The 61,196-nt window shown below is 49.9% G+C and overlaps 3 protein-coding genes across 9 annotated transcripts; 1 reads left to right on the top strand and 2 right to left on the bottom strand.

Annotated features, from left to right (window-relative positions):
- Positions 1-3,856: 3,856 nt before the first annotated feature.
- Positions 3,857-10,037, bottom strand: SH2B1 (SH2B adaptor protein 1). Of its 4 annotated transcripts, none has more exons than XM_082856657.1 (9): positions 8,925-10,037; positions 8,566-8,667; positions 8,247-8,338; positions 7,959-8,134; positions 6,108-6,311; positions 5,686-5,897; positions 5,382-5,553; positions 4,813-4,912; positions 4,507-4,632 (listed from the first exon to the last, which is right to left on the bottom strand). In XM_082856657.1, exons 1-9 carry the CDS (start codon positions 9,975-9,977, stop codon positions 4,614-4,616), a joined length of 2,130 nt encoding a protein of 709 aa, XP_082712783.1. In that variant the 5' UTR covers positions 9,978-10,037; the 3' UTR covers positions 4,507-4,613. The 4 variants fall into 4 exon arrangements, with proteins under 4 accessions (XP_082712785.1, XP_082712784.1, XP_082712783.1 ...); XM_082856656.1 differs by having other exon boundaries at positions 4,545-4,632; positions 5,326-5,553; XM_082856659.1 differs by lacking the exon at positions 4,813-4,912 and having other exon boundaries at positions 3,857-4,632; positions 8,925-9,878.
- Positions 10,038-22,193: 12,156 nt separating this feature from the next.
- TUFM (Tu translation elongation factor, mitochondrial) lies at positions 22,194-25,585 on the top strand. The gene is made up of 10 exons (XM_082858263.1): positions 22,194-22,307; positions 22,411-22,605; positions 23,078-23,244; positions 23,457-23,561; positions 23,653-23,817; positions 23,965-24,097; positions 24,181-24,285; positions 24,385-24,536; positions 24,626-24,745; positions 25,228-25,585. Exons 1-10 carry the CDS (start codon positions 22,265-22,267, stop codon positions 25,399-25,401), a joined length of 1,359 nt encoding a protein of 452 aa, XP_082714389.1. The 5' UTR covers positions 22,194-22,264; the 3' UTR covers positions 25,402-25,585.
- A 2,685-nt stretch (positions 25,586-28,270) lies between these two features.
- Positions 28,271-39,463, bottom strand: ATXN2L (ataxin 2 like). 4 transcript variants are annotated; one of them, XM_082856280.1, is made up of 23 exons: positions 39,034-39,463; positions 37,499-37,535; positions 37,225-37,281; positions 37,069-37,140; positions 36,519-36,669; positions 35,992-36,116; positions 35,055-35,146; positions 34,407-34,607; positions 33,622-33,797; positions 33,342-33,452; positions 32,592-32,786; positions 32,432-32,503; positions 32,112-32,182; positions 31,641-31,936; positions 31,493-31,562; positions 30,967-31,113; positions 30,770-30,842; positions 30,489-30,676; positions 30,008-30,137; positions 29,796-29,917; positions 29,418-29,630; positions 29,048-29,291; positions 28,271-28,898 (listed from the first exon to the last, which is right to left on the bottom strand). In XM_082856280.1, exons 1-23 carry the CDS (start codon positions 39,327-39,329, stop codon positions 28,744-28,746), a joined length of 3,294 nt encoding a protein of 1,097 aa, XP_082712406.1. In that variant the 5' UTR covers positions 39,330-39,463; the 3' UTR covers positions 28,271-28,743. The 4 variants fall into 4 exon arrangements, with proteins under 4 accessions (XP_082712406.1, XP_082712404.1, XP_082712405.1 ...); XM_082856278.1 differs by having other exon boundaries at positions 28,872-29,291; XM_082856279.1 differs by having other exon boundaries at positions 28,872-29,291; positions 32,592-32,783.
- Positions 39,464-61,196: the final 21,733 nt, after the last annotated feature.

The raw sequence follows: 61,196 nt of genomic DNA, 5'->3' as shown, positions 1-61,196 counted from the left end.
CCCAGCTGCCTCGACTTCTTCAGCTGCACTGAATTTCCTGTTCCAACCTCACCCCTTCCAGTTCTTCCCTTAAACCCACTTCTCCTCTCAGGCCTTCACCGTTCCCTTTCCTCGTGTCCCCTTCCCGTCTCATCTCCCTGAACCTGCCTGTTTCTATTGCCCCAGTCTCCTCCTTTCTCACTTACCTTGTTGAAAGGGCAGCAGAGATACTCCAACCCTCAGGGGATTGAAAAGGGGGAGAACATCCCTTGGGGGCGAGAGGAAGTGGCTCTAGAGGGACAAGGGGAAGTAGGGAGGGGAGAGGGTCAAGGGGACAGGGCAGAAGATGGTAACCCTACCCTAGGGAGGGGATGCCGCAGCCATCAACAAGGGATTTAGTGTCCAGGCCCTGGTGAGCAAAGCCAGGACTGCCTGTCTCTCCCCTACCCACCCCTCCCCATCGCTCTAACTCAGCCACTGGGAACAGAGCCTTCAGGGCCTCGCATCCCTGACAGGGAATCCCCTCCACCAAGAAAATGGGATACCCAGGCAGCCGGGTAACCCAAGAGCCTACAGAATGTGCTGATGGCAGGGGGAGAGGGATCAATGTTTCAGAATGGGGGCAGGGGTCACCCCAAGTAATGGAATAAGGGTCACCTCATCCCACACTGTGCTCTCTTTAACCCACGGGGTTTACATGGCAGACCCCACGTGGCGTGTGGTTGCACTCCGCCCTGGCCCTGAAGTAGCTGTCCTCAAAGGGAGTGAAGATCGGAGCTGTGTGCTCAGGCATACCCTGGGCACATACCCTGTCGGCAGAGGGCTGAGGGAAGCGACGTTAAGGGAAGGGGCTCGGGGAAGCCGGATAAAGCAGAGGCTCTGGACCAAAGGAATGGACGGCGGGCAGATTGATGGGGACAGGTCTAGGGGAAATAAGGACAGTCATAGCTGGGGGAATAGAGACAGGGCTGCCAGGGTCAGAGGGAAGTCTGAGGAGCAGTGGGGAAAAGGGACAGCAGGGAGCTGGCACGCGGCAGCCAGGTGGGTGGGGGCCCAGGGCTGGGTGCAAAGCCACAAGCTGTCGCTGAGCGGCTGGCCGCAGTATCAGCTTCCTCAGAGAAGCAGCTGCTCTGAACACCCCACCCCCATCCCTGCTCTGGGATAGGGGCGTCTCTTGGTTACTACCAGCTGCGGGAGGAACAGACAAGAGGGTAGCATGGGGTGTGGGCAGGGGAGGAAAGAAGGGCAGAGAGGAGAAAGGCTGAATGAGAGAATGGTGAGAGGTCAGTGAGGGGAGGCAGGCTTATGGCCTTGGCCTCAAGTCCTTCCTCCATCTAGGCCTCAGTTTCCTGAAATGAACAGTGATGGGTATAGGCCACTGACAGCGTTCTCAAGGTCGCTTCGCTGTCTGGCACTCAAGTTCCTAAGCAGACAATGGCACAGGAGACAGCGGGGCAAAGGAAAGGGAAGCCCCACTTTTGGGGGGTGGGTAGGCCAGCAGGGGTGGATGGCACTGAAGGATTTAGCCCCCCATACCCATCCTTTCCTCTGCCTGGACCTGGGGGAGGGCAGCCTCTCGGGTGAGTTGAGGACACGGCGCTCCTTCCCTCTCCCTTTTCATGGGTCCAACAAACCCCTCCCTGAAGCAGAATCCTGCTGCGATGTGCGGGTGTGAGGGCTCAGACCATGGTGTGAGGTGTTGGGGGTCACATCCTCCACCTGGCCCAGCACCCACCTTCTCAGGCCAGAGTCGGGCTCAGCATCCGCCCAGCCTTTTGGTGCCGGCTGGCTTCTCCCCGCCACCACCTAGAGGAGTGCCAGGGGCACTGTCTTAAAGGAGCAGGAGTGCCCGACACGGAGAAGGGGGAGAAGACTGGACAGATCTCGTCTTCAAGGGACTGGAGAGCATGAGGCCGAGGAAAGGAGGCAGGCTTTACAGGGCACTGCTGCCAACAGGGCCCTGTAAGGTTATTCATTTCTGCCTCCCCCAGCTTCCCAGAGGGGAAGCGAGCCAGAGAGGGAAAGCCACCAGCCGAGAGCTGCCAAGGAGCACCGTCAGGGAGGCTGGGCGTGAACCGGGACGCAGGCGCCTGCTGTCTTGGAGCCCTCACCTAGGGTCTCCAGGCCCAGAGGTGCAAGGTCTCATCCCCTCCTGAGCACTGAAGCCGAGAATGGGAGAGGCGTAGTTCTGAAGGACACAGAGATAGAGCCTGCTCAATCCCCGACCAGTTCCGAACTTCAGCTGAACCATCCATAGATGGGCTCAGAGGGAAAGTGTCTTAGGCTCCTCCAGCCAAGACATGCAAATCTTGGGGGTTCGGGCGGGGGCGGTGAGGAGGCTCTTGTGCCCTCCCCCCCCCCCCCCCCCGCACATCTTCAGAAGGCAAGTCCCTGAGGGCTGGCAGGATTTAGGGGGAGGGGGGAGCCTCGCAGCACCAGTTGCTGCTAGATTAGGAGAGGATCAGGTCCTGCTTACCCTGGGGCGCCACAGCCTTCACTCGCCATCTCACTTTGAGAACACAGCATCCAGGTCCACGAACCATCCCCCTCCCTCTGCAAGGCCAATCCTATCCCCAGTCTCCTGAGGCCAAGGTTTGGGGTAGCCCCAGGGATTAGACAAAACCAGGAGAGATAGCAGGCTTCCCCCATCTAGCCCCCAGGATGGGTGGCCTGTGAGCCCAGCTGTCTCCTGTCCATCTCCCAATAGGACGCAAGGCCCAGAATAGCAAGGTCATACGCGTGGTCATAGGGCCTCCTGGAGGTGGGGGCAGAGGCTGAGGGGCGTGGAAGTGTAGACTCCACACTGCCCGGGAGGGAAAGTGAGGCAGAATGGTTAAGAGGCGGAGCTGGATGGAGGTGGGGAAGGGAGAGGGCCAACAAAACAGGTGGGATTCTTCAGAACCCGGCCCCTCCTTGTTGGCACCCACAGAGCTGGGAAGCCCAGGGGTGCCCTCGGTTGGAGGAGGGCACAGCCGCAATTCAGTCCAGAGAGGAGAGCCTGGGTTTAATGGTGGGGGAGGGGGCAGGGATGAGGAGATGTTGCAAACTCAAATGCTCACAGGCCTAGCTAGGCACATCATGTGAGTGAAGTGGGCTGGTGGGGATGGAGCAGATGTGGAAGGTGGATACCACGTGAGGCTGGATCTTCTAATTTTCAAGAGAAACCGGTAATCTGAACTTTTATATGAAATTCCAATGGAAACATTGTCCAGGCCAAGCAAATCATGTCAGCAGCTCCAACCTAGATGAAACAGTTTCATCCAACCTAGATGAAGCTTCCCATTTTACAGATAAGGCTATTGAGGCCTGGAGAGGCTACACCTTGCCCAGGCCACACAGCAAATGAGAAGCAAAGGCAGGAGTGGAAGCCAGCACTCTTTATCAACTATCTGGCAGCTTCCCAGCTTGGCTCTGAGAAGGGGGGCAGTCAGCCTGCCCTTGGGTCCCTCTGGCTGCCACATTAAATCTCTCCCAACACAGCCACTGTGCCCCCAGCCCAGCCCCCCTACAATCTCTCTCGGCCTGCTTTCTCCCTAGGGTAGGAAGCCTTAACTTCTTAACTGAAGAATTCAGAGCAGGAAGGCTCCTTGGAGGTCATCAATCCTGCCGTTCACTGTCCTGTCCCATTAAGAGAACCTGGCTGGAGACCCCGAGAAGCACCGTTTGGCTCTGCACTTACCGCTCAAGGAACAGGACAGCCCCCCGAGGAGTGATGGGCCGAAAGCACAGGTCTGGAGAGCAACAGGGACTCAACCTGACCCAGCCCTCCAGTCTCTCAGCTCTGGTGCTCGCAACACTGAGTGGGCTGCCTTCCTGACCCACCTGTCCCAGTCCCCACTGCAAAAACTGGCCACAGCCATCACGATGGAACTGAGATAAACCCTTTTATTTATTTATGCTTCTCCATTTTGTTTAAAACAACAAGAACAACCACCTTAATATAACTGACAGCCCTTCCCCCTCACCCTTCCTTGGGCTGAGGAGTGGTTAATGGGGAAATGGCCCCCAGGGATGGGGCTGACCGTAAGAGCCCCTTGGGGAGGTAATGGAGCCTGAATCCCCTGCCCAGGGGACGGGGCACCTGTAGTGTATGAACTGGGGAGTTAGCAGGGCTCTTGAACCTTTTTGTACCAACATGTATGCCCTTAGCCGTCAAGGGTCACGAAGCATGTAGGGAGGGGATTCCCACTGCTCCTCTATGTCCCTGCCCAGCCCCAATCCCACGAACTGAGGGCTGGGGAGCAAGAAGAGTGGAGAAAGGGTGGGGTAGGGTATCTCACACGAAGGAGTACTGGTTATTTATGGCTCTGGGATGGCCCCCTTCTTCTCCATCGCCCCCTAGTGGTAACTGCTGGAGCTGCAGCATCAGGGTTACCCCGGGGGCCCCACCAGATCCAGCGCCTCCCTGGGCCTCCGTGCCTGGTGCTATGGCCTCTTCCATTTCAACCATGGGGACCAGCTCAACCACGGGGACCAGCTCTTCCTGGACCCCTCCACTGCCCGCTTTCTCTTTCTCTTGCCTCTCTTTGGCTGCTGCGGCTGTTGCTGCCGCCACTTCTGGCGCCCCCGACGCCTCTTCTGCCCCAGGATGTGGGGGATCTGTCCATGAAGGGGGTTCAGGGGGCTGGGGTGGGTCATGGGAGGTGCTCGGTTCTGGATAGGAATGGTAAGAAGACAGACTGATTGTGGAGGGAGGCAAGCTCTTGTAGCAGCCCCCCCCTTCACTCATCCCCCCAGGAGCCATGTGCTGTCTCCCCCGTATCCCATCTCCTGAGCAACCCCCATCCATGGAAGATGGATCATGGGCGGCGGTGAGAGGAGGACCACACTTACACACAGTCACTCGCTCCGAAGGGCATGAGGGTGGAGGAGGCATCGGGGTAGCATCGATCTCCCTCGCACACCCCTGCATGGCTCCCGGCCTGCTCCCGGCCTGGGGGGGGGGGGGGGGAGGGGCAACGTGGGGACAGATGGGACGTTGGGGTGGGGAAAAGGGAGAGATCAGACAGGGACATCAGACATCAAGGGAGGAGGGAGGAGGATCAGACCGAGCACCCCCAAGAAGGGCAGGCCCAAGGCAAGGTTGTGATGAAGGGCAAAGACAAGGCCAGGGAGGATGGATCTAGGAGACAGACAAACGATGGAACAGACGGTCCGATGGAATGGGAATGCGCCAACCCAGCTCTCCACTTCCTCCCGGCTCCAGCACGGAGCGCCCTGCCTTCCTACATCCCCGTGTACTCCTTTCCCCAAGAAACCCAGCACACAGGAAGCTTCTCTACCCCTCTCTCCCTGACAAAGCCTCTCCTCCTCAAGCCCCCCGCCCCGTCTTGCTGGCACACACACCTCCTCACTTCTTGGGTGCACGGGCACCTCCTCCCCTGCAGACCTGCTCTGCTCACCCTGCTGTCGCTGGGAGGACACGACATAGCTGACAAGGACAACGTCACTGGAGCCTCCGGACTCCAGAGGGATGGGGTGCATCCGGAAATGCTCGAGCATATCAAAAATGGACTGGAACCACAGGTGCTGCACCCGGCACTGACCTTCCTCATTCAGCGAGAGACGCAGGTGCTGAGGGCAGGATGAGTGGGGTAAAGCAGGAGCCCGAACCCCGCCAGTCACAGAACCCTTCTCCCTTGATGGCAGCGCTCCCCACTCTACCCACAGGCCCACTGCCTACAGCGGAGCCTTCTCCTCACTCACCTTGGCCTTGCCCTGGAAGTTGAAAGTGAGGACATATTCACCCCGTCTCGTTTCACTCTGACGTACCAGGAAAACGCCATGGGAGCCGGTACCTCCAGCCAGCACTAACTGGGCGGCCTTGAGTCGAGAGAGCATCCCGTGGAACCAAGGATACCCTGAGAGGGGCTGATCCCCCTCACCTCCCTCTGGCTCTCCCTGGAACAGTAACGACCCTTCAGGAAAGAGAGAGGGAAGGAGACTGAGGTGTCAGGGAAGCCTCCCTCATCCTGGGAAATGACAAGCCTTGCTTTCCCCTCATATGTCACTCCCCATCTGTTCCCCCACCAGCCCCCCAGGTCAGATCCCTCAGGATCCCAAGACAAGAGTTTCAGGCAGGTGGTCAACCAGGCTTGGGGGCAGACACACACTCACACCTCTGGTACCTGTGGCTGTTTCCGGAGTGTCCAGGGGTGGGTAGGGGGCCGAGAGGGGATGAACTGTCCCTGCCGGGGGTCCCTCTTCAATGGGGATACGGGGGGGCAACTCTGGGGGAAGCAGTTCCATTGAGTCAAAATGGGAGGCGGCAATGGAGGCGGAACTGGGGGAGATGGACGCCGAGGGGCGGTCTGAGAGGCCCCCATATGCCCCTGGAAAAAAAAAAAAAAGAGGAGGGCAAAATTGAGAGCTCGAGAAGCTACTCTTTGGGAGGACTGGTCTGCTTGGCCCACTTCCCCACCAGCCAGGTTACCCTGGGGACACTGGTGGTCAGCTGGCTGAAATGCTGAATCTTTCTTCAGGCAGTGAGCCCTGATTGTTATCAATGACTCCTAACTTACGCTTCACGCATTGCTGAAGGACTGCAGTTATTCCAACAAGGTCCTAGAATCCTAATGTGCCTACATCTCTTCTGAATCAACAGCTGCAATTACAGCTATAGTTGCAGAGGTGGGGATGGGGGTGGGTAGAATCCCTCAAATATTTTCACGTTAAAAAGGGGTCCTTTTTTTGCCTGCAGGACAAAACCCCCAACTCTGAGAGGCATCAAAGATTCTCCTTCTGTGAATCCTCCCAACCTAACCAACCTGATCTTCAGATTAACTTGTATTCTTGTGTCCTCCGCTTTAACCCAATTATCCCGTCTAATTTTTCCAGCTCTCCGGGGCTCTCCCCATCTCAGGTCTCTGCTCTCCTAGCTTCTCCAAGCCACGTTCTTTTCTCACCCGCCTGTGTAGGATTCCCCATCTATCCCACCTCCCATGATTCTCTTCCTCCTCTGAGCTCCCGAGGCTTCCTGCTGGTGCCGCTCAAAGGACACTAAGCACAGGGTCTCCATTTGGGAGTCCTGCTTTTTAGAGGGAGTGATGTCTTGCCAACTCCGCTAGACTGTGAGCCCACGGGGCAGCTCTGAGCTCCTCATCCTGCCCCAGAGCCTAACAGAGGGTCGAGGATGTACTGGGGCGCTCCTCAGTGTCTGCTGAGCGGCAGGCGTGAGCCTACAGGCACGTCGTACATAATCAGTGCTCCAAGGATGGGAATATGCGGAGTGCAGAGTGCCATGGTTCAGGCAACAAGCTGGCATAGCCGCTGTCTTTGTCAGTGACTCTCAGATGCCCTCAGAAATGCCATTTCTCCTCTCTGCTCTTAACTGCCTGAGAAACGAGGAGACTGGAATGGACGACCTGTAAGGTCCGTTCTGGCTCTTAAGAGTCTTTAATTCATTTGTTTACTCATTGCATACAGCCTGTGTACTAGGCACAGTGAAACTGAAGCTCGGAATGGAGGATCAGAAAAAAAGGGTGTAGTGGAGTCTAGAAAGGTGAGCTGGGGCCAGGTAGACACATCTTTGTGTGTTTATGTATGTGGGCAGCATACACGTGTGTTTAGAAGTAGGGAGTCAAAAGAAAATCTAGTACTGTCAACATGTGCACAGAGAGGCAGAGTAGGAACAAAACAAAGATATGTACAAAGCGTTCTGGAAGCTCTGGAGAAGAGAACCATTACCTCTAGCCAGAGTGGTGGCCGGCACAAGGCTTACAGAAAAGGGGACAAGGCCGGGCATAGAAGGCTGGAGAGGAGCTGGCCTGGGGCTCGTGTGGGGCTGGTGATGGTGATGGTTCTAAACTGTAAACTGTGGTCAGGCACGTTCGGGGACAAAAGTCAGACATTTGGTCGTGGCAGCTGAGGAGCAGGCATGGGGTGCACAGCAGAGCCTGGAGAGAGGGGCTGGGCCTGACGGCCAGGGTTCTTGCATGGCGGGTCCCGAGGTTCACAGCTCTCTAAGGCTCCACCCTTACCCTGCGAAAGGCGGTCGCTGCTCTCGCTGGGCCCCAGCAGCAGCCCCTGGCTGGGCAGACTCTCCGAGTGATTCAGGCAGGGCAGCTCCAGGCTGTCCGTGTTCTCCCTTGTCAGGAATGAGGTCCCAGGGGCCAGGGGGAGGGTCATGGGGCGGGGACTGGTAGCAGGGCAGGGTCTGCAGAGACAGGGAAAATGGTGCTGGGAGGAAAGTCACCAGGGGAGAGGCAAAAGGCTGCTCACCACCCTCACTCCCTGGTCCCCTCAGTGACAGAAGACGGGCTCCTCACCCTGGGCTCAGGCATTCTTGGATGTCAGACACCCAGGCCTTCACGTGTAGAGCATCAGCTGTCTCCAGGATATACTCCGAGGGGCCTTCCACCTATGGGGACAAGAGGAGGCCCACAGGCCACTTCCAGGTCTCGAGGCCTTAATTCACCCCCAACAGGAACAAGCACATCCTCCCTCTCACCCTTCGTCCCAGAAAAGCTGCCGCCCCAGGGACACACGGTCAAGGTACCTGGCATATGTGCCCCTGCTTGCATCAGTATCCCTTGCCTCAATGTGCTAAGAGTGCTCCAAGTGGACAGGGGAGCCCAGGGCTCCTACCTTAACCACAAACGTGTTCTCCCGGTCAGGCATCTCCAGGGCTGTGGTTGTCCGCACGTCGGTGATCGCAGAGCAGGGAATGCTAAGTCGAGGCCGAGACGCCTACGTCGGGAGAGAGAACAAGATCCAGACTTTTGGTGTGCAGAGACCAGCTTTCCTTTCCCTCGAGATTCATCTTTCCCGCCACACCCCAAGGGAGTTAGACAAATAACACTACTTTCTCTGTCCTGCCCACACTAGGAACCCAGAGTCAGGAGCTAGCTTTAAAAATCCAAGTAAGCAAAGCTAGGCATGTGGGCCACGCCCCCAGCGCTCAATCCCTCACTCCCGGTCACCCACCCTCCTCCTCTGGTCCTCACCTTGGGTGGTACAAAGAACTCCAGACGGCTTCCTCCTCCTCCTTCTCCTTCACTTCGAAGCAGCAAGCGACACTTCTGCCACTGAGGTTGCCCTCCTCCCCCTGAGGTAGGCCCCGCTGCCCCTCCTCCCCGGCCCACTCCAGCTGGGTCAGGGGCTGCCTCTTCAGCCCCCATGAAACTCAGCAGCTCTTCCCTCTGCACCACGCCTCCTCCATCCTTCAAGGTCCCCCCTCCCCGACTGAGTCTCAGCCTCTCAAAACGGTGAGTCCATCTGTCCCCAGGGGATGTTCCATCGCTAACCAGTCCCCTACCAATGGTCCCAGCCCCGCCAGAGGAGTTGGAATTGCTGTTTCCACCTAATACTGGGGGGCCCGATGAGGTCTCTAGGGGCCCCGCTGGGGAGGGAGGGTCACCAGTCCCCCGCCACTGCAGGATGCCGCGGACTGAACCACGGACCGAGCGACCCACTGAGCGGAGGGAGAAGCGTTTCTTTAGCTTCGGCTTCGAGGAGGTTGTAGAAGAGGAAGAGACTGAGGAAGGGAGGGGGCCGGCCAGGTCCTCAGATGATCGAGAAGGGCCCAGCACAGCCAGGGGCCCGCCCACCCTGCAGCTCTCAAGGGACAGGTCCTGTGGCGGGATCTCCACACCAGGACTCAGAGGAGCCAGGATGGGTGGCGAGAGGGAGCCGGAGGCCCGGGCCACCTCGGCTTCAAAGTGCTGCAGGAAGAGCTCAGCAAAACGGCGGGAGAAGGCAGCCTCAGCCCCAGGCCCTGCGTACTGGGGGTGGGAGGCCAGGTAGAGGCGAAAACGGCGGGCAAAATCCAGGGCAGCCGCCCGGGCGTGGGACTCGCAGAACTCCCGCCAACTCGGGGGAGGGGGTGGGGGCAAGGGGGGAGGGGAGGGCGAGGTCCCATCCTCCGGGGAAGGGGCACCATTCATGATGGCCCCCAGGAGGTGGAGAGGGGGAGCCTGTGGGGAGGGGCAGCAAAGAGGGAAGCAGCCAGAAGACACAGGGTGAGCGGCAGCAGCTGCAGAAGGAAGAGGCACATACATCGAGTCACTGCTGAGGTGGGACCGGGGCCAGAGCCCCACCCCGAGCCAGACTCCCTCCTCTGGTCTAGACTCCTCAAGAGAGCAACGGGGCTGAACACCACGCTGCCACCCTTCCCTTCCCCAGATCCTCGTGCCCCACCACTCCCAGGTCTAGCCTGCACCCACTCTGCTGCCTCCCCAGTCCACTCTCCCTGGCTTCAGCTCCAGGTGTGGTGGACGGCTGTGCAGCACCTTCCTCTAAAAGGGACTTGTCCACGTCACCTCCCTTCTCTAAAACCGTCCTTCAATATTTATTACGTGCCTCCCATGTGCCGTTCTTACCTTTCCCTGCGAGAGGTTTTAACAACCTCTGTAATAGATGAGGAACCCGAAGCTCAGAAAAAGTTTCAGAACTCCAAGTCTACTGTTTTTCCCACCGCACAGTCCCGACTGCACCAGCCTCAGTCACCGCCCCTCACTGCCCCAGCTCTCAGGGGAGCTAGGCCTGCAGAGCTTAGAGACCCTGCCTCATGCATCCCCGAGGTCCATCTCTGAGGAGGGAGGCTGCTCATTAAGGAGGATGGATGGATGACCGATTCAAACAACTGTCTTGAAAGCCGACCCCAGGGCCCAGCACCCAAACACTGTTGTCAAGGAGGCTTGGAATGCCCAGAGCCCACTTCTTTGGTGCCCCTCCAGGCGGGGGCCCAGAGGCAGCAGCACCAGGTGAGGACAGACTGTGGGTTGGGTCCGGGCAAGTCTCTGCTGGCCCCAAAGTAAATAAAATATAACAGGAAGCTGGGGCCTTGGATTTTTCACCTCCCTCTTCTCTCACAGGGCAGCGTGCCCTAAAGGCTGGTTAGCCTGATGGTTAAGGCCACAGGTTCTGGAGTTAGGATGAAATTCCATCTCTGCCACCTATTAGCTGTGTGATCGTGAACAAATTGCATGTCCTCTCCGAGCTTCAGTTTTCGTATCTATAAAACAGAGCTAATGATCTCTAACCCCTAAAATTGTTGGGAGAATTAAACAGAACATATCCCTGCTTGACACAAAGTAAGCACACAATAAATGACTTGCCGTTATTACTATCTTTATGGGTTCCAATTTTCTCAAAGAGAAATCAGCGAAAGGAAGAGCCTTCCCAACGTCTTACAACTAGCAAGTGGCAGAGCTGGGCATGGAATTTACAACCCATGGCTCTTCTGTTAGTGTTCATCTCCCCATATTATACTGGGAGATGACTGGCACCAAGAATGGGGTGAAAGCAGTTCAGGCAAATCTCCCCAAACCCCAGACTCCTGCTCAGACCCGCGGTCAGCGCCCCCTCCCCTTTCTCCTTGACCTAGACCCTACACACTCAGATGGCTCCAACCATAGGGACAATTCCAAACCAACGAGAAGACGCCAGGAGATGAAAGAGTCATGGAGCACGGGGGAACCGAGCCAAGAGGTGCACACACAGCAGAGAGACCAATCTCCAAGCAGAGGCCACCTCAGCTCACACCGGCCGACCCAACCCTCTGCACCACAGGCCGACCCAGCCCCCTTCAGGCCCGCTGACCCTGCGGCTCCTGAGCTGGTGACTCAATTTCTCTTCTGCCAAGTAGGACTCAGGCACCTTTTCCCAGTGCACCTGCCTCTCGGCTCAGTTCTGGTATTTCCCGAAGGGCGGGTGGTGGAGCGTGCAGGCTCCGCTCCTGGCTCGGACCCTCCGGACCCGGTGGTCAACCCACTCCGACCCGACCCTCCTCCCTGGACACCCTCTACCCGCCCATTCCCCGGGGCCGCAGCCTCCAGGGAAGCAGCCCGCTCTGCTGCACTCTCCGGGGCCGGGCGCCCCTCCTGCCTCTAGCCCCCCACGCCCGCCCCCACCCAAGGCTCCTCGCAGGCGCCGGGTCGCGGAGAGGGAAGAGGGACTTGAAGAGGGGGGTTCCGGTTCCGGTCCCACCTGCATCTCGGTCCCCGCGGTTAGCTCCGGCGGCGGCGGCAGCTCCCGCTCCCTGCCCCACCCCCCGCCTCCGCGACTAGCTCCCAGCCCGGTTCTGCGCAGGCGCCGGGACCCCCTTTTTCCCGTCACCGAAGGAAGTGACCATAGAGAAGACCGAGGAGAAGGAAGGGCACGTTCACACTCACTTCCGCCATCCTCCCATTCCGTGCCACCCTTCCAGAGTTGAGAAGGTGGGAGTCTCGGAGTGCTCAGTGACTTCTCCAGTTGCGCCTAAAAGGGACCGCAGAAGCAGCCATAGGACGGGGTTGGGTCCCACCAGAGCGTCCTCCCAGAGGAAAGTCGGGACAGTAGGGAGCAGTCAACCATAGAGAAGGCACCTTAGGGGAATAGAATCCCGAGGCCCTGATGAAGGCTAGAGGAGCCACCGGTACCGGAAACCAGCGAGTTGAGAAGGCTTTCTGAAGGGCCTGCTGTAGCCTAGAGCGCCCAGCCGGGCTGCAGAGGGGTTCGAGGACACCGCCCCCAAAGAGCTGGGGGAGGGAAGATGCGGGTGACCTTGATGAGGCCCTGCGAGGAGGCGGAGCCTGAACTTACGACCTTGGCTTCTCTGAGGAAAGTACTGGAGGTTCTAGGAGGTTCCAGCTCTGAACTGGGAAATAAAGGTTGCGGGGGCAGGAATAATGAGGTCAGTTTGGGGCATGTCTGTGGGACGTCAGGAGGCAGGTGGACATACAGTCTGGAGCTGAGGAGAGACATCAAGGCCAGATACAGAAATTGAGACTCATTAAGGTGTAGTAGAGGGCAGTCGAAATCATGAGCACGATGAGATCCGAATCGATCAGGTCTCTCATTGACCCAGCTCCAACTGGCCTAAGCAATAAGGGAGTCTTTTGGCTCAAGCCATTGAAAAGAATGGATCAAGCTTCTTCAGGAACAGCTGAATAAAAGGGCCAAAAGATATTGGGAACCTGTGCTTCACCTCTAGGCTGAGCTCTCCCCATGCCTCTCTTAGTGGCAAAATGGATTTCCATAGCTCCAAACTTAAGTCCCAGTAGCTTAGCAACTCTCGTAGGAGCATGTCTTTTTCTCTGAGATTTGCAGTAAAATTTCCAGAACTGACTTTAGCTGATTGGCTTGGATCATGTGCTTATCCTGAAACCCAAAGGCCTCGTGACCCACGAGATTGGAGATGGATAAATGCCCTGACTCACACAAGGATGTTTGTTTGAGGCTGAGGCTACTGGATGGAGTTGGAAAAAATCATTGTGGAAGGGCAAGTTCTGGCCTAACCAGCCTTTGTCCCCATCTCTACCCCAGATCTAACCAAATTAACATCAGCTCCCAGATGGCCTTTGTTAAGGTCTTCATCACCATCTTTGTCAATTCCATCTTCCAGTTCAGAAAAAGATGTCAATGGAAAGGCCTCTAGTTCCGTGATCACCCCCCACTTCTCCCTGATACTCTTACATACCCTTTCTCTGTAGTTGGCCCATCCTTGTCCAGGAGAGAGAAAAGGTGAGGAATACAGAAAGGTAAGGGGCTGGTGATGATGGGTTAGGTTTGGAAATGTGTCTAAGCTGTCCAATAAAACTTTCTGCAATGACTGAAATGTTCTGTATTAGTACTGCCTAGTTTGGTAGGCACTAGCCACATGTAGCTTTTAAGCACTTGAAATGTGGCTAATGTGACTAAGGAACTGAAGTTTTCTTTTCTTTTCTTTTCTTTTTGTGCCATGTTGCACGGCTTGCAGGATCTTAGCTCCCTGACCAGGGATTGAACCTGGGCCATGGCAGTGAAAGCGTCAAGTCCTAGCCACTGGACCGCCAGGGAATTCCCGGAACCGAAGTTTTCATTTTAATTAATTAAAATAGCCACATGTGCCTAATGGCTACTGTATTGGTGTAAGAGGTGCCTGTAGGCAACTAGGTGGAGCTGTCCAGCAGAGATGGCTCTACAGCCTTAGCTGCACAAGGTAGTGTGGTCGTGATCGGACATGAGGAGTGGTTAAAGCCATGGACACGAATGAGATCATCCCAGTAATATATGTAGAGAGAAGAGAGCCTGAAATCTAATTCGGGGGGAAAGCCACATTTAACAGGCAGGCAAAGAAAGAGAAGTACAAAGTGCTGAGATGTTGTCTTGGGTAAGATTTTCCAGAAGCATACTCTGCGATGAGAATTTTTGTGCAAGTGATTTATTTAAAAAGTGCTACCAGGAGAAACTAGTAAAGGAGTGGGAGAAGCAGGAGAGGAAACCAAGCAAACGTGTGATCTCAGGAAGAGAGTAGTTCAGCTTGATTCCTCCCTCAAGGGAGCCCTGGATGTAAGTTGTCCCTCAGATTTATCCAGAAACAAGGGAGCTGGGCCTTTCATATACCAACATCCCTCAGCTGTAGACTAGGGCTTCCCCTGGGAGATGTCAATTCTCAGGCACTTCGTCAAAGCAAAGACTCCAGTAGCTGGAGGACAGTACTCAAAAAAAAAAAAAAAAAAAAAAATCTGGAAGGTCTAATTATTTGGAAGAAAAACCACACACCAAAGACCAGGGGGTGTGGGAATACAGTGTGTGTGTGTGTGTGTGTGTGTGGTGTGTGGGGGGATTGGGCAAACACTTCACACACAAATGACAAAAGAGGGTCCATGGTACTGGGCACTGTCATTGTCTCCTATAGAATACACTGACTTAGATTGCTTGGTCACTTTGTTGAGAGTATCTTTAGGGAAGTGAAAAGGAAGCAGAAGCCAATGGTAGTGGACTGAGGAACGAATGGAAGGTGAACAAGTGGGAGGAGGAATGCTTAGAGCTGCCCTACAATTTGGCCAAAAAGGGAAGGAGAGAGATACGGAGGGCTGCAATTTTAGAGGGTGGAAAGGTTTGCTTGTTTGTTTCAATCCTGAGGGAAACCTGATTGTGTCTGGAGTCCTAGGGGAAAGGAGCCAGTAGAAAGGATGGTAATTGAAGGAGTGAAGTTTGGGGAAGGTGGGAAGGATGGATCCAGGGCCCAGGTTAAGCCAAGGTATTAATATGAAAGGGAAAACACTTCTTCCTCCTTACGAACAGGGGATGTAATACTCAGGATTCTTTCAGTTACGAGTAATAGGAACACCCCCCCCCACCCCGTTTAAGGTAGTTTAAACATGAAAAGAGGGGGAGTTTATTGGTTTATAGAATTTAAAAATCAGAGGTAGAATGATGTTAGGCATGGCTGGAGCCAGCCACAGGCTCAAACGATGTCCATGTGAACTTGCTCTCTGTCTCTTAGCTCTGCTTTCCTCTGGACTGTCTTCCTCCTCAGGCAGGTTTTCCCCTCATAGATAGCAAGATGGCCACCAGAATTCCAAGCTTACACTCTACCAGCTTCATAATCCTAGCAGAAGAAGATCATAGCTTTCCCAGTAATTCCAGCAAGTGCAATAGGGTTGTGTCTCATCAGCTCAGCTTAGGTCACCCGATGCCTATCTATCGTATAATAAAGAATTTGTCTGGTCTTTGTCCCATGTTCCTGGCACAGAGCTTTTAAAATACTTGGAATTTCCTCAGTGACAGATGTGCCTGTTATTCGTGAGCGCCTCAGGTCACACCTGAGTTTCTGCTGACAAGCTGACTAATGGCAGGCCCCTCATAGCTTCAGGATGGGGTCACCAGAAACACCAACTTTGTGATTAGAGGGTTGGGATTTTGAGCCAGTTTGACCTCCAGGGAGGGGAGGGGACTTGGAGATTGAGTTCAGTCACATGACAGTGATTTAATCAATCATGCCTAAGTAATGAAACCCCTAATAAAAACTTTGGACACTGAAGCTCAGTGGGGCTTCCTGGTGGGTGAATACACTGACGTGTCGGGGGGGTGGGGGTGATGTGCCCTGATTCTATGTCTCTGTGGACCCTCCCAGACCTCTCCCTACGTAGCTCTTCATTTAGCTGTTCCTGACTTGTATTCTTTATTATAAAATGTAATCATAATTGTAATCGTAAGTATAGTGCCTTCCTGCATTCTGTGAGTTGTTCTAGTAACTTATCAAACCTGACGGGGGTCATGGGAAACTCCCAGATCCGTAGGCAGTTGACCAGAAGTAGAGATGGCTGGGGGACCCCACTTGCAGGTGGCATCTGAAGTGGGTGCGGTCTTGTGAAGGAGTGAGCCCTTAACTTGCAGGGCCTGTGCTAACTCTGGGCAGTCAGTGCCAGAACTGCACTTCAGTACACCAGTGAGGGTTGAAACAGAATACTAACACTGAACAGACAATTGTGACTATGAGGAATAGATTATGCTGATTGGTAAACACTGGATCATGGACCTATCACCTGAGGTTGGGATGAGCTCAGCTCCAATCAAACTTCATGGACTGAGCATGGCAGAGGCTGGCTCTTCAAAGGAAAACTGGAGTCTCTGACTGAAGGGGAAGTGGTTGCTTGTGGGCTTCTTCTGGAGGTCATCTTGACCCTCCCCCACCCCAAGAGATGGAAATTTCTCTTATTTTGTCCTATTTTCTGGGATGTCAAATTCAACCTTGGTGCTTTGACCAGAACCTCCTACCCTCCAAGCAAATCATGCTTTGCTCAATCAGGACATTCTGACAGCTGAAGAACTCCACCTTTACTCAGGTTCTGCCTCTGCTACTGCACGCACCATTTCCCCTAATTCTGCCAATCCTCCTCCTTCTGGTTTCAGGCTTCAAAGTGTAGCCTCCTCTAGGAAGCCATGCATGACTAACACACCTAGGTTGCCACTCAAGTGCCTTTTACTTAGGAGTTTTTGTGTGACATTCACAAAGTGTTTCCAACTGGAATGTCTCCAGTCACATCTGAGTGACATGAGTGTGATAAGCGTTCTGCGTTTGGAAGGGCATCCAGGGCCGGTATGGGAGGGCTAGGACTGGATGCAGAGAGGAGACGGGGGCAGTGGTCCAGGAGAGGGCTGATGCTGACCTGGCCAAGGCAGTGCAGTGCGGTTAGTTCCGAGGAGAATGTCCAGAAAGATTTCTGAGGAGACACTGCCAGGCTGGCTGGTGGGGAAGAGTGAAGGATGCCCTTGAGCTTCCAATAAGTCTGTTGAGTGACACCAACAACAAGGCTCTGGGTCCTAGTCCCCAATTTGCCACTAAATTGTGGGTCACCCCAGAACCTATTTCAATTATAGCAGACCCCATCTCCTTTTAGAAGTTAGAGCTACAAAAAGTCTTAGAGATCATCAGGTTTAACCTCTTCACTCATCCCCATTTTACAGATAATAAAGCAGAAGCCCCAGAAGTTCCAGTGACTCACCTTTATTTTTTAAATGAACGTGAATACAGAATTTGCCTTCCATCAAAGACATCAAGAAACTTAAGCCCAACACAATGCTTAACTGAACGCTCAACTGAAATTATTCAACAAATTCTTCTTTCAACAAATACTTCTTCACCTAAGCATTAGGCACTGTTCCTAGAGTGAAAAATAAGTTCTTACTGTCAGGAGCTGATGAGACAGAAAAAAAAAAAAAAAAAAAAACCAAACCCCCAAAACAAGCAAACTACTGAGATAATTTTGGATATTTAGATGCTATGAAGAAAATCAAAGAGGACCATTGATAAGAGAGTGACAGAAGAGGTGACATCTGAGGTGGGAAGATGAGAAGGAACAAGCTGTGGGGAAATCTCCAGGGAAGACCATTCCAGGGAGAGGGAAGAACATTTGCAAAGACCCTGAGGTAGAAGCAATGGTGGATGTTTGTGGAACAGAAGGATGGCCAGTGTGGCTGGGAGAGAGTGAGAGGAAAATAGTACTGAGATGGGGGTCAAAGAGGTGGGCAGAAGCCAGATCATGCATCTTGTGGGCCACAGGGAGGACTCTGGGGTTTTTTTTTTAAATAATAGGTTTATTGAGATATAATTCACCTGCCATACAGTTCAGCCATTTTAAAGCAGGAGTTTGGATTTTATTCTAAGTGTAATAAGGAGTCACTGAGGGAGGATTCATTTCTGAATCACATTTAAAGATTGATCTGGCTGCTGTGTGGAGGATGGATTTGACAGGTATTGAGAATAAGGACAGAAGCTGGGAAACCCACTGGAGAGGTCATGAGGTAACCTAGGGGAGAGGTGATCCCGGTTTGAACCACAGTATTGACAGTGGAGATAGAAGTGGCCACACTGAGCCTTATTTTGGAGACAGAACAAGTGGGACTGGGTAACGGATAGATGTTAGATGAGGGGAAAGGAGAAAGGTGGTGTCATTTATTCGGATGTGTAGGGAGACTGTGGGAGAATACAGAGAGTCCGGTTTTGGATATGTTAGGTTCATAGCATCACAGTGGTAGCACCCTTCGGTTTGGAAGGCTCATTAATATAGTTCAAGTGTAAACATGCACAGAGGCCTACTGTGGCCAGGCACAGAGTATACGGAGATAAAGGAAGCCCAGTCCTTGCCCTACTCAAGTCACTCAGTCTCAGACAAGTGAAACCAAGAAATATGTCTCAGGGTACCAAGTGCTGTAAGGCAGACTTATCTGTTAGGGTGTATTTGGCTGCAAGTAAGAGACAACTCTGACACAGTCTGGCTTAAACAATAAAGACATTTGTTATCTCACACCATGAGGAGTCCAGACTTCTAAGATCCTCTTCGCTTTGCCCTCTTCTGGATTTTGGCTTCATCATGGACTGGGAGCACGATGGGCACAGTAATTCCAGGCTTCCCATCCAGACCCAACAACTTCCAGAATCTGAAGGATGTCCATCTCGCCAGTGTCTCCTTCTTAAAAGTGAGGGATCCTCTCCTAGAAGCCCTCCCCAAGGTAGATATCCTCTTACCAATCACTAGCCCCAAAGGAATCACACACGTAACCCTAAACAAACCCCCTAGCAAGGAGAATAAGACCAGCAGAAGTGGGCTAGCTCTGTCAGGATTTATTCCTGGAACTGGGGAAAGGGCCACCTGAACAAAATCAGGGTCCTGACTGCAGGAAGATGGAAAAAATAGTTGTTAAGCGGGAGCTCAAAGTGTCTGTCATAGAGCAGAATGAATGCACTGCTGGGGAGACCAAGAAGGTCGTTTGATTTCAAGAGCATCTTTTTTAAAGAGTTCAAGATTCTGCACAAAAAACTTCTTTAACTGTAATCACATAAAAGAAATGTTTGCGAGAAAAATCTCTCCTTCTCCAAGCAAATTACAGCCTCCTAAAATCAGAATTGTTTTCCACTTTGTCCTCACTCCCACCTTGTACACTTGCTATTTTTTTTTTATAGGGGCCAAACTTCTTTCATTTAACACTGCTCACAGGCATTTTCACAGGTGGCTGGCTCTTGTCTCTGCAACCCTGAGCCCAACATTTCATCTAGTGGCTATGCCGAAACTTATGCTACTGTATCCACGTACTGGGTATTTGTATTCATTCTGCTCTTTCACTGTGGTATTGGTCATAAGCATGGCTGGACATCTGGAGAAATTCCCTGCTATCAGTCTTGTTCTTAAAACAAAGTTAGAAAAATACATCCCTCAGCCTCCTCTGATACAAGAACACTGAAATATGATGATCTAAACTTCTCCAGACACATCCATGTGAGCCTTTGAATTTGCCTGGCTTTGGGGGTGGAGAGGAGAGAAGGTCACTTTCTTTCTTTTTTTTTTGCAGTACGCGGGCCTCTCACTGTCGTGGCCTCTCCAGTTGCGGAGCACAGGCTCCGGACGTGCAGGCTCAGCGGCCATGGCTCACGGGCCCAGCCGCTCCGCGGCATGTGGGATCTTCCCAGACTTCCCAGGAGTTTGGATTTTATTGTAAGTGTAATAAGGAGTCACTGAGGGAGGATTCATGGGCACGAACCCATGTCCCCTGCATCAGCAGGCAGACTCTCAACCACTGTGCCACCAGGGAAGCCCAGAGAGAAGGTCACTTTCTTGATGCAAAAGCGGCTTCAGTGCCATAAGCAGTCACTGTTACAGGTAAGTCTAAGTTCTGGCATTTAGTGTTTGGTGGCAGTGGCAGTAGCAGCGGTTTTCTTATCAGATCAGTTCTATGGCTTAGGAGCCATTTCTGCAGCCTGCCCCACAAGTCTATAAGCTGCCTACCACTTTTTTTTTGTTATTTATTGATTTGTTTATTTGGCTGCATCGGCCTTTAGTTGCAGCATGAGGGATCTTTTGTTGTGGCAAGTGGGCTCTTCACTGCGGCACACGGGCTTCTCTCTAGTTGTGGTGCGTGGGCTCAGTAGTTGTGGCACACGGGCTTAGTTGCCCCGTAGCATGTGTGATATTAGTTCCCTCACAAGGGATCAAACCTGCGTCCCCTGCACTGGAAGGCAGATCCTTAACCACTGGACCACCAGGGAAGTCCCAAGCTGCCTACCACTTTTAAACAAATCCCTTTCTTCTCAAACCAGCGCCTGTAAATTCTGTTATCTGTAAATCAAGACTCCTGACTATTACAGAGGATGCTACACTCAATAGCTCTACAAGAAATTCTCTCCCTTTGGACTCTTTTCCGGGCACTGTGTTTTGCAAATTTCAATCATTCATGTTCACCTCTCCCCAAGTTTGCCATATATTCATACCACCCATTTTACCTACCAAGTATTGTTTTTCAAATTGATTCATTTTTTCAACTCAATATTTACAATGCCAGTCTTTCTGTCAAACTAATACACATTAAAATAAATACAGCACCACTAAAATAGTAAGCATCAGTTCAAGTACCAACCCCCAAAATCTCACATCCTGGTGGCAGACAATAGTGTCTTAGGAAATTCCCAGGAGTGACTGAGGTACAGGCTGGGGACAAAGAGAACCCTTTTATACTGTACCAACCCTTCGTAAGCAGAGCTGATGGGTTTGGAGGGCCCGGAGGACAGAATTCTTAGCAAGTTTCTCATTGTAAAATGACAGTTAAATTATAGTACAGTGCAGTGGCTAAGTGCACACTCTTTTGGAGGTTAGCTGTGTTGGGCTCCTTAGTCACCCTATGTTCAGTTTTCTCATTGTTAAAATGAGGTAAATAATGGCTCCTATTACACACGATAACACTGGGAGCGTTGAATGTGAACCAATATGAAGCATTTCCACAACGTCTTTTCCATAAAAGTCTCTAATTCTGAGTTTCCCAAACTCCTCTGAGCTTAACAAGGGTGTTTGTGTGTGTTAAAAATATAGTTTCCTTGCCTATGCCCAGACACTACTGAATCATAATCTCCAAGGGAGGAATTAAGGAATCTATTTGAAACAGACACCGTCAATTGAGTCTTAGGCTCTGATGCGTTTCGGAAACATCAATCAAGGTTAAGCAGCTGCTATTATCATCCCAGGGTGATGAGATGATGGATGTGAAAGTTAAAGGTCATCCTTGCACTCATTCATTCAGTCAACAGACATTTATTGAGTACTCACTGAGTGCCCCGCCCTGTGGTAGGAGCCAGGGACACAGCGGGAACAAGAAAGACTCAGGCTGCCCTTAAAGGCACTAGAAGTTTGTCTCTCACCTGGTCATCTATAAAATTGGGTGGGTGGAAAGACGATCGAGGGAATTACTCTCTGGGCTGCTGAGGGTCCACAAGGGTGGACGGCAAACTTTGTCGCCTCAGGCTGTGAGCCAGGAGCGAGGGTATTTGAGGGTCAAAGACTGTGGGACCTGGAGGCTTCTGGAGCCCTTTTCTGTCTCTTGCCCAGCTCATTTCCTCTCAGAGCCAGATGTCAGCATCTCCTTATGAAGTAGATACTACTATTCCCATTTTACAGATAAGAAAACAAAGGCTTAGCGGAGAGATGGGTCATACTAGAGCCCCACCTCCGAAAGATTCCCAGGACGGTCTTCCTCAGCCAGGCCGCAGGGCCTGGTCCTACCTCCAGCTGCGACACACGGCCGCCAGATCTGTCGCCAAACGCGCGCAGTGGGTCGCACTCCACGGGGTTCGGGGCCAGGACGCTCCGGAGTCATCCACGCCGGGACAACCGCTTCTGCCTCAAGGAGGACGGGACCGTGCCTCCAGACCTGGCCTCGCCCTCCCACGCTAAGTGCCAGCACAGCTCGCCGCCCTGGGAACTACAACGCCCATGAGCCTCCGGGGCGCAGGTGCGCTGTGGGACGCTCCACATCGCCCCCCGGTGCCACCAGAGAGAACTGCGTGGGCCCTGAGCCCGCGAGGCCCGAGGGCGCCTTGGAAACCTTCTCTACCCTCACCCAGCCGAGAGCCATCAGCACCTTCCTGGACGTCTTACGTCCCGCGCCCGGAAGTTGACGGGGCCATAGAGATTGGGGGCTAGAAACTCCCAGACTTGCCCTCTCGGCCCTCACTTCCGCCGGAAGCGACTTCCATCCACAGTTGTCCTTTGCTTACTGCACGCGCCGCCGCCAGTGCCCGGTACACACTAGTCCGGGCATCAGTACGACCACAATGGCGGCCTCGACGGTGCTGCGCGCGACGCCCCTCTTCAGCGGTGAGGGGGCGGGGGGGGGCGATTGCGGCCCGGGTTCACGTGCGTTCTTCGGGAGCGGCCGGGCTCAGACCAGCGCCCTGACTCCAAGCCTCTGCCCCGGCAGGTCTCGGCGCCGGCCCGATCCCACTGCTGAAGGGCCTTTTGCGGCCGCTGAAGGGCCCGGCATTGTCTCTCTTGTGCCGCGGCCTGGCTGTGGAGGCCAAGAAGATCTATGTGCGCGACAAGCCCCATGTAAACGTGGGTACCATTGGCCATGTAGACCACGGCAAGACCACACTGACCGCGGCCATCACGAAAAGTAAGCAGGGTTGGGGTGGAGGCTTCCGGCAGCGCCCGCTCTGCTGGCGGGACCTGGAGCCAGGGAGGTGGGACCCGCGGAGAGGCTGCTAGAGGTGTTTAGTGTGACCCCAGGCGCCGGAACTCGGGCGGACAGTAGGTTGCAGCATGCAGGAAACAGATTTCCCGTAGACATGAAGAAGTTTGTGATGCATAAATTGGGGGACCCCGAATGGCCTACCTCCAGCCCTGGGGACTGCCGTGTAAGCAGAGGTGTTACCCTAGAGAAGTCACAGGGATGGCCCTTGAGGCCCTATAACCTTTCTTTCTGACCTGAAGTTACCTCTGCTCCAGGAGTTGAAGGAGGGCGTCTCGGAAGCCTGCTTCTCCCAGACTGTCCTTTGTATAGGTAGGAGGGGCCCAGGGGTGTGGCCTGAGCCCCTCCTCTACCTGTGGAACTTTAGCTGAAATGTGTGTTCCCTCCCTTCCGTTAGTTTTAGCCGAGGGAGGTGGGGCCAAATTTAAGAAATACGAAGAGATTGACAACGCCCCGGAGGAGCGAGCCCGAGGTATCACAATCAATGCCGCCCATGTGGAGTACAGCACCGCTGCGCGCCACTACGCCCACACTGACTGTCCCGGTCATGCAGACTACGTTAAGGTGGGAGCTGCTGGGGACAGGGCCTGGAACTGCCCCCCGCCTCGGGAAAAATGTTAGGCTTGTGGGGAGGAGGTTAAGATACTTGAGATGTATGGTTTTGAGATCATGGACCTGTGGGCCTGGCCAGTCACAGCAGGTGGTAAGGAGGTGGCTGGGGAGCTGAGGAGGTTACTTACCTACACTGAGTGTTTCCTCTCCTCTCCTCTCCCTAGAATATGATCACAGGCACAGCCCCCCTCGACGGCTGCATCCTGGTGGTGGCAGCCAACGATGGCCCCATGCCCCAGACCCGAGAACACTTATTACTGGCCAAACAGGTACCCAGAGCCTGGGTACGGGTGGAAGGAGGAAGGGGGGGCGGCGTTGGGCCACTCAGGACACCATCTCTATGTCTTTCCCCACCTACAGATTGGAGTAGAGCATGTGGTGGTGTATGTGAACAAGGCGGATGCTGTGCAGGACTCTGAGATGGTGGAGCTGGTGGAGCTGGAGATCAGGGAACTGCTCACTGAGTTGGGCTACAAAGGGGAGGAGACTCCGATCATCGTTGGCTCTGCCCTCTGTGCCCTTGAGGTGAGGGCGGGGTCGGGCAGGAGCTGCTGCTGGCTGGGGATGGGGCTGGATGGGCGTCAGAGCTCTGCTCTGAGTCTGGACACTGGCTCTTGGCAAGTAAGAGGAACAGAATGGAAGTTTCAGCGTCCTGTCACCTCCCGCTCATAGCAACGTGACCCTGAGCTAGGCCTGAAGTCTGTGCAGAAGCTGCTGGATGCTGTGGACACTCACATCACAGTGCCCACCCGGGACCTGGAGAAGCCTTTCCTGCTGCCTATAGAGTCAGTGTACTCTATCCCCGGTGAGGACCCTGCTCATTTGCACTCCCTTCCCCTCACAGAAGCTTCACCTGGGGTCCCTGATATCCTGTCCTGTTTCTCCCAGGCCGGGGCACGGTGGTGACAGGCACACTAGAGCGTGGCATTTTGAAGAGGGGAGATGAGTGTGAGTTCCTGGGACATAGCAAGAATATTCGCAGTGTGGTGACAGGTACAGAAGGAAGCCTTGGGACACAGGGGCTCCAGGATTACCCCTCCCCTCGCAGACCCCTTGTGCCTTCCCTCTGCCCCACACCCTCCTCCCTCCTAGGAATCGAGATGTTCCACAAGAGCCTGGAGAGGGCAGAGGCAGGTGACAACCTTGGGGCCCTGGTCCGCGGCTTGAAGCGGGAGGACCTGAGGCGTGGCCTGGTCATGGCCAAGCCAGGTTCCATCCAGCCCCACCAGAAGGTGGAGGCACAGGTGAGGGCTCCCTGTGATGGTGGGCAGGCACTGTGGAGAGGCTCGGTGCTTCCAGTCACGCCCAGCTCCACCGTCGTTTTCTCTCACAGGTGTACATTCTCAGTAAGGAGGAGGGTGGCCGCCACAAGCCCTTTGTATCCCACTTCATGCCTGTCATGTTCTCCCTGACTTGGGACATGGCCTGTCGGGTTGTCCTGCCTCCAGGGAAGGTACGATGTATATGACGGCGTGGGGGACTTTTCCTTCCTAAAGAGAAGCTGGCTGATGATGCAGGTGGAACTGGTGACGGAAGGGCCTGGATCAGTGGATTTAGGGGGAATGAGTCCTCATCCAGTATTCCTTAGCTTTGGTAGCATTTACCCACAAAGATTTCCCAGAAAAGTTCCTGTGGTTGAGAGTTCCAGTGTATTTTACATAAGGGCTCAGAGAAGCCCTGTAACTAAGAAACTTGTATAACCCCAAATTCCCTAAACATTTTTTTCTCAAGAAAAATGTTAGAAACACTAATCACCAGTCCTTGCCTGCCTTTGCGTATGCTGTTTGCATGTGCCCAACAGCTGGGATGAAGGTATCCCCAGAAGGAATCGTCACCCTGCTTCATTTTCCCATACCTTTAACCTCGTTGGTAGCAAACAAATAGGGAATGGAGGCACCCTGAAGAACATGAGTGGTCCTTGTCTCTGCCCTCCAGGAGCTTGCCATGCCCGGGGAGGACCTGAAGCTCACCCTAATCCTGCGGCAGCCAATGATCTTAGAAAAAGGCCACCGTTTCACCCTGCGAGATGGCAACCGGACCATCGGCACTGGCCTCGTCACTGACACGCCAGCCATGACCGAGGCGGACAAGAACATCAAGTGGAGCTGAGTCTGGACCTCTGCTGGGGCTGTCTTGTGTGGCTGCCCTGGCCAGTGTTCTCTCCTGCCTCTCGTGCCCCCTTCTCAGGGCAGAGCCTGCAGCCCAGCCGAGTTGCGGCTAGACTGACACTTCCCCTGGCCAGAGGGCCACGTGGCCGGCCAGGTGAGGTAGGTCAATAAACTGTTCTGTGAATAGAAAGCTAGTTTGTTTGCCTTGTATCGTTTGTACACACTGGAGAGGATGAGGAATATAAAAATGGAGCTGGAGCTTCCCTGGTGGCGCAGTGGTTGAGAGTCCGCTGCCGATGCAGAGGACGCGGGTTCGTGCCCCGGTCCAGGAAGATCCCACGTGCTGCGGAGCGGCTAGGCCCGTGTGCCATGGCCGCTGAGCCTGCGCATCCGGAGCCTGTGCTCCGCAACGGGAGAGGCCGCAGCAGCGAGAGGCCTGCGTACCGCAAAAAAAAAAAAAATGGAGCTGGACACATAGCTTGGGAGATCCCTGAACCATTTGAACTGAGATCACCTCTCTAGCCTCAAGAGTTCATCTATGGTACAGGGTGGAAAAGCTCCTGTCTTAAAGCTGTCACCACTGCCGTGACAACTTGAGAAAAGGCAGAGAAGCTGAATTAGGATTGGAAGCTATTCTGTGAGCTTTGTCTGATTGCCTAGCAAAACGCTACATATAATAGGCTATATTTTGGATATCCTACTGGGAGATACCGGGAAAGTGGTTGTAGCTTGGGCCCAGTTCAGGTGCCACACCCACCTGGTTTCCTCTGAGTAGTTACTAGGCTGTTAATGTCTAGCTGCCTTTATTTAAGCTTGATACTGGGAACTGCATCTTACCCAGCACATAAAATACACTTGGTAAATACATAATTTGCTTGATGGGTTACCACCACCATATCACTAATTCCAAACAGGTGTGAGAAACTGTAGCATGTCCTGCTGGGAACAATCAATCATAACTGAAGTTATGGTTACTGAAAGTGAATAAAATATTTCGTCCAAGTTAAAAAAAAATTATAGCATGAAACTTTCATTTTCAACATTTACTTATATTTAACATTAATAAGGTCTGTTTATCAAATACACAGGGAGTAAAATGCTGAGATTTGGGGGAATTCCCCGGCAGGCCAGTGGTTAGGACTCTGCTTTCACTGCCCAGGGCCAGGGTTCAATCCCTGGTCGGGGAACTAAGACACCACAAGCTGCATGGCACGGCCCAAAAGAAAAAAGTGCTGCGACTTACAAAAACTTGAAATTACCGGTCAGATGCTGACCCCCAACAAAAAAGGTAACATTCAGCAGGGATTAATGGGCACCCTTTCAAACTTGGATCCTGACAAATGAGTATATTCAGGACCGACAACCTGTTCACAAGCAGCTCAGAAGGGAAGGTGGTCTTGGGCCCAACCTGAGAGCTGTTTTGAAAAAGGCTGATCGGTGATTCCAGAACGAGGCAAACTTGAGAGGACAAAGGAACTTCATGAAAAGTACTGTCCAACAGTAAAGCGAGGTTACTTGTTTTACCCTCTTCAGTGTCCAAGGTGAGGCTGAAGGGTTTCACAGGATTCCTGACGGAGGGGGAGGCTTAGTTCCTTTCCAACTTCAAGACTTCTGCTCTTAGGAATAAATTATCATCAGAAGGGCTACTCAGGAATGCCTGCAATTACACCTCTCCCAGGACTACAGAAACCTGTCTCCATCTGCACTGCAAACATCAGGAGCCCAATTGAAGGCTTTCCTGCTCCTGTTTCTTCCATCATGGGCTGCCTCCCAACCCCAACGGATGGCCCCTAAGACAGCTCCAGTCACTTGGAACCCCACACCAGCCCGTTTCTAACAGCCAGTTAGCTGCTACAGATAACCCCTTTCTCTCCTCGCCTCTTTAAACACCTCGCCTGTCTTCCCCAGTGCCATGCCTGCCAAATACCAGGTTTCAGATACTCACACCTGGGAATTCTCCCCCAATATCTAACTTCATTCTTCCTGCCCTGGTCTCAGCCAATTTTCTCTGCCTATAACTGAACACCAGTCCCATCCTCTAACCTCTAAGGGTGAAATCTTCACTTTATAGACAAGAAACCAAGGCCAGGTCCTATAGTAAGAATTCCGTCTCTGAAAGAACCCCCTCTTCTGCAGCCTGTTATTTCTCCATCCCATACTTGCCTCCCCTCTTCCTCATTTAGCTCCTGCTCCCCTCAGCCTGGCTCAGTTCAGCCCTCTCCCCACTTTCACCAGCAGCTTCATCTTACAGCTCTCACCCACACCCAAGACCTCTCAGCTGTGTACCAGTCAGGCCCTTATTTCCAGTGGCCCAAAACACTAAATGTACTTTTCAGTGTAAAGAGGTAGACATAACTCATGAAGTACTTATATCAGAAATGAAAACCTCAAACCATACCTATGAGGCCAACTTTGAGGGGAGAAAACAGCCACAGAGACTGGGTGACCTGTGTAGCACTTACAGAGCCAGAAAGGCATCTTTGGGCTGTACTGTTACACTGCCCCACCTTGGGAACCACGTAAAACTGAGCTGCGATCTCACTATTCTCCGAAGAGGAAACTATAAGCGGGTTAAGTTAGTTTAAAATTTTATTTTTTTTAATTTTTTTTAAATATTTTTATGTAATAAAAAGTAAAAGTCCTTGTCCAACCATCCTTTGTGGGGCATCTGTGTCTCTCACGCAGGTCATTCAAGTTAATGGGGAAGAAAGAACAGGGGGCCCAAGTCTGAGGTTATAAATAATAGAAAATAAAAGATCTTCGTCTCCAGCGGGTGGGGGGGATAGATGAGAGGATGGAAGGGCAAGATGGGGTGGGGATGGGCAGGGGCAGAGCAGGAACCCCCCACCCCCGCTGGACCCCGGCCCTGCCCACTTTGAGGCCCCCCCTTCCCATTCAAGGTGCTTGGCAGGAATTCCCCAGCTCCCCCCGCCCCCGGGGGGAAAGGGGGATTGGGGGGCTGGGACTGGTCCGAGCTGCTGGGGGAAGAGACATAGGTCACTCTTCCCTCCACTCATGGAGGTCTCAGGTCGCGGCCAGGACAATCTTCAGTTCCCCGGGGGGTGGAAGGGGAGCTGCTGGGAGGGATGAGATTGAACTGGTTGGAGGGGAAAGAGAAGAGAGCAGGAGCATTAGAACCCAAGCAGCTGTCCCTGCATCCAGTGCCGTCCAGTGCGGGGTGTGGGGCAGTGCTGGTAGGAGCGCCTCCTCAAGGTGTCTCATGGGGCTGTCAGAAGCACAGATCAATCGCCGTTTCCCAGTGAGCCAGAGCCCTTCCTCATGTGCCCAGCTCAGCCCCCCACACCCCAGCCTGGCCCTGTCTGCTGCGCTGACCTTACCTCGGCTAAGTCAGGAGACAGTCGGGGTCACTGAGAGCTGGGGAGGCAGTGGGGAGGGGGGCTGCTGGATCACAACTGAGCGAGGACGGAGGGAAGCAAAGGACAGAGCCAGGAGCAAGCCCCTGGCGGCGGCGACTGTGGCTTCTGCCCACCCTACATACTTCACAGACAGGTGCAGGTCGGCAGGCGCCCTGTGGGACAGCCCTGCCTCCAAGACCCCTCACTCCCCACCCAGAACCCGTGCATCCTGCCCCACCTGCAGCCCATCAGCTCTTCCATGCCAAATTCCCCCAGCTAACGAGAACTCACGAATCCTGTCATCGGCTCCTCCTGGAAATCCAGGCGCCTGGCCAGGCTGCTCACCTTGGGGGTGTCCGATGTAGGGATAGGGTGAGGGTGTGGAAGCTGAGAGTGCAGGCACCCCACTCTGGGGCACCGCGCCTTGGGGGGGGCCCCCATGGCTCTGGGGTGGGTGCAGCAGCATCACCTGGGGCGGGTGGGGAGCCCCAGGGTGAGGGGGCGGGGCTGCTGTGATTCCAGTTTGGACATGGGCCTGCAGAGAACAAAAAGCGGCACCTTTCAGACACGGGCTCTGAAAATCCCAGTGTCAGGAGCCTGAAGTGAAAGGTGCACTGAGGGTTCAGGTCCTTGTGGCAAAGCAGGTCACGTGGGCTCTTACCTGGGTAACATGGGCCATGTTGGTGAAGCCGTGGGGCAGCTGCTGGTGGGCGTGGATAGCATACACAGCGGCTGGCTGGGGGAAGCTGCTCTGAGGGGACTGCGCAGAAGGTCCCGGCGGCAGAGAAGGCGGCGTGCCTGTCAGGGCCCCTGGGTGGTACAGGTTCTGCTGTGGCTGTCCACTGCCCAGGTGTGGGGCCTGCCCCGCCTGGTGCTGTCAAGGAGAAGTGGAGGGTGAGTGCCACTTCATTCTCCGGTCCCCCGGCCTACCGCTTGCTGACCCCTGGTCCTCCCTCCCCGCTGGGGAATGATCCCTACCCTATCCCTCTTGCAGCCACTCACTCCTGCCCCGCCCACTTGGATCCCCCATGGCAGGCACCTGGACGGGACTGGGGGCTGCATGCTGGGACTGCGGCTGGCTCCCAGTAGGCGTGGTGGCCGGCTGCGGCTGGTGGGCATGGAGCTGCGTGGCATGGTGTGGATAGGACTGGTGAACAGTGGCTACAGCAGGAAAGGGGGAGAGAATCAGGGCTGAGCACACTGGAGGGGGCCGAGGAGCACAGCTGGGAGGGGGGAGGGTACAGAACTCACCATAAAGGGCTTGGGGGGTGGGCTGCTCTGCAGAAGGGTACTGAGGGGTGGAGGACGACACAATGGCCTGGGGATGGCTCCCCGACGTCAGCATGCGTGGGTTGCTTTGAAGCATGGGGGCAAACACCGGCTGGAGGAGCAAGGAGAGGAGCGGTCGGCACGGCAGAGGGCTCGGGAGGCGTAGCCTGCTGCCGAGCACCCTGGGAACAGCGCTACCCTGGTCTCATCACGACCACCCTGCTTCCCGTTCACAATAACCCTACTAAGTCTTTTTCCCTATAAAGTGTGGCACTACTAAGGCCCAGGGATCCACTGCCTTGCACAGGTCTTACCAGAGCCAGGACGGAAGCCCAAGTGGGACACCACCACCCAGAACTCTGCCTGCCTCCCTCGCCAGCTCCCAGAGTGTGGGAGATGGAGAAGGCGGGCTTCCTAAGAAGCGGGGGCGCTGCACCCCTCTCTCCTCCCGCGCCTCAGTCACCTGCGAGGGGTAGTGGGCCATGGGCTGCATCATGGCGGGCTGGCCTGGGAACTGCTGTGGATTATAGGGGATGTAGGAAGAATAAGGTGTGGCAGCCACCAGAGGGGGGCCAGCGGCGGCGGCGGCCTGCATCATCGGAGGGGCTGAGGCTGGCTGGTGTTGGTCCGCGCGCTGGGGGGGCAGGGAGCCTGCCGGTGGGGGGAAAATAGTGCAGAGCTCAAGCTCCATCTGCCAGCAGGCACCAGGCAGTGCCACCGCCTGCCCCTCCTGACCCTGCTCACCTTTTGCTCCCCGGTACTTGCCCTGCTGTCCAGGCACTGAGTTGGACACAGGATATGGATACATCTGAGGTGCCTAGGGACAAGAACACAGGTGAGACTGAACGACTTGCTTATAAATGCTCAGAACAGGTGTGACTCGGTCCCTCAGGCAGCCCAGCCAAACCTCTTACCCTGGGCCACCCAGTCTCTTCTCTCACCTGAACAGCTGGTCCCATGTGGATCTGAGGTATGTAGGAAATGTACTGGGGGCTATATAGCCCACTCTGGCCTGCTGTCAGCACCGGGATGGAGGGAGTTGAATGAGTCCGGGGCCCAGGAGAAGTTGGAGTACTGGTGGATTTATTCTGTGAGAGACAAAGGAGGACACGTGTAAGATATCTTAATGACTTCCGTACCCGCCCCCCAAGCAACAGCATCCACGGAGTGCTGTGCGCCAAGCACATCCTATGCTTTTTCTTGGGTAAGCCTCACGCCAAGCCCTATGAGATGAGCTTTCTCAAATTACAGGTGAGGAACCTGAGACAGAGAGGTTAAGTGGCCTGAGATCACAAAGCCTGCAGGCACAGAGGATCACGCGGAGTCAGGGGGCCCGTGTCCTAACTACCAGACTCTGTCACCTCTCACTGCCTGACGGTCAGGTGCCCCCGCCCCGCACTGCTCTAGCACCTGCTCCCAAGTCTCCCTCACGGAACCCGAAGCCCACATGCCCCCAGCCCATCTCACCACAGACAGCAGCGGCTTAGTGGGATTGAACTCCTTGGCATTAGGGTTCAATGTTGACTTCTTCACTTGTCTATGAGAGAAAAATAAAGTAAATCCTCACGGTTTCCCCTCATCACCCGATACCCACCCAGTTCCCCACCCCACTCACTCAGCAACAGGGCCCTCATCCTTGTCATCTCCCTTGATGAGGCCCACTGGGGGGCTACTGGTTTGGCTTGGGCAAGGCGGTGGGGGCTGATCCGGCCCTTCGGCCCCTCCTGCTGGTGGCAGGGGTGGTTTGTCCTCCTTATCCGATATGGATTCTGTCTTGGAGGAAACAGGGGACCCCATGGGCTCTGAAGCCAAAAGACCATCAACCTCCTTCTCCTTCCCTTTGGCCTCCTCCTTTAGGATCCGGGGAGGAAAAGGATCCAGGCTGGTCTCAGGGGAGCTACTGGGCTGAAGCTGGAAGGAGAGAAACACATACACAACGTACAGAGTACTGTCCAGTCCAGACCCCAAGCCCACCTTCCTTCCTTCATCTTTGCTTGCTCTCACCTCTTGGTGCCACCCAGCGCCTATTCCATAACCCCCTTCATCTCCATCCTAACATCCTAGCTCATTCCCACACTTTTCTCACCTTAAACTGGGCCCCAAATTTTCTCAGTTCTTCCAGTTGAAAGCGTTTCTGCTCGTTCTGAAGGCCAGGGACTATGAGAAATACCAAAAAAGGAAAAAATATACATTTCTTTTCTCGAAGGTGGCTACACAGCATCCCAAAGGACAAAGAAACCACGGAAAACAAGAAGAAGAGCTCTTTAGAGCCCTTTAAGTTAGGATCAGAGGGCTGATACACATTGTCGTCTTCTGAATTCCAACAACTTTCCTAACTGAAAGGCTGTCCTAATCCAAGGGGTAATAGACTCTGGCAGGAAAAAAAAAAAAAAAAAAAATCCTCACCTTTCCCTGCTATCCGGGATAGCTCCTGGGACTCCAGCGTTCTCCCAGGTTCCTTGGCTGGGAGTTCTTTTACTGAACAAGAAAGGAGAGATGCATGAAGGCCCTTCTCTCCAGAACCACACTTCCCACTGTCCACGGCCCTCAAGCAGGTGGCTCTTACCATCTGTGGGTGCCAGTGAGATCTTTGGAGAAGCTGGGGAAATGGAGCCTACTCCAGGATCCCCAACTGATGATGTCACGGGGATGGAAGCTGAAGAGGTCGGTACTGCTGAGCCGATGGGAGGCTCAGGACAGGAAGCTGAGATTGGGGCAGGGGCAGCTGACTTGGGAGAGCGTGGGGGGTACATCCGGCCTACTGGAAGAAAAGGGAGAGCGACGTGATAGTTACTGCTGGTCAATGAGCAATGGGTACCGGGGACTCACCAGAAACACCAAGAAAAGTTTATCCACAAGGTCACAAACCTAAATACTTAGAAGGGCAAAGCAGATAGGGTAAGCAGGTAAAATGGCTTCATGGCTACCATGAAAGACTGGAATGCTGAAAGGGACAGGCATGACTCAGTTCCAGCCAACCAGAGCTATGCAGCAAGACAGGTTCAGTGTTGGCAGAACTTTCTGTATTTCAAAAGAAGTTAGAAATTTTCTATGTTTTCTCCTGTCTTAAAATGTTGGCAACTAATTTAAACAAAAGACATCTGCCGGCCAGACACAACCCATGGATTGCCACGCTGGGATTTCTGCACGAGGGAAACTGAAAAATTATTTCCTAAAAAGCATAAATCCAAGCCTCCAAAACACCTTTCATCACATCTCGAAACCGTCTCCCATCCCAGCATTCTAACAACTGACGTATTTACATCCCTTCACAAATTTCTATCCATTTCTTCATGTAACACCACTGGAATCTTACCTGCAGGAGGAGGTGGAACAGAAGCTTCTCCAGAAGGCCTGCTGCTGGGGGAAGACAGAGTCTTGGCACCTCTCAGAGGCCGCTGTGCCTTAGGGGACATGCGGGAAGGGCCTAATTTTTTTTTTTTTTTTTTTAAAGATGGGAAAAAAGAGGCAGAGTTCTTGCTATTACATTACCATCAACACACCTTCCTTCTAACCCATCTAAATCCTTTTAATTGTCTTCCCCACCTCCTTACCTTCCTGTTCCCTGCCCCCAGCAAGTCTGCTTCATAACTCACCTCCATTGATACCGCGTGTCTCAGAACCTGGGCCAGGGCTGCTATTGTCAAGATGGTGAGGGCCACGAGGTGGCAAAGAGCTAAGGCCAGGCCGGCCACCCCGAGAACTACTGCATCGAACTCCTCCCCGGGGACCTTCCCGAACTCGTTGGGGTAGAGGGATATACTTTCCCTCCCTGGGGAGAGAGTTCAAATAACATTAAGTAGCCACAAAACACATTTTACGAAGATGAAGCCCTCCTCCTAAAGTCTACCTCCTGCCTCAACACACACACACAACTGTGCCTGGTTTCGGCTGTCTGCACTCTTGCACTTGACGAACTGTCCTGGTTATGTGTTCTGTGACTCCAGGATTATGCCCTTATGTTGCATCAACCCCTGACCAGAACAAAGCAGCCAGTACTCCACAATCCTAACCCTCCTGGCCTACAAGAAAGGTAGTTTCACACTGTGGTTTAAGGTGCAGCTTTTATAAGACACTATACACTTTGGTTTCATTTTCATAAAGGGAAGAGTAGAAAAACATATGAATGAATACGCAGAGGAAAAAGAACATGTATCAAAAAGCTGAAAAAAACCTGTCCTTAATCCATAAGCTTTAGCCTTGTTACCTTGGGCAAATTACCTAATGATTCTAGACTTCAGTCTCCTAAACCTAAGAACTAGGAATAACTATGTATAAACCTATATGGCTGTGAGGCTTCAACAAGAGTATACCGAGCTCTTGGCCCAAGCCCTGGCCCAAACGGTGAGCCCCACATGGACCAGCCACCCCTAGTAATCACCTAGATGCCAAGCTGGGGCTCTCTCGTCCTGAACCCTGTCGCTGAACTGCACTGTGCTTCTCCTCCTCGGTGCGCCCGTCATCATTCTCCATGGCGATCCGCAGGCGGTACTGGGGGCTCGATTCAATCTCTCGAGCCAACTGGGCTGCACGCAGCTCCCGCTGACGAAATTCTTCCGAGTTGTCCTTCTCTAAGGGCACCCTGAGAGGACCACGACCATCCCAGTACCACAGGACAAGAGGGGAAAAAGGGAAGACATTTCTATCAGTCCCATCACCAGCTCAGATATGTAGGTGCTTAAACCCTTCAACAACTCAGCATGTATTGAACTGGCATTTAGGAGGGTCCCAGGCAGAGCCGCAAGGCCTATCTCTGAATCTGAGGGACACTTAGACACATATATAAATCTGTTAACGTTTTAGAGGAAAAGTATCGACAAGAAAGCAGTTAATTCTACTCATGGAATCAAGGTTAAAAGAGAAAACCTCTGCGGGAGCAGTTCACAGGCAGATCAGGAGTGGAGAGTGCGCAACCCAGCACCCAGAAAAGCATGTACAAAAGCTATGTTCCACCTAGAGACCCACCCGCCTCTCTTGATGACCCCACACCTCAAGCTGTACCACATGAGAAGTACCAAAAGACACTCACGTGTAAGAAGAGAGACTGCTGTCATAGGTGGTCTTTATGCCGTAGTTCTCCTCATTGAACTTGAACATTTCATTGGGGTCCCATCCATTGGACTAAAGGAAAAGGGAGAATGTTTTAAAACCCAGGAAGGAAAGCAACAATAACCTGTCTTTGTCATCCATCAGGTTGAAAGATTAAAAATCTGACCAAATCAAGAGTGAAAAAAGGAACACAGCTGGTGGGAATGTCAACTAGTACTACGGACTGTAGTACAAACCGGCAATATCTAGCAAAAGAGAAGTCTTTAAGACCTAACATCCATTTCCAGGTTTATATCCCAGGGAAATTCTGGCATACGTACATGGGGATACATGTTCTAACAATTCACTAAGGCGCTATCTTCAATACCAAAATAATGCCCAAAGAAACACCGATCAGTAAAGGATAAATACAATTTGTTGTATATACATACATGTACATGCATATAAATAGGACAATACACAACAGTTAAGAGCAATGACTAGATCCACAGACCAACATGAAAAATTCAAAATCTATAAGAAAAGTAAATTTTAGACAAATTAATGCAGTAAAATAACAATGTGCTCACTAATGAGCAACTTTAAATGGTCACAGTAGTTGTTCTGAGAAAGGAAAATGGGCCTACACAGTACTCAATCTCATCTATATATATTTTTTTTTTCCAGGCTGGAAAGAAACTGACTTGAAGCAAAGGTTAACAGCTGTCAATCACAGATGATGGAAGAACAGGTATTTCTGTTTTGTTATTTTCTGTACTTTTCCATTGGACTCTAACTGCCATCAACAAGCAATAGCAAAAGTGGTCCCCCCCGCCCACCCCAGCAACGCTCAGTTCCAAGAATTATGCAGTGTCAACAACCCACATTCTGGGAGCAGAGCTCCCCAGCTCTCAGGTTCTCAGGGAAGGAGACTGTACCATGTCAGACTCCAGGTCGTAGTCATCGCTGTTGCTGTCGCCCCCCTCCCAGCGCTGAAGCACCTTCTCCTTGTGCTCCCCATTCACCTTCGAGTTCATGGCAATGGCTGAATCAGTGAACTTGTCTGTGAGGGCAGATTGAAGATCAGGAGTCAGGTGATATTTCACAGCCTTCTTTCCAACACCCCTCCCACCAAGGGAGTAAAGAAAAGTTTCTGTGTGCCAGAGTCTGGGGGGTGGGGGCAAGGGGGGGGTACGGCATAAAAAGCCTCATTCTAAGAGTTCAGAAGGAACAAGGAGTTGGAAACAAAGCAAGGAGACTATGAAGAACCACAACACAGGCTGGAACTCCTTCCCCTGCATCTCAGACACTAAGACACATTCTCAAGAAGAAAAATCTAGCCATCTTCCTCAGAGATAAAGGAAGATGGTAAAGAGGGGGAGGGAGGAGGAGAAACAAGTCATCACATTCTCTGCCCTCTACTCAAGAAGTGGGTCTGACATAACACCCTGGCCCAAAAATATACCTTTAGTAGCATAATTGAAGTCAACATTTCGGAAGTGGACAAGCATGACATCACTTGGCTTAAACACCATGGTGTCCACAATGTCTTCCCGACGAGGACCACCTGCTGGCTCCGATGCTTTCCGGTGCACAGCGTCTACTGCCAGTTCAAACTACAAAAGTCCCATTTCCCAACACCCAAGGGTCAGGATCAAGAAATGTGAAGACAAAAATATGACTACTTTTGTTTTACCCTTTCTAAACTTTCCCCAACACCACATTCTCACGTGCACTGTCTTCTCAACACCAGCCACAGGACTTAGCCAAAGTCCCAAACTTAAAAATTCACATCTTTAAAGTTGAGCATTTTAACATCATAGTACTGAGCCCTCAAATCTCAAACCCATATCTTTTAAGTGCATGCAGCACTATTCCGGCACAGGCCTACAAAAATGAGTACAGCCACAATGCTGACCAACACCACTCAATTTATATCTGCAACTGAGCCTATTTCATTCTCCCCCTCTTCCTCCCATGTAACTCCAAAGCTAAGCTAATTTGAATACACTGACCTTTGAGCTCAGGGTCTTGAAGATACCTTCATAGGTGGTACCATTCTTTACCTTTACATCACAAGTGGAGCCCTGAAAGGGGGGGGTGGTAAGAAGAGTGCCTCTAGCAAACTGATGCATTACATTCCTCAACCTAGGGGTTAGGTACCCACTTACCACAACAGCTGTAAGGAAATGCAGCATTCTGGAATTGTTGTAGACACCCTCAAACACCTGTCAGTAACACAGGAGAGGGACAAATAAAGGAACAGCCAGTCACCATCTCACCTTCCTTCAAAATGTCCACATTCCATGCACACTCACCTTGTATGTGCTGTGCCCCTTGCGCTTCTGAACCCATCTGACTATTTCTGCACCTAATCTGCCCTATACCCCCACATATACATCTTTTAGGTCTCTGTACCTTAGGCAGGGGGGAAAAGGCACTCACCGGTGACTGTGGGGGTCCCTTTCCTGTGCTTTGTCCCCTGTAAGAGAAAGAAATGAGAAACTAGTTATTTAAATATGTTCAATCCCTCTTATACAACTGATTTCAAAGAACTTGGTATGCTAGAGCCAGATGCCATGTGAAGATGATCATTTAGGGTACAAACCAATTAATCAACAAGATTTTCAAATTCTCACTTTATAGAGAAAGAAACACAGGCATTAAAAGCCATTTTCTCCAAATGCCAGTCAATCATCAACAGTTGTCAATTGCTTTAAGAAGCCAATTCAACACAACCGTCTCACTTTCTGCAAGAGGGCCAGGGCTGCATGCTTCCAAAAGACAAATGCTACAATATTCGACAACAAATAACCCACCCCCGATGTAAAGGTGGAAACTCACAGAGTGCAGATTTGGAACTACCTAGCTCAGGCATATTACTTCCGAAACAGAAAAGACCATCATTTTTACGTCCTAAACCCTGGAGGATGGGGGTACTCCCTCTATAATCCACCCTTCTCGACTTCTTTACTCATTCAGCCTGTTACCCACTCTGGGAGGGGTCACCTATCGCCCGGTAACCCTGCTCCTCGCTGGGTGATGTAACCAGCGGTTGAAGAGGGCGATCAGGGGGGCCGTTGGCGGGGCTGGGGGACAGCGCAGCCGCAAAACCTATCCACCGGGAAGCCTCGCCCGGTCTGCGCCTGCGCACTAAAGCCCACGGGCCTCTTCCAACCCCCCCCCCCCACGCGATCAGAACCCATTGCGCCTGCGTGTACCTCCACTCTCAATTCCATACACCCACACACAGAAGAAACCGAGTGGGGTGTCCACCACTCATCCAAGAACACCAGGCGATCCCGTCCACGCACACTCCCAGCAGCTGCCCTATATGTTACCCGGGGCTGGAGAATGGCCGGGTCATAAGACACAGCATCCGCGCACACGTAGGGGAAGAGCGCGCGCGCGCGCTGGAGGTTCCCGACCCGCAGTCCTCCCAGCTTCGTCCCTCCTTCCGTCCCCCCGCCCACCCTGCTCCCCTCCTACTGGCCAGACTGGGAAGGGGGAGGTAGCAACTCGCTCCCAAGTCCCTCCCTCCCCATTGGCCAAACTGTGGGCCGCGCGCCCCCCTCCATTGGCTACGGCCAGGGACCCCTTCCCGCAGCTGACTCCCCATTGGTTGAAGCCGGGGACCGCCAGACCCTTCGTGGTAATGGAGCCGGGGACCCCGATCACCTCTTCACCCCCCCCAAACTCCTCGTTCCGACGCCGCTGGCGGGATGCGCCCTGCCTGCCCTTAAAGCCCAGGTCCCGAGCCCTGACTAGGCTCGCAGAGGTGAACACGGCCCCTAAATGCCCCGGTGGCCATCCGGGGGCCCTTTTCCTCCGACCTGTTTGGACCTGAGGGGCCCAACCCCAGCTTCCCAGGGTTTCCCCACTCCCCCTGGCGCCCCTCAAAGGTGGCCAGGCTGGAAGTCCGCCTCGCGCGGTGTCTCAGCCACCTCGGCTCCAGCGCCCGGAAACCCACCCATCCTCACCTGGCGCTGCCGATGGCCGCTGCCCCTGGCCTCTCCTGATGTTGCTGCTGCGGCGGCGGCGGCGCCAAGATGCTCTCAGCTCCCCGGCGGAGCCCGCTCCCGGCAGCGGCTGCAGGCCCCAAGCAGGGGGAAGCAGCGGCGGGAGGCCCTGGGGGAGCCGAGGTGGAGGCCAGGGGCCCCGGGAGGCCGCCGTTGGGAGGGCTGGTGCCCCCGGGAGGCCGGCGGGCCACGGCCTGTTGCGTGGGGGGCGGCTGCTGGGGCTGGGAGGTCTGTTGTGGCGGCTGAGGCTTCAACATGATGGCAGCGTCCGGAAGGGGAATTAGGGGGAAGGGAGGGAGAGAGGAAGCCGGGGCTGGGCCCCCGCCGGAGAGCGCGGGAAACGACGAGGACTGGGAAGCTGGGGACCCGCCGTTGGCGGGCGGGGGCGAGCCCCGCGGTGTCGGGGGTGGAGAGAGAAGATCGCGGTGCGAGGAAGCGCCGCGAGGCGGAAGGGGAGGGGGTCTCGCGGGCCGGAGGAAAGCAAGAGGGCGCGAGCCGGCTTGGCGCGCGTGCGCGTCGCCGGGGAAAGGGGAGGGGGAAGAGAGCCCGGGCGGGAGCTCCCGAAGGGGGGGGAGAGGAGGGAGCGGCGGCGCGAGCTGTCCGCGCGCACCGGGGCGTTTAGCTCCGGGCGGGAGAGGCGAGAATAAAAAAAGGTGAATCTCGCGCCCCTCGCCTTTGGAGTTGGGAAAGAGCAGCGCGGGCGCTCACGCGCGCCAAGGACTTATGGTCTCTAGGTCTCAAGGAGCCCGAAAGGCTGCCAACCGCTGTCGCTTCACAATGAGCGTCTGAAGCGCTGGGGGTGGAGCCGAAGAAGCAGAGAGGAAGGAAGAGCCGGCCGCCCCGCCTAGGCCGCCGGCGTAGCGTCGGGATACCTCCGCAGTCGTGTGAGAAGTCACGACGAAGGGTACAGTTCTTCCGCCATTTGGGGCCCATGGGCGGAGTCTTGAGTGCAAAAAGAAATCCCGCGACTAGACCAGGGACTTATCCTAGGCTTGTGGTACGTTGCATGGGGCCCTTATCTGCTTTACATAAAAGACTGATAGGCATTAAAGTTATCAGTTTGAGTATGCTGATCTTTGGGGATAAATCTATGCCTAATTCTAAATTATTTTAATGATTTTCAACCAAATGGTTTCACCATGCCCTAGGATGAACCCTTAAACTATAGTAACAGAGACTGAAGGCCATAGTTCCTAGGGTCTAGTTCAAAATCCTCCACCCAACTCCGCAATGAAGGCAGCCTTCATTCATTCAAATTAGTTGGGCATTAGGACATTAGGCTAGGTGCCTCGGATGTAACTAATTAAACCACTTCTTGCTCTCAAGGAGTTCAAACTAATGGTAGATTCGGAGAATTAGATGAGATCTATTAGGTGAAGCACAGGGCACTATGATAGTACAGCTAATTCAGCTTTGGGTGATGGATTTCTAGGCAGGGGAAATAGGATATGACAAGGTAAGAAAACTTCATTATGTCGAGTATAAGATAAGAGGGAGGAATTTAAAAAAAAAAAAACACACAAAACTGGAAAGGTAAGTAACCAAGGACCAGAGTTTAAAAGAGATGTGGAGGGACTTCCCTGGTGGTCTAGTGGCTAAGACTCCACTCTCCCAATGCAGGGGGCCCGGGTTCGATCCCTAGTCAGGGAACTGGATCCCACATGCCACAACTAAAGATCCTGTATGCCACAACGAAGATTCTGCACGTGGCAACGAAGATCTGTGGTCCACAACAAATACGTGGTGCAGCCAAATAAATAAATATTTTTTAAAATAAATAAAAGGCACTTCCCTGGTGGCACAGTGGTTAAGAATCTGCCTGCCAATGCAGGGGACACGGGTTTGAGCCCTGGTCTGGGAAGATCCCACATGCCGCAGAGCAACTAAGCCTGTGTGCCACAACTACTGAGCCCACGTGCCACAACTACTGAGCCCACATGCCTAGAGCTCGAGCTCCACAACAAGAGAAGCCACCACAATGAGAAACTCGTGCACTGCAACGAAGAGTAGGCCCTGCTCGCCGAAAATGGAGCAACTAGAGAAAGCCCGCGCACAGCAATGAAGACCCAACCTCCCCCCAAATTAATTAATTAATTATTTTTTAAAAAGAGACGTGGACATCATCCTCAAAGCAGTGGGGAGCCTTTTACAGAAAATGAAGAGAACATATTTGCATTGTTGAAGGATTACTGTTTCTTTGCAAAGTGGAGAGTGGAGTGGAGTGATGGGTCTGTGGTCTTAATCCTGGCGAAACTTTCAACATGTCATTCTCTCTTCACTCAGGCATTAGCATTGGAACTCCTCCAGCTCCCAACTCTCCCCTGAACATGCACACACCTAGCTAAAAGTCTACCTTACTCTTTGGGAACTATTCCTTCGCCCCACCTCTCTCCTAGCTTTTTAGAGTGTTAGGTTCCCTCCCTCTGTGTTTGGCCAGCAATTTTCTCCACTGTATTCTGTGAGCTCCCTTTCGTTCTGTTTTCCTGCTGGTATCAGCGCCCTCATGGCTGGGATCTTATTCTTGCTGCTCCTTCTGTGACACCTTGCACAATGCAGGCAGTCAATTAAATACCTATGAAGTGGATGGATCCAAGAGGTATTTTGAGGACCGTGTCTCCTGGTTGTCTGAATAACTGTCTAGTTCTTTCCTGGCATTATGCCACCTCCCCGGCCTCGTTATGGGCACCCCTGTCTCCCCACCCACATTCTGCTCCCACACTCTGTTTTGTCTCAGCCTGTTAAACTCCCATTTCCGCAACATGCCTTGCCCTTATTCAACTCTGCCTGTACATGTGCTGTTTCTTCACCTACTTCTCATTCTTCAAGCTCAGGTGTCAGTCCTTTCGAACATCTTGTTATTGACTCCCTCCTCCAGGTTCCCAGAACACTGTGATTTTCTTTTTTTTTTTTTTTTTTTGGCTCCCCTTTCCATTGGAGCCTAAGGTCATTAAGGTCAGGGACTGTATTTTACTCATTTCTCTATCCTTCCTGTCTAGCTCAGTGGCTCACACACAGTCATTCAATAAATTGATAAATGAATGAAATGTCTTATTACCTGCAGTTTAGAGATTATATCACTGTGATTTGCTCTGGAGTGATCTCCAGGGTATACTGTTAAGTGAAGAAAGCAAAGAGTATAAACTATGCTTCCTGTGTGCAAGGAAGAAGGGGAAATAAGAAAACAAATATATCTGCAAATTCTTCCAAAGAAAAACACAAGAAGGGTAAACCAAAAACTAATAAAATTGGGCACCCATGAGGGGTGGGAGAAGATGAGGGTTCCTTGGTTGTTGGGTTACATCCCTCTTTTTGAGGGAAACAACAGTGCCCTGAATGGGGAAAGGGAGACACTTCTTTGAGCCTTTTCATATAGTTTTGACTTTTCAAATAATGGTCAACATATTTAAAAAATTAAATCAACGGAAACAGAGTACGTAAAATCTGAATACAGACATAAATAAATGAACCCAACACTATTTTAGATAAGTAAAAATAACACCCTTGGGCTTCCCTGGTGGCGCAGTGGTTAAGAATCCGCCTGCCAATGCAGGGGACATGGGTTCGCACCCGGTCCAGGAAGATCCCACATGTCGCAGAGCACCTCAACCCGTGCACCACAACTACTGAGCCTGCACTATAGAGCCCGTGAGCCACAACTACTGAAACCTGCATGCCACAACTACTGAAGCCCGCGCACCTAGAGCCTGTGCTCCACAACAAGAGAAGCCACGACAATGAGAAGCCTGCGCACCGCCAACGAAGAGTAGCCCCTGCTCACTGCAACTAGAGAAAGCCCACCTGCAGCAACGAAGAGCCAACGCAGGCAAAAATAAAAATTTATTTAAAAAAATACCCTGAAGGGCAAAAAATTAGTTCAAGTTATTCAATTAATTCAAGTAACTTTTAAGCACCTTTTGCTAAAGAAAAAAAATATCTGCAAACCTTGAATTCTTCTTAAGTCAGTTTGCTCTAGTAGTAAGGGCATGGCAATTCGGAAATTATTTTGGGTGTATGGTAGGATTGAGCACATGAGTAAATATGCAGACTGGTTGGGAGCGTTCTCACTGAGGAAGTAGGGAGAAGCAAATGTGGAGTGAGAGAAGTGAGCAAAAACTGTGGGGATTGGAATGGGAAGCATCAGTATAAATTTTTTTAAATTTATTTATTTTTATTTTTGGCTGTGTTGGGTCATCGTTGCTGTGCATGGGCTTTTTCTCTAGTTGGGGTGAGCGGGGGCTACTCTTCGTTGCGGTGCATGGGCTTCTCATTGCGGTGGCTTCTCATTGCAGAGCACGGGCTCTAGGCATGCGGGCTTCAGTAGCTGTAGCACGCGGGCTCAGTAGTTGTGGCGCACAGGCTTAGTTGCTCCGCGGCATGTGGGATCTTCCCGGACCAGAGCTCGAACCCATGTCCCCTGCATTGGCAGGCAGATTCTTAACCACTGCACCACCAGGGAAGCCCCAGTATAAAATTTATGGGAAAAAATTAGGTGGATAGACAGACTGATATTTACACAAGTTCCAAGATCTTGTTTACTAAATATTCCACTGAAAGAAACCAGGGCTCCTTGAAGAAATGGCTGATTCCAGCCTGGACAGGCACGAGGAAGGTACCAGATGAGCTTGGAACATTTTGTTGTGCCAGAAAATAAATACTAAAAACATTTATAAGCGCATCAAAGAGCCACTGGAGCCATCTTGAGGTGGCCAAATCTGGCACAATTTGAGCATTGAAACAAATAAGGATAGTGAGTGATTATAGCTCATTGAATAAGAGAATCCATGCATCCATACTGTTAACAGATATAAACATACATGCAGGACTTCCCTGGTGGCACAGTGGTTAAGAATCCGCCTGCCATTGCAGGGGACACGGGTTCGAGCCCTGGTCTGGGAAGAGCCCACATGCCATGGACCAACTAAGCCCGTGCAACACAATAAGCCTGCGCTCTAGAGCCCGCTAGCCACAACTACTGAGCCCGCGTGCCACAGCTCCTGAAGCCCACGTGCCCTAGAGCCCACACTCCGCAACAGAGTAGCCCCCGCTCGCTGCAGCTAGAGAAAGCCCGCTTGCAGCAACGAAGATCCAATGCAGCCAAAAGTAAAATTAAATAAATAAATAGTGCATACACTGCTAAAAAGAAGAAACGTAGAAATGACTGTGTTTTTCAAAAATGTCCATGGCATGAAAGGCAAAGAAAGGTTGAGGAACTGCTCCAGATTAAAGGAGGCTAAAAGTGACTAACAACTAGATGAAATACTTGATCCTGGCCTAAATCCAGAACAAAATTGCTATAAAAGACATTGTGGGGAAACTTGCTGAATTTGGAATATAGACTATGAAGTATTACATCCATGATAAATTTCTTGAATGTGCTAACTCTGTAGATGTGTAGGAGTATATTCTTAGTAATTATACACCAAAGTATTATGGGGCAAAGGAACATGATATATGCAACCTACTATTAAATAGTTCAAGTTACATATATTCTTTATACACCCACAGAGAAAATGATGAAGCAAATTGGCAAAATATTAGTTGTTTGTGAATCTTGGTAAATGTTATACTATAGTTCTATGTAGTAGCCTTTCAACTTACCTGTAAATTTGAAATTTAAAAAAAAAAAATTTTTTTTTTGACACTCAGTTTGTGGGATCTTAGTTCCCCAGCCAGGGATTGAACCCCGGCCCTCGGCAGTGAGAGCACCGAGTCCTAACCACTGGACCACCAGGGAATTCCCTGAAATTATTTTTTAAAAATAAGGAATTAACATGTAATTAAATAAGTTAAAATTATTTGATACCTCTAAAGTTAAGGAAAGGAATAAACCACCTAATTATATTTACTAAACACTCATAAACTCGTTGATAAATTAGGTGAGGATTTTTTAGCTCTTGAGAGTACCCTTAGGCAGTACCCCAGTGTTCACTGCAAAGTAATCCCACTTTGAGGTTCAGGTGTTACTAGACTCCATTGATACAAAGAGGCCACATTCCTCACTTAAGACATGTTAAGAGAGAGTGGCTGGAACAGCAAGAGACATTCGTTATGATGAAGCCCAGCTCTACGACATCTCCCCGACAGATATCCCACAGGGGCAGTTTTCCTTCACAAAGGCCTGCACGGTAGCAGAAAGAATAGAGAGTCTGTCCCGGGAGACAAGAACTCTAGCTCTGCCTTTGTCTCTTATTAGCTCTACCGACGAGGGCAAGTGATTGGACTTCTGGGGCCCCAGTCTGAATCTGTAAAAGGAGGGGCTGGATTAGAGGAAGGATCCCATACTCAAATTCCTGCATGAGACGGGTAATAAAATAGGGTGAAACAAAGAGGCACCGTGAAACTGGAGAGCATGTGCCCTATCTAAAAGGGGTGCCTGCTTCTCAGCTCCAACCAACGAATGCCAGGCAGGGATGTGTCCCAGTGTTGCCAGAGATCTTGATTTAAAAAAAAAAAAAAAAGAAGCAGCCATAAGTTTGGATTTTTAAAAATGGAAATCTCCCAATTTTTCTCTTCTTTTTTGGGGGAAATATTTTGTGTGCCAAACAATGTATGTGTGCAAGCCACAGTGTGCAGCCATCAGGTTGGATGAACCCCAGTGTCTGCTGTCCTCCTTCACCAAAGTCTTTCCAATGCCGCTCATGCTATCCAAATATGGTATGAAGACCTGCTTCAGCCTTCAGAAGAAGGTAGGCACACCTTACTATGCCTTTGCAATCAGTTTGGAGAATAAGCTCCCTTTCTGAGCATATCTTGCACTTCCTTTCCAAAAGAAGACTCTGGATTTCTCATTTCCCTCCCAATGGACCACTAGGCCCAGATCTCCATGACTGCATCCTTCAGGAGGAAAGTAAGGGCAAGAGCGATGACACATTAACAGATGCTCTACCCACAGTTTCCCACTGGATTCACTGGGTTTCTCTATCTTCTTTAGGTGTCTCAGAAGTTCCATCACCTTCTTTTGGCACCTGCTCATCAAACATTTCTTCACTCTGCTTCTAGGACCTGGCTCTCTCATTTGTCCCCCCTGACCAGTCTCTCATGTTTATCTCTGTCCTCCTGAACATAGACTCAAAGATTGAGCTCATTTTCTCTCACACATTCAAGCTAACTCCTTCCATCTCCTTCCAGGAACCTCTCCATTCTTCAAAAACCATCTTTCTCTCTTGCTAGTGTCTGGCCCCCAATCCCTTTGCACTTTCCTGGGCTTTGCATTTCAGTATTTACATATCATGTTTTCATCTCTCCCCCACCTTCCAGTAATCCAGAGAACAGTGGGGTCTAGCACTCCTGCCTCCTGGGAGCTCCAGCCCACTTGATCATAGGGACTATGCTTCCAAGTCTACCTCAAGGACAGGAACCCAGTTCTCTGTGGCACCTCTTCCCTGTCCCCTCCATCTGCTGCTTTTCAGATCTTGAAGACTGGGAATACATAAGGATGCTAAAGTAGTTTCTCCTTCCAAAGAATCAATTGTTTAATTTTCCCCTCTCCCTGTCCAGAATCCCAGGATTTCCACAAGAAAGGCAGCGAAGTTCCTGCCCTTCTCAAGCTGCCCTGCCCCTCCTAGCCATGTCACCATGTCCCCAACTTTTATTTCTTGTCTCACTCTAGGGTCTTCACGTTGTTCCTTCTCTACCCCCAGATACTTCTGTGCTTCTTTAATTTTTTTTTTTTTTTTTTGCAGTACGTGGGCCTCTCACTGCTGTGGCCTCTCCCGTTGCGGAGCACAGGCTCCGGACGCCCAGGCCCAGCAGCCACAGCTCACGGGCCCAGCCGCTCCGCAGCATGTGGGACCCTCCCGGACCGGGGCACGAACCCGTGTCCCCTGCAACGGCAGGCAGACTCTCAACCACTGCGCCACCAGGGAAGCCCTTCTGTGCTTCTTTAGATGTAGAAACTCACACAGCCAGGGCAGTGCTGCTCATCAGAACGGTCAGGATGATATTCCTAGGGCTCATCATCACCCTGAAAACCCTGTTGCCGCTGCCAGTCTCCTGACCATGGAGGAAGGAAAAAAGTAGAGTCAGTTTCCTGAGACCTCTGGAGCAGACTCTTCGCCCTGGAAACTTTCTCACTTGTTCCAAGGAGAAAGACCTTCCCATAGCTCGGTGTTCAAATCCTTTAGAAATGATCCCTCTCCTGATTACCCTCCAAATCTCTGACCATGTAGCCTCTTCGTGATGTTGGATGGATGCGTCCACATTCAAGAACTTTCCTTGTCCAACCCCAGACCAAGCCTGAACCAAGCCCAGACTTTTCTCCATGAACACCCTCTTCTGCCTCTCAGACCTGTATTCATTTCCCCAGTGCCCCCCTGTCTCTCATGCCTAAAATGCCACACACTGAGTTACTCTTTCATCCACTTCCCCAGGTGCCCTTTGTTCTCTTTTCTTTGGTTCCTCTTTCTGGTTCTCTGGCAAGTTATACCTTCTCTCCTCCTTCAACCTTTCCAATTCTCTTTTAGTTGGATTCATTTCATACCCATGTCCCTTTCTCCTGACTTCTGCTTTCCAGAACGATTTCTTATTTCTAGACGTAACCTTCTAATCCATCCCGTTCTCTCACTCATTCATTCACTTATGCATCAGCATTAATGGAGCGTCTATTATGTGCCCAGCACAACCCTAGCAATGAAGGGTGGATTTGAAGCTGAGAGGCAATAAATTGATAACCGTCATCGTAGCCATCTCTTTGGCTATTCAGCTTTTGTATGCACCCATTTTTTTACACATTAGAACACCCATGCCACTGTGTTTCCACCTTATAAGATACAGCTACCCTTCATACAAGTGAAGTTCTTTCCTGTTCCCTAAAATGAGGGAACCATCATTGTATAAACTGCTGGTTATATGAATTACTCCTCAAATTCAGTCACGGTCCTACAGAATATTCTACTACCTAAGCACTAATTGTAAAGTTAACCCCCAACAACTTGTATAAAAATAAAAATGAGGAGAGAGAAAAAGAAATTGGTTAGCATATACAAATAAACATGTGACTATATTAAGGGAAGAGAAAATATTCCTAGCTTCTACAGTTGCCATTTCTGTAAGTGGTCATGAGGCTGTAATTAATAACTATAGTTCCTTCTTCAAGTATCCAAGCCATCTTTCCTTGGCACGCAGCCAGAATCTCAGATAGTTGGGATTTCTACCTGGTGGAGTGATGCAAAGCTTCATTCCTTAAGGGTCCTCAATTGTCCTGCCTTCTTTTAGTTGTGGTAGCTCTCCATTAACCTTTGTAACTGGGCATGGAAGTAGTGCCCAGAGGCACCCCAGAGAACCCCTGGATTTCAGACACACCATTCTCACCCCTACTGTGTAGCAGCAACCCAGTCTCCCCTGGTCATAAGTATCAGTTACTCCAGCCAGTAGAGTAACTCCCATTTTTTGCTGATTGGTTCAGTGGCATGAAAGTCCAAAATAGCCCAGCGGAAGTCCCATCTTCCAATTCAATGGAATCATCCTTGTGTGCCCTAGTGGAAGAATTCCTCCCTTGAGGACTAAGTCCTCCAAATCAGCAGAGCTCAAAGTTGCCAAGATGAGAAGCAAAAATTCTACAAGTGGGTTATGAAGTATAATAATGAGAAGAGCAAGATTCATTTCCACCCATTGATTCTCAGACCCATGTATTCTGGCTTTAGGGGAAACAGCATCATATAACGGTCTCTGATTAAAGTACACACTCCATGCTGTAAAAGAGAGCGCCATCCTTTCAGGGTGCGGTCGCCCAAGTGATGCCATAATTAGCCCTTAGCCCTTATAGTTAGCCCTTCTTGCCATAATATTCTCACTCCGGGGACTGGGGAGCCATTGTGGGGATCCTTCCATTTGCTATCAAGGTTTATTCTAGTTACACTCTCAGGAACTTAGAAATAACCGCAGGGTGGGACTGTGGATCAGCTGAGCCCTCTGTGAGTTGGGCTAAGACTCCATCTATTACCTGACCACCTTAAGCCCCCACTTTGATTGGTGAGCCACAGTAGCATTTGGATCCCCAGGAGTTATCAACAATACACAGCCAGTATCTAGTAATCCTCAGAAGGTCTGGGTATTTCCTTCTCCCTAATGTACAGTCACTCTAGTAAATGGGCCACAGTTCCTTTCTTGAGGACGCCCAACCTCCCCTTCAATCAAAGGATTCTGTATCTATGCTGACTTAGGTCTGGAAACTGGGAGAGAAGCCAGGGCTCTCCACTGTGGTGACTCAAGTTAGGTTTTTGGCTACCAGAGTAGGCTTTTTTCTCCCTGTTATATAGACCAAGCAAATTTTTAGTAGGCTTCTCATCTATTTGTTCTTAGGAACATGGTAACCAATTAGCCACTGCCAAAGATTGCTGTGGGCCAAGGCATTCCAATTAATGGTATATCCTGCTGCCCTTTACAGCAGATGCATCCATCTTGTCTTTGGTGGTAATATACTGTCATTTGGCCTCTGCTACCTCAGGTTCCCATTATCCCCATTAAAATCAGAGAGCCCATCTCAGCAGTGGCATCCTCCATGGTAGTAGCTGGCTTACACAAACACACAGCAAAACGGAGCTTTCAATACTGAGGTGTTGGGACTTCTCTGGCGGTTCAGTGGTTAAGACTCCGTACTTCCATGGAAGGGGGCGTGGGTTCAATCCTTGGTTGGGGAACTAAGATCCCACATGGCACTTGGCGTGGCCAAAAAAAAAAAAAATGCAGGTGTTTTCCTCACTAATGTATTACTCAATGCCTTTGTGAAGGAAATATCTTATAGGCCTTCTCATGAAATGTAATTAGGTGGTGAATATTTTAATTGCATGTGATAAATCTACTCCAAAATTCCTATCTCTATTCCCTGCTCTACATCATGGTAGGAAAGTTCTGGCATCTCAACTTCACTGAAGGTAGGCCACTGTTAAGTTCACATTGCAGTCAACTTACTATGTAAACTGTTAAAGAGCCACCTGCAGCTATATGAGCCAACACATTAAATCCAGAGTCGCTAGCAAGTACACCCATATCAATGAATTCAACCCAACCCAGGGCTATACTTTGCTCTACTTGGTCTAACACTCTTAGGATCCCCTTCTGCACAAATTCCCCAGGTTTCTGCTGATATATATTAGCAAAGTCTTGCAGTTCTTTTGCTGTATAAATTATTTCCTCCTGGGTTATAGTGTGCACCTAAATCCTCTGGAGCCCACCAAGATTTGACCCTTGTTATGGATCTAATGGCAACAGGTGGTTTTAAGGAGGATGAATATCCCCTTCCAAGGAATCCGTCCCAGGTGAGGTTATCACAGAGTTTTCAAGCAAGGAACACTAGTGTCCTTAGACGTCAGAAGGCAAGATAGTTCTACTGGCAAGGGAGGCCCAGAAAACTTGTGTATTCAAGATTATCAGTTTCATCATGGTTCAATATAAGACATCCCTATTCCAAGTTTCAGGATCCCAATCTTTCCCAACCAGTGTCCAGAATTACATATAAGAAACTTGTGAGACTGTGAATGTAACTATTCATATGTAATTCATCAACTCATAGAATTCATTTTTAAACCAGCTTAAATCGAGGTATAATTAAAATACAATGAATTGTACAAATTTAAAGTGCAAAATTTGGTATGTTTTGACATATGTATACAACCATGAAACCATCACCACAATCACAATAGTAAACATATCCATCACCTCAAATGTTTCTTTGTGACCCTCTGTAATGTCTCCCACCTGACCCTCTCCAAGCCCCCCATACCCAAGCAACCACTGATCTGCTTTATGTCACTACAGATTGCCCGCGTTTTCTAGAGCAGGAGTTGGCAAACATTTTCTGTAAAGGACCAAACAGTAAATATTATAGGTGTTGTGGGACAAGAGGCAAAAATGAGGATACTATAGGTACTTGTATAACGAGAGAGAAAACAATTTTTTATTTGTCAGATTAAAAATATAATAACAGGGCTTCCCTGGTGGCGCAGTGGTTGAGAGTCCGCCTGCCGATGCAGGGGACACGGGTTCGTGCCCCGGTCCGGGAAGATCCCATATGCCGTGGAGCGGCTAGGCCCGTAAGCCATGGCCACTGAGCCTGCACGTCCGGAGCCTGTGCTCCGCAACGGGAGAGGCCACAACAGTGAGAGGCCCGCGTACCGGAAAAAAAAAAAAAAAAATATATATATATATATATATCTATATAATAACAATAAGTACAATTTTTGTAATATAAGTCTACTAATGAAAATAATGGAATATTTTGGTATAACATTTTGCTTAATTGGGGTTCAAAGTGAGTGTTCCCTATCATCAAAATCTATCACAAATGTTTATATGTTAATTCAGATTTGTAATGATATTTTTAATCTGTGTCTTTCACACAGACAGGTACTGCAAAATACAGATATCAATCCACAAGCATTTGATTGTTTTGTAATAGGATGCTTATTTTTTTAAATCTTTTAAAAATTTTGTATTTATTTATTTTTGGCTGCACTGGGTCTTCATTGCTGCATGCGGGCTTTCTCTAGTTGTGGCGAGCGGGGGCTACTCTTTGTTGTGGTGCACGGGCTCCTCATTGTGGTGGCTTCTTCTGTTGCAGAGCACAGGCTCTAGGTGCGCAGGCTTCAGTAGTTGCAGCACAGGGGCTCAGTAGTTGCAGTGCGTGGGCTATAGGGCGCGTGGGCTTCAGTAGTTGTGGCGCATGGGCTTAGTTGCTCTGCAGCATGTGGGATCTTCCCAGACCAGGGATTGAACCTGTGTCCCTGCATTGGCAGGAGGATTCTTAACCACTGGACCACCAGGGAAGTCCCAAGCATTTTATTTTACTTGAGCATATTCATCATTTGGAAGGCATTTAAAGAATTCTATTAGATTTTTTTCTTGATATTTACTTTTTAGCATGTCACCACATTGCAGATTGATCACTTCCAATTGAAGGTTATGTGGAATAGCCTCAATCACACAGTTAAATGGATTCTGAAATATGGAAATTTCCTTTGTACTGCCTGTATTAAAATCCTAAAAAATGCTGCTGGAACTGTAGTAGTTTGAGCTTGGAAAATAATAGCTATTACAAATTTGTGGGGGAATGGAGATCTTGCTTCTTGTTTTAACTTTTGACATCATGTGTATAATGCAGCTTGTCATTACTTTGATTCAGACAATGTTGTCATTGAAATTACTTTACAGCATCATAATTTATGTATATAAATGCTATTTTGCCTTGTAATTTTAGGTTTAATTCATTAATAAACATTGTCAAGTCTGCAACAAAAGCTAGTTACCAAAGCCATTCAGTGTTGGATAGTAGTGGTTGAGTTTGATTCTTTTCATTCAGAAAAAATTTTAATCTAAGTTGTGAATTCAAAAAACCACAATAAAGCTTTAGCACTGCTAAGACATCAAACTGCTATGGGGTAGGGTAAGACAGGATATTCAGCTTCCATTTCTAACAAAAATTTATGATGGTTAAGTCCACAAGAGCAAATGAAGTTCACAATTGACAGTACTAGTTTCATATCGTATAATAGATTCAAATAATTTCTGCAAAGTACCTACTGATGAATAATACAATTAATAATTATAGGCTTTAAATACCTCACATTTTCACAAGCTTTGTAAATTTGTCCAACTAAGGCTTTTTCTACTCCACATATATTTTTACCAACATCAGTTGTAACACATCTTAGCAGATTCCACTTCAGTTTGTACTGAATTAGTGTTTTCTCAATTTCTTTAAACATATTCTTACCTGTACTTATTTCACAGACTATTCATAGAGCCTAATTCTTGAGTTACTTCAAACATTGATTCCTCAAATAAACACACTAACTAAATAGTATTGGTAACATCTGTTAAATCATCAAGAGCCAAGAAAAACCACTTGAAAGCATTCCCTTGTTTTGTTTTGTCCATGAGACTTGTGGCATCTTAGTTCCCCAACCAGGGATTGAACCCAGGCCCTCGGCAGTGAGAGCATGGAATCCTAACCACTGGACCACAAGGGAATTCCCATTCACCTTGGTTTATTTTTTTTGCGGTACACGGGCCTCTCACTGTTGTGGCCTCTCCCGTTGCAGAGCACTGGCTCTGGACGCGCAGGCTCAGCAGCCATGGCTCACAGGCCCAGCCGCTCCACCGCATGTAGGATCTTCCCGGAATGGGGCACGAACCCGTGTCCCCTGCATCGGCAGGTGGACTCTCAACCACTGTGCCACCAGGGAAGCCCTCACCTTGTTTTTTAATCGTCATTCATGTTGCTCCCAATTTCTTCATCTCTTTTGAGCAACTATTCTCACCTAATGACTAATAGTCTAAACAAGTCTATTTTCTCTGAACACATTTCTTTGGTTACTGCAATCAACTATCATCACTGTCTCAAGAACTCCTTTCATCCTGAAAAACTGAAACTCTGTACCCATTAAAAAATAAGTCCTGGGCTTCCCTGGTGGCGCAGTGGTTGAGAGTCCGCCTGCCAATGCAGAGGACACGGGTTTGTGCCCTGGTCTGGGAAGATTCCACATGCCGCGAAGCGGCTGAGACTGTGCGTCCGGAGCCTGTGCTCCACGACGGGAGAGACCACAACAGTGAGAGGCCCGCATACCGCAAAAAAAGAAAGTCCCCATTATCTTCTCCCTCCAGCCCCTGGCAACCATCATTCTATTTGTTTATTTTTATTTATTTTTTTAACATCTTTATTGGGGTATAATTGCTTTACAATGGTGTGTTAGTTTCTGCTTTATAACAAAGTGAATCAGTCATACATAAACATATGTTCCCATATGTCTTCCCTTGTTCCCATATGTCTTCCCTTTATTTGTTTATTAATTTGACTACTCTAGGTGTAACTGAAATCATACAGTATTTATCTTTTTATGATTGGCTTATTTCACTTAGCACAATGTTCTCAACGTTCATCCATATTCCAGCTTCTATGAGAATTCTATTCATTTTTCTGGCTGAATAATATTCCATTGTATGTATGTATTCCTTCTGTTCTTGATCTCTAATTTAATCCCTTTATGCGTGGAGAACACACTTTGTGTGATTTCAGTCTTTTTAAATGTACTGAAGTTTGTTTCATGGCCTAATATATGTTCTATCAAGAAGAATATTCCAAGTATACTTGAAAAGAATGTTTATTCTGCTGTTGTTGGGTACAGTGTTCTATAGATGCTTGTTAGGTCTAGTTGGTTATGCATCGTTTGAGTCTTCTATTTCTGTTAATCTTCTGCCTACTTATTGTATACATTACTGAAAGTGAGGTACTGGAGTCGTCAGCTATTATTGTTGAACTGTAATCTCTCTTCAATTCTGTCAGTTTTTGCTTCATGGGGTTCTAATATTAGGTGCTTATATGTTTATAATTATTATATCTTCACAATGGTATGCTTTTATCATTATAAAATGTCCTTCTCTGTCTCTAAAAACATTTTTTTCTTGAAGTTTATTTTGCCTGATATTAGTATAAACACTTCAGCTTTCTTTTGCATTTTATCTTCTATGATATACAGAGCGGGCCTTGAGCTGTGTTTTGTGAGGGAATAGCGCCCCCTGGGGAAATAAAGGTAGTGTGGAGGGTGAAGACAGACACTAGGTCAAGGATGTCAGAGGACTGACTGAAAGGCAGCAAAATACTAGACTCTTCTACACGCAAACTTGAGGAATCTGGGGCCTGGTGGTTCGATCTGAGGGCATCCTGGGTCCTGAAGAGGGGACCAAAGGCTTGCTTTGTGACAACTGTCTGGACTGTCCTGACAATCTCTTTCTCATCTCTTCTGACTGCAGATCTGTTCTCCAGAGCACAGGGGTGGCACTTCGTTCCCCTCTTTCCCTTGAGAGTGAGGCCTTGTTCATATGTAGCCATGGGGCCCAGATCAGGGGCTAGCACAGAAAAGGTGAACCAAAATGACTTTAAATGAATGACATTCACTGAATCTCACCCCAGTGCCTTCCTCGAAGCCCTGCATGAAAGCCTCTAAATTTTGGCCGAATGCTTAATTAATTCTTACTAACAGCATGATGAGAGCAGAATTCAACAAACTGAGAGCCCTGGGGCTGAACCCAGCCAGCAAATATTATGTTTGTCCTACAAAGTACTGATCAGTAAAGTGTTTTATAAAAACCCAACATACCGGGCTTCCCTGGTGACACAGTGGTTAAGAATCCGCCTGCCAATGCAGGGGACACGGGTTCGAGCCCTGGTCCAGGAAGATCCCACATGCTGCGGAGCAACTAAGCCCGTGCGCCACAGCTGCTGAGCCTGCGAGCCACAACTACTGAGCCCATGTGCCACAACTACTGAAGCCCGTGAGCCTAGAGCCTGTGCTCCGCAACAAGAGAAGCCACTGCAATGAGAAGCCCGCGCACCACAACGAAAAGTAGCCTCTGCTCGCTGCAATTAGAGAAAGCCCACGCACAGCAACGAAGACCCAACGCAGCCAAAATAAATAAATTTAATAAATAAATTTAAAAAATCCAAACTACCAAGATCAGGAGATTTCACAATAAAATCCAAATTTCTGCTTCTCTTGAAAAATCAGCTCTGGCAACACTGGGCCCATATTCTGAGAGGCTGCCTCCTGAGATAGGGCAAAGCTCTCCAGTTTGTCACATTTCCACATCCCCTGTTGCCTTTCTCATTTATCTTGCTTCACTGCATTATATACTCATGACTGCCTCCTGTAGGCATTGTCTTGTGATCCCTAGACTAGAACAAAGGGGTGTCTCTCTCCTGACCCCCAATAAGACACTGGGAAGTGAAACATTATTCCCAAAAGTGGTTACCCAGGTCAAAAGGAAACAAGTTTTCCTGTTAAAAAGAACGTGACTCAGAGCAGAAATCCCAGTAGCCAGGTCAGATATTCCCCTGGAAAGATCCAGCGGCTGCTCCCCAGAGGCCAAGAAAACACACCCATCATGTATGTACCAAGCCCCTCCTGCTGGTTCACCCCACCCGCTGGAGAGTTATATAGGATGATCCCAATTAGTAGTAAACTAATATACACATGCCAGAACAAAAAACAAAGGCACCAAAATGTTAAAAGTGTTTATTTTAAAAATACAGGTGATTTTATCGGTTTTACACTTTCTAGTATTTTCCAAGTGTTCTACAAGAAGAGTGACTTTATAGTCAGAAAAATGTTTTTTTTTCTTTGAAATATCACTCAGGTTGCACGTATGAGTTATTGGTGGGTCTGCCACACCTCTCGACTACATGCCCCTTCCTACCACATTCCATACCTCCCATAGCCCCAGCACCTGGACTGAACCCAAGTGGGGGCTTGACATCCGTTAGCAATGCCCTTAGCTTTTCATTGGCCATAGCCTTTCTCTCTGCCTGACTTAGACACACCATATGGTCTTTAGAGTAAAGGTTTGGGCTGTGCAGCCACTTTCTACCCCAAAGAAGGCTGCCGCTTGTTTTCAGACTCCAGAATTTGTTTCTTAGACTGAGATGTGCCAAGACAAGGGCTAGGAAATCTTGTCCTGTTTTCTTGGGGAGGCCAGCCCAGGAATTGTGGCAGAGATTCCAGGAGAGGCATCCATAACTTGTAGCAGGAAGATAACAACTTGGGGCCTGAGTTTCTTTCCTACACTAAGGTGGAGAGAGTCATGGAGTGAGAATTCGTGACAGTCACAGAGGGATGCAAACGACCTCGGGAAAATAACTTTCCTTGTATTTTAATTTCCTCATCTGGCAAATGTTGACTACAACACCTGAAAGTCCTTTCAAGTACTAGCATCATACATTTCTTTTATATTTAAAAGCTGTATGACCTCAAGCAATTAAAACTCCCTGATGTTTATGACAACATAACACATTGCATGCTTAAACAGCTTTTTACAATTATACTGTCACAGATCTTGTTAAATCTTAGTGTGCCAGTGATGTAGCCATGGAGAAATGGAAGCTCAGAGAGGTTGAGAGAAATCTGCCCCAGATCACACCTACACAGAAGTGGTGGCAGAGGAACCAAAACCAGGTTCTGGCCCTGCATCTCCCACTTCACTCTGTCCTTCCTATCCACAAGGTTGTCACCAGCCCAGGAAAGGCAAGCAAGCCATGGAGAGCATTACATATGGGTGTCCTCAATGCTCTAAACCTCTTGAGACCTCTGTCCATATGGTAGCTGTAGCTTTAAGAAAATGCCAAACTGTTTTCCAGAATGGTTATGCCATTTTACATTCCCACCAACCGTGTATGAGTTCCAGTTCCTCTACATCCCGCCCCCAACACTTAGTACTGTCAGTCTGCTTAATTTTAGACATTCTCATAGGTATATAGTGGTATCTCATGGCTTTAATTTTTATTTCCCTAATAACCAATGATGTTAAGCCTCCTTCTAATGTGCTTATTGGCCATTGATATATCTGGTAAAGTGTCTGTTCAAATCTTTTACCCATCTTTAAATTGGGTCGTGTTACTTTCTGAGTTTCGAGAGTTCCTTATATATTCTGGATACAAGTCCTTTGTCAGATACATGATCTGTAAATTTCTCCCAGTCCTAGCTTTTCTTTTCATTCTCTTATCAGTGACTTTTGAAGAACAGAAGTTCTCAATTTTGATGGTCCAATTTATCTTTTTTTTTTCTTCTTTGAAGCATGCTTTTGGTATTACATCTAATACATCTTTGCTTAACTCATGGTAACAAAGATTTCCGACCAATGTTTTCTTCTAACAGTTTTATAGTTTTAAGTTTTACATTTAGACCTTTGATCCATTTTTGTTTTATTGTGGTACATAAGATGAAGTTTATCATTAACAAAAAAAGACACTATTTTTAAGAGTTTTTTTTTTTTTTCTGGCTGCACCCTGCAGCTTCTGGGATCTTAGGTTCCTCAATGAGGGATTGAATCTGGGCCCTCAGCAGTGAGAGAGCAGAGTCCTAACCACTGGACCGCCAGGGAATTCCCATTAAGAGCAATTTTAGGTTCACAGCAAAATTGTGCAGAAGGTACAGAAATTTCCCATATACCCCCTGCTCCCACACATGTACAACCTCCCTTATTATCAATGTCCCCCCACCCCCTGTACATTTGTTACAATCAACAAACCTACATTGACACATCATCACCCAAGGTACATAATTTACATTAGGGTTCACTCTTGGTGTTATACATTCTATGGGTCTGGAGGAATGTTTAATTACATGTATCCATCATTATAGTATCACACCCAGTAGTTTCACTGCCCTAAAAATCCTTTGTGCCTCACTTATTCTTCCCTCCCTCTCCCCCAATCCCTGGCAACCACTGATTTTTTCAGTCTCCATAGTTGGGCCTTTTACAGAATGTCACATAGTTGGAATCATACAATATGTAAACTTTTCTTCTTCGGAATGCATTTTAAATGTCCTCCACGTATTTTCATGGCTTTTTTTTTTTTTTTTTTTTGGTTGCGTTGGGTCTTCATTGCTGTGCGCAGGCTTCCTCTAGTTGTGGTGAGTGGGGGCTACTCATCGTTGTAGTGCGTGGGCTTCTCATTGCGGTGGTTTCTCTTATTGTGCAGCACAGGCTCTAGGCACACGGGATTTAGTAGTTGCAGCACTCCGGCTCAGTAGTTGTGGCTTGCGGGCTTAGTTGCTCCGTGGAATGTAGGCTCTTCCCAGACCAGAGATCGAACCTGTGTCCCTTGCATTGGCAGGCAGATTCTTAACCACTGCGCCACCAGGGAAGTCCCAGTTCATTTCTTTTTAGTGCTGAAAAATACTCCATCAACTGGATGTACCACAGTTTACTTACCCATTCACTTACTGAAGGACATCTTGGCTGTTTCCAGGTTTTGGCAATTATAAGTAAAGTTGCTCTAAGTACCCACGTGCAGGTTTTTGTGTAGACGTTAAGTTTTCAACTCCTTTGGTAAATACCAAGGAGCATGACTGGTGGATGGTATAGTAAGAACATATTTTGTTTTGTAGATAATTGCCAAAATTGTCTTCCAAAGTGGCTGTACCATTCATTTTGCTTTCCCACCAGCAATGAATAAAATTTCCTGTTGCTCCACAACCTTGCCAGCATTTGGTGTTGTCAGTGTTCTGGAATTTGGTCATTTTAATAGGTGTGTAATAGTAATCACTACAATCTATTTCCAAAACTTTTTCATCACCCAAAATAGAAACTCTTTAGCTATTAGCAGTAATTCCCCATTTCCCCCGCCCCAGCCCCTGAAAACCTCTATTCTACTTTTTGCCTCTATGAAGTTGCCCATTCTAGATTCCTCATATAAATGGACTATCAGAGTATTTGTCCTTTGCGTCTGGCTTATTTCACTTAGCATAATTTTTTCAAGGCTGTAGCATGTATCCGAACTTTATTCCTCTTTAAGGCTAACAATTATTCACTTCATGTATATACTACATTTTATCCATTTCTCTGTGGGTGGTATTTGGGTTGATTCCATCTTTTAGCTACTGTGAGTAATGCTGCAATGAACACTGCTGTACAGGCATCACTTTGAGTTCCTATTTCCAGTTCTTTTGGGTATATACCTAGGAGTGGAACTGCTTGGTCATACAGTAATTCTGTTTAGCTTTTGGAGGAACCACCAAACTGTCTTCTGTAGTAGCCTTTTTTTTTTTTTTTTTTTTTTTTTTTTGCGGTACGCGGGCCTCTCACTGTTGTGGCCTCTCCCGTTGCGGAGCAACAGGCTCCGGACACGCAGGCTCAGCGGCCACAGCTCACGGGCCCAGCCGCTCCGTGGCATGTGGGATCTTCCTGGACCAGGGCACGAACCCGTGTCCCCTGCATCGGCAGGCGGACTCTCAACCACTGCACCACCAGGGAAGCCCTAGCCTCACTATTTTACATTCCTACTAGCAACATATGAGAGTTTCAATTTCTCCACATCCTCACCAACACTCATCTTCTATGTGATAGCAGCCATCCTAATGGGTGTGAACGGGTATCTCGTGGTTTTGATTTGCATTTCCCTAAAAATTTGTAATGTTGAACATCTTTTCATGTGCTTATTGGCCATTTGTTTATCTTTTCTGGAGAAATATCTTCAAGTCCTTTGCTCATTTAAAAATCTTTTTGTTGTTGTTTTTAAGAGTTCTTTGTATATTCTGAATAACTCATCAGATGTATGATTTACAAATTTCTCCCATTCTGTGGGTTGCCTTTTCACTGTTGGTAGTGTCCTTTGATGCAACTGACTTTTGTGTTGTGTACCCTGTAATTCTGCTGATCGAGTAGCTTTCTTATGGATTCTTTGGAATTTTCTCTATATAGGATCACCTCATCTGTGAGTATTTTACTTTTTCCTTTCCAATTTGGATGCCTTTTCTTTTTCCTGTCTAATTGGTTTGGCTCAAACTTCTAGTACTAGGTTGAACAGCAATGGTGATAACATGTGTCCTTGTTTTGTTCCTGATCTTAGGAGAAAAGCTTTCAGTCTTTCACCAGAGAATGTTGGCTATCAGTTTTTCATAAATACCCTTTATCACGTAATGCAGGGGTCCCCAACCTTTTTGGAACCAGGGACTGTTTCATGGAAGACAATTTTTCCACTGGTTTGCGGGGGAATGGTTCAGGTGGTAATGCAAGCGATGGGGAGAGACAGATGATGCTTCACTCTCTCGCCCGCCTGCCGCTCACCTCCTGCTGTGTGGCCTGGTTCCTAACAGGCCGTGGATTGGGCTCTGGGAGTTGGGGACCCCTGATGTAAAGAACATTCATTCCCTTCTATTCCTAGTTTTCTATTGTTTTATCATGGAAGGGCATTGTGTTTTGTCAAATGCCTTTTCTGCATCAACTGAGATGCTCATATGGGTTTTTCTTTGTCCTATTAATGTGGTGTATTACACTGACTGATTTTCTTACATTGAACCACGCTTGCATTTCTGCAATAAACCCTTTTGGTCATGGCATATAATCCTTCTAATATGCTGTTGAATTTAGTTTGCTTGTATTTTGTTGAGAATCTGCTAAGAACTTCTATCTTTCCATCCACTTAAAAGTGTGTTTATATTAATTTCATGCAGTAGATTTAACAGCTGCTTTATAGGTTTGTTTTTCTTTAAATTAATTTATTTTTGGATGTGTTGGGTCTTCTTTTCTGTGCGAGGGCTTTCTCTAGTTGCGGCGAGCGGGGGCCACTCTTCATCACGGTGCACGGGCCTCTTACTGTCGCAGCCTCTCGTGGCGGAGCACAGGATCCAGACGTG

The sequence above is a fragment of the Leucopleurus acutus genome (assembly GCF_964270905.1).
Source record: "Leucopleurus acutus genome assembly, chromosome: 16".
Classification (NCBI taxonomy): Eukaryota; Metazoa; Chordata; class Mammalia; order Artiodactyla; family Delphinidae; genus Leucopleurus; species Leucopleurus acutus.
This window is presented reverse-complemented; position numbering and strand designations above follow the sequence as displayed.

What these genes read in the sequence shown, in the direction of transcription:
- SH2B1 (XM_082856659.1), bottom strand. Translation starts at nt 9,863, where the DNA reads ATGAATGGTGCCCCTTCCCCGGAGGATGGGACCTCGCCCTCCCCTCCC. An exon ending in AGAACACGTTTGTGGTTAAG is followed by an intron (nt 8,339 to 8,565) that starts GTAGGAGCCCTG and finishes TTGTCCCCATAG; the next exon opens with GTGGAAGGCCCCTCGGAGTA. An exon ending in CACTCCGGAAACAGCCACAG is followed by an intron (nt 5,898 to 6,107) that starts GTACCAGAGGTG and finishes TCTTTCCTGAAG; the next exon opens with GGTCGTTACTGTTCCAGGGA.
- TUFM (XM_082858263.1), top strand. Translation starts at nt 22,265, where the DNA reads ATGGCGGCCTCGACGGTGCTGCGCGCGACGCCCCTCTTCAGCG. An exon ending in CTGCCCTCTGTGCCCTTGAG is followed by an intron (nt 23,818 to 23,964) that starts GTGAGGGCGGGG and finishes TCCCGCTCATAG; the next exon opens with CAACGTGACCCTGAGCTAGG. An exon ending in ACCAGAAGGTGGAGGCACAG is followed by an intron (nt 24,537 to 24,625) that starts GTGAGGGCTCCC and finishes TTTCTCTCACAG; the next exon opens with GTGTACATTCTCAGTAAGGA.
- ATXN2L (XM_082856280.1), bottom strand. Translation starts at nt 39,329, where the DNA reads ATGTTGAAGCCTCAGCCGCCACAACAGACCTCCCAGCCCCAGCAGCCG. An exon ending in ACATGGGACCAGCTGTTCAG is followed by an intron (nt 30,843 to 30,966) that starts GTGAGAGAAGAG and finishes TCTTGTCCCTAG; the next exon opens with GCACCTCAGATGTATCCATA. An exon ending in CACCCCCCAAGCCCTTTATG is followed by an intron (nt 29,918 to 30,007) that starts GTGAGTTCTGTA and finishes TTCCTGCTGTAG; the next exon opens with CCACTGTTCACCAGTCCTAT.